This window comes from Lonchura striata, chromosome 1, assembly GCF_050655825.1.
Source record: "Lonchura striata isolate lonStrDom1 chromosome 1, ASM5065582v1, whole genome shotgun sequence".
Lineage (NCBI taxonomy): Eukaryota > Metazoa > Chordata > Aves > Passeriformes > Estrildidae > Lonchura > Lonchura striata.
In genome coordinates, this window is record NC_140703.1 from 922,124 (window position 1) to 992,549 (window position 70,426).

General features: G+C 48.2%; 1 protein-coding gene and 2 long non-coding RNA genes across 10 annotated transcripts; 1 reads left to right on the top strand and 2 right to left on the bottom strand.

The window, feature by feature from the left end:
* Positions 1 to 19,535: 19,535 nt before the first annotated feature.
* Positions 19,536 to 47,015, bottom strand: LOC146768553 (uncharacterized). The gene is made up of 7 exons (XM_085571500.1): positions 46,416 to 47,015; positions 46,202 to 46,321; positions 44,569 to 44,643; positions 44,356 to 44,447; positions 38,798 to 38,851; positions 28,270 to 32,254; positions 19,536 to 27,012 (listed from the first exon to the last, which is right to left on the bottom strand). Exons 2-6 carry the CDS (start codon positions 46,312 to 46,314, stop codon positions 32,223 to 32,225), a joined length of 366 nt encoding a protein of 121 aa, XP_085427626.1. The 5' UTR covers positions 46,315 to 46,321; positions 46,416 to 47,015; the 3' UTR covers positions 19,536 to 27,012; positions 28,270 to 32,222.
* LOC144245971 (uncharacterized) lies at positions 19,668 to 44,029 on the top strand. Of its 8 annotated transcripts, none has more exons than XR_014952783.1 (9): positions 19,668 to 19,812; positions 19,894 to 21,193; positions 21,274 to 22,438; positions 22,519 to 24,798; positions 24,882 to 24,954; positions 25,032 to 29,372; positions 30,670 to 37,984; positions 38,238 to 38,315; positions 38,806 to 39,196. It is a non-coding gene; the product is annotated as an uncharacterized LOC144245971 (long non-coding RNA). The 8 variants fall into 8 exon arrangements; XR_014952791.1 differs by lacking the exon at positions 19,668 to 19,812 and having other exon boundaries at positions 20,892 to 21,016; positions 21,122 to 21,193; XR_014952816.1 differs by lacking the exon at positions 19,668 to 19,812 and adding an exon at positions 39,442 to 44,029 and having other exon boundaries at positions 21,060 to 21,193; positions 38,806 to 38,883.
* An 11,835-nt stretch (positions 47,016 to 58,850) lies between the features above and the next one.
* On the bottom strand, positions 58,851 to 64,683 carry LOC146768554 (uncharacterized). Its single transcript, XR_014952974.1, has 2 exons — positions 64,524 to 64,683; positions 58,851 to 63,925 (listed from the first exon to the last, which is right to left on the bottom strand). It is a non-coding gene; the product is annotated as an uncharacterized LOC146768554 (long non-coding RNA).
* Between the last annotated feature and the right edge of the window lie 5,743 nt (positions 64,684 to 70,426).

The window sequence follows — 70,426 nt, forward strand, 5'->3', positions numbered from 1 at the left end:
AATAGATAGCTAAATATGTACAGACATCTGTACACCCACCTACACCGGTATCTATATGAAGTCCTTTTTAGACCCTTCCCCAAATTTCTAAGTGATTGGTGCTTATAGAGGCAAACAAAATGAACTTTTAAGTTAAGCCAACTTGGGTGGCTATTTGTGTCACAACAGTCTCTGAAAAAATGATGACAGCACTTAAAAGTCACCAATAGTAATAATAATAATAATAACAGTAATAAAGTATTTTGCTGCTATTTTGGCAGCTTATGCTGCTTCTTGTACTTACTGCTCAATGCCTTGCTATTTCAGTAATTCACTGTGAAGCAATAAAGCAAAAGCCTTAAGGCTGGCTTGCTTAGCTTACAAGAAGCTCTGTTACAATTTGGAGAAAAAATAAAACTTGGAGCATTATCAGTAAAACAGAGATTCTACCCATACCCATTAAAAATGCAGTATTTGCTCTGCAGACCTGCAAAAACTTACTTTAAAAGGTTAACTGCGACCTTTCACAAACCCAGGCTCATTTTAGCAGAAGAGTTTCCTGCTTCTCTGTGACTGTGAGATGTATCTATTAAGTTCCTTTCAAAGGCCTTGCCTGACCTATTCATTTTGCAATTGAGAGCCAAAATAGCTCAATATCAAATATCTGCAAGCACCTTAGTACTTTTGGAAGAGTGGAACTGCTCGATCAAATCCTCACGCTGACCACACTGTTTCAAAATGCAACAATGAATTATGTCATTATGTCTCCATTTGGAAAGGATTATAATGTAAAATTAAGACAAGAGCCTGCCCTACTCTGAAGGCATGGGGACAATGGGGATTTGAGTCCCCAGTATGTAACTACTGTTGCAAATGGAAGACATCTATCAAGAACAGAGACGTGCGTTACTGCACGAGATACAGTGCCCAAGTCCCAGACTTCATTAACCTTAATTAAATGGTCTTGAAACCAAAATTTTTCCGTAGCAGTTCGACTGCATTAAAAGGTCCCTCTCTGTAAATGGTTTTGATACGTAAACATGCAAGCACTCCCAGAAGGGCCACATCCTTAAGGACTGCTACTATATATTTACTTTATGAAGACACTGCCCCATCTGCTGGGTCAGCCACGCACACGGCCCCACTGCTACGCTTGAGTGTGGCACTGGAATAAAACTTTTCTTGTGTTTAGGAACAAAACCCCGTCAGTCAAATGCACAATCATTCCAGCAGCAAGTAGGGATGCACCAAACTGCTCGGGTTTCCATCCCTGTTTATTCTGGAAACTGACCACAAACTCCTACGGAGATTTTGAAGGGCACAAGGGCTTCTTGTGAAAGCACAAAGGAAAGAATAAATGACTAAACAGGTATGTTCAGAAGAATCGGTGGGAGGTTTGTACCTAAGCACATAAGGCCACAGCCTCCTTTTTCAACATGTACAATCGTAGAATCAGAGAATGGTTTGGGTTGGAAGGGACCCCAAAGCTTTTCTCATCCCATCCCCTGCAGGGACACCTTCCACTAGAGCAGGTTGTTCCAAACCCCATCCAACCTGGCCTTGGACAATTCCACGGGTGGGGCTGCCTCAGCTTCTCTGGGCAACCTCTGCTAGGGCCTCGCCACCGTAACAGGGACGAATTTCTTCTGTATATAGGATTTCTTTAAGCTTTAAAGTCCTAAAGCAGAGGCCACCTCAGGCAGGCATTCACGGATGTAAAGGGTCCTTCTCAAAGGTAACTGTAAAACATGTTCAATGTTCATTAACCTTTCATATGCTGCTCACCAATTACAGAGTGCTTTGAAGAATTTTTAATGAACATAAATTTTAACCAAAAATACTGCAAAGCCATTATTAATACTGTACGTAGGCACAGGGTACCAGACTTGTAAAGCTGCCAGAAACCTAAACTCTTCTGATAAGATTTGCCACATTTTTTTCTTTAAATAAATACATTTTAAAAAAATCATCAAATGTCCCTGCTTTATTTCACCACGGCAACGAAATAAGCACAGTCTCAAGTCTGTGCTTCTGTTCCCTATTACATTAATTTCTCCCACCCTGTTTCTCCCTCAAAGCAGTGAACGTGCAGGCAAAGTAATCCTGCCATTGCTCCAACTCCATGGAGGATACAAACCTGCCTGCAGCCTCTGTCCCTCTGCTACTAGGTAGTCCCTGCTGCGCCCAGGCTCTTTATTCAGCGTTGTAACAGAAACACTTTCATTTTTTTCTCTTAAAAAGACACCTAACTTTTCACCAGATGGTATCAGCACTTCCAAGTGCCTGTAAACCAGACTCCCCAAGCCCAGCCCATTAGCAGCTGCTCTGTGAGTGGCAAAGGAATCCAGAAATTAATCGCCTACCTTACACCGCTTCTCACCTGGTCTTGGCTACTTCCTTTCCTCAGGCTCTGGCAAGAAACCCAGACATGAAGCAATTCCCCAACCACAATGACAGCCATGAAAACTATTTAAGCTGCTGACAGTTCAGCCCGTATCATTGGGCAGTCTGACTGAATTAGGATAGAGAATTTTAGGCACACATTAAAAAGTATCTCTAGTGTCTAAAGGTACTCTAAAAGCTGGATGCAATGGAGGAACTACTTCCTGAAACTTGTGGATGTGCTAAATCAATGACTGGTCACTGATTAAAGGCTGGAGCACTCACCTTGAGCATTAACACCTCAGCCGATCAGCATGTGCACATGAGTACGTATCGGTGCAAAGGATTGTCTTCTGCTTCAACCGACAAACTGCTGGATAGCTTTTAAAGGAAAAAAAAAAAAAAAAAACCAAAATAAATAAAATCTGTATTCCTCCAGACCCGGGGGAACAAACAAACCAGATCTTCCGGACCCAAGCCCCAAGCCCTGCCAGTAACAGACACAGCACTAAGGGATGCACAGCACGGCTGGGTGCTTAGGTTACCAACTTCTGAACTCAGGAAAGAAAGGAGGAAAAGGCAAACTTCTGGATTATTTAACAAATTAACTTCAGCTACGATCACTCTTGGTAACTTAATGGAACAGAGGAGCAAAGTCCTCTGCCCAGAGACAAGAAGTGACTGTGTATGGCTCAGCTCATGGCCACATAACACACTCTGACCTCAGTCTGCTGGAGCATCCTCCATATGGGGACAGCAGGGGCAACCTGGATGGCTGGACTCACCCTTGACTACCAGCAAAATGCTGAAACAGTCCTGACCTGGTGCTGTGCGAAAGGAAACACTGCCAGGAAGCATTGACAGGATCAGTTCTGAAAGCAAAGCGAGGTCCTGGCCTCATGCATTGCCCTGTTTTAACCACACAGGCAAACAGCTAAGAAATGTAACTATTTTCTGCTTAAAAGCCACAAATTCCTTGGAGAAAAGGAAAACTCAATCTGACAAAAAGAAACACTCAGGCAATGGTGATAATCTGGCACATACTGGATAACAAACATTGCCCAAAAGCTGCCAGAGAAAACGGAAATTAAAAGTCACAAGGCAGATGCAGAATAATATCTGTTGTGAAAATACATTATTCAGCCAGCACTGGTGGCGGAGACTTTTGGTGCAGTGCAATCTGCACACCCTGGTGACCACATATGCAGCAAGATGTGCTGCTTGGCATAGCCAAAGAGAGAGCAGCAGCCTTGCTTGGGAGGCATTTGGGAACCAGTGCCCTTACAGGTCAGAACTACTTGTTATGCCACTCTCACTGCATCGCAGCCTTCTGGAACCTGAGTAACACAGACCAGCCCTGCCACGGGGCATGCAAGAAATCATATGGGGACAAGCTGCAGACAAATGGGCCACTAGTCCTTGCCACATGCATCACCAATGGCACAGCATATGCTCCCGGTTACACTGTGGGTCACATTCTGGATGGAGATCTGCAGTCCTCCATCTGCCTTTGAAGAGACAGATGCACACGCTGTACAGCCAATCATCAACTATTGCCCAATTCCATCTTTACTGCACAAGGGCTTTAGCAGACCTGCATTAACTTCATACTGCCTGGACGTCTGCTCTCATGTGTTCAGAGGAGAAACAAGAGAAATGTCTCACTGCTTGTTCCAAGGCTTTCTTCTCTTCACCTAAACAAGGCTCATGAGTGATACAGAAGGAATGAGGGAAGTATTTTTTTCTTGGAGCCCAACAATCAACCGACAAGACAACAAGGAAGCCTCTAGGGGACTTCTGACCACTCAGGTCATTGATATATTATTATTTTAACAGTCATAAAATCACTTTTGTGATATTTCTCTCCTTGTTTCTTGCCATTCCCCGTTTGTCCATCCAGATACATCTACTCTCATGTATCAGGCTGCACAATCTGTAGTGCAGAGACCATGCCTTCACTGTGTTTATGCAGTGCTCATGCAAGAAGACTCTTGTCTAGCAATGAAGGAGGCTTAGGGATATCTGGTGTCCAGTAGCACAAGCAGCTGACAGTTCTGAGTTCTTCCTCAAGCAAAATTTCATCTGTTTTATGCAATAGCCACTCCAAGTACAACCGCATTTTGCAAAGCACTTTTCTGACAGATTTCAGCCAGGCTAAATGATGGCTCTTCCTCTTGTCAGAAGAAGTACCCTTGCTTTTTGCTTTGACTGTGGATCAGAAAAGCATCAAAGCACAAGGCTCTGCCTAATGACTTCAAACCAGAGGCCTCTGGAGCCACTCTCAAGAGCACGTTCCCTCTCTGGGTACCTGCCACAGCTTCCACCCTCTTCTTGGTGGATGGCCATTCTCAGCCAAAGCACAGCCATGGCCAGCCACTTTGGGATCATGCCAAAGCCACAACTGGGGGCACTGGGCAGAGCTGCCCACACAGCTGGCACAATCTGGCACATCACCGTACCCGTGTGCTACACAAGTTTTGCTGCCACTGCCGTGTAGCTCACTGGTAACAGAAGATTCACAACAGATAATGGTTTAAATCAAATAATGTGATCCGAGCCCTGCTCTACTAACACCATTATCTCTTTACCTTTCCATTGCTTGCAATAATCAGGTAGCGGCAAGTTAATGAATTTCACAGCACGCGTCACATAGCACCTTGTTACATAGCTGTTTCTTCTGCATCTGCAACAAAATGAAGGGTAAGACTGTGAAATTACTGACAGAAGGCAAGTAACAGTGTCTACTGACCACGGGAGAAAAGATGCCTCCAAGAGACTCATTCCATCATTCCCCTCTCTTTGGCAAATTACAAGAAATTAGCCCTTTTTATTTCTGGAAGAAATACACCACAGAGCAGTTGTGCCACCAGTGCACTGTCACCACGCTGCACCCGTGGGCAGCTGATTCTGCACTGGAAACCAGAGAGCAGGAGAGCAGAAGCCTGGGGATGGGGGCTTGGTGGTACGCCAGAGAAGGCAGCTCCATACCTTTCACAATTCTTTCCCTTCTCAGTGCACCTGTGGCAGAGAAGGCCAAAGCTAAGACATTTTATATACATTTTTTTGATCACCCTGTTAGCTTAAGCGGAAACTTAAGTCTTCCCAGAACAATAAAATTATATAGCATGCAGAGAGAAACGGGCAAGCACCAGAAGCCCAGGGATCACTCCCAAGGGAAAACTAAATTCAGTTAGGGATGAAAAGAGCCAGAAGGTAACATGAGGGAAGGTAACAGGACCTCGCAGCCAGCAAGAGGATGGGAGAAGAAGCTGTGCTATCAGCAAGTACCAGTGCTGCAAATGCAGGGAGCGCCATGCAGCCCCGTCTCTGCCAGGAAAGGCTCATGGAACAGAAGAATGAGCACACGGGCTGCCTCTCAATCTCCTGGCAGGAAGCTTCTCTACTCCCCTTGTGCCTGGACACAAAGCTTTGGGCAGTAAAGAAGGGAGAGGCATGGTGGCACCCGTTCAGGGACGAGCCAAGCTATGGCACACCCTGCCCTGGTTCAGTGCTGGGAACCGACGGTGATCTGGCTACAAAAACCACAGGAAAGATCGTGTTTGACCCCGTGCAGCTTTTCTCTTAGAAATCACTTTAGACACTCTTCTTGTGACTAGCGCTCAGCGAATCCTACCAGGACACAATGGGACGTGCTGCAGCAGCAACCCTGACCATGGCATGGCTGTCCCTGCTACCTGCACGGACACAGCTCGGCCACAGAGAGAAAATCCTTTGTGCCAGGAATGTTTACCAGTGCCAGGTGCTGGTAAGCACTGCTCAGGGTGCTGCTGGCACCTGGGATGGCTCAAAGCTCCATGGTTTGTGGCAACAGCCAAAAAGCACGTGCCACCTCCTGAGGAGCTCCACCTGCAGTATCCTGGGCTATTCAAAACCCACTATTCCCTTGTGCCTTTGTCTACCTGGAGTCATTCAGGGAAATGAAAATACACTAACTGAATTAAGAAATCTGTTAAGAGACATTTGTCTTAGGCCTCTGATGGAGAATTGAAGCACCATCAATTGCCTTCCTTCCTGCTCCTTTAATTTGCAGAATGAGTGTCCATACAGACTTCTAATGAGGTTTAGTTGTTCTTCCTGAAAAGGTAGCTTAGTTTAACTTTCTTCTATTCCTCATCTAGACAACTTATGAATTACAGTATTAAAGCACCCTGACTCAAAGGATTCTTGCACTGTGGGAACACTTCCTGCTCAGAGTTTTTCAACAGTTAAAATCTCTGTGCTATCTTTTATGCCAGATTTAGTCAACTAGCCCAAATGGGTCCACAAAAGACATCTGTATGGATGAATGCAATTAAAATCTTCTCCTTCTCCTACTTTCACTCCATTGCTGGAAATGACACAAAACATAAGAAAAAACCCAGTACCTGTTCCATTTTCAGACTGAAGCAACAGCATATTCCTGGCTGCTAATGCAGCAGGGGCAACAGCACTGCAGGGAACTGTTTGGATAATCACATCTTCATTTAAAGAGAACCCAACTTCTTGATCTAAGCCATCACTGCCCTCCATCAGAACAGCCAGCATATCCACGAAATCTAATAAGTGAAGGGAAAAACGTAAGCAGAGGATCCAGACTAACTGGGAAAACAACAGAGGTAGAATGCAACATTCCAGGAACACAAGGTATCTTTCTAGATTCCCCCCCCAAAAAAACCCAAAACAAAACAAAACCGAAGATAAAACCAACCAACCAAACAACAACAAAAAAACACCAACAAAAAAAAAACCCTTAAATTAGTAACAACAAGATAAATGTTTCTACCTCAATAAACCCATAACGCCTCGAACCATTCCAGGGAGGGCGGCAGGAGGGGCGGGCAGAGCCAGGGCCCCGCTCCGCCGCCCCGGCGGCATTTTCCGGCACGCGGCCGCTCCCGGCGTCTGGAGAGGGGCGCGGGGCCGGGAAAGGCGGCGCAGCCCTGCTCCGATGCCGCTCGGCCGCGGCCCGGGAGCGCTGCGACCGCGCCTCCGCCGCCCGCCGGCACCGGCCCCGGCCGCCCTCGGCCCGCGGAGCCGCCTCCAGCCCTCCCCTCACTCACAGACACCGCCCCGCTCGCCGCTCGCTCCCGCCCCTCGCCCCTCCCGCCGCTTCGGCCGGGCTCCGGCTGGGGGGCTGCAGTACCGCCCTGTGCCCACAAGGCGGCAGCACTTGTCCAGGGGGTCCGCGACACGATGGCGGCCCGTGGGGACCTTGACGGAGAGAGGCGTTTTTCGCCCATGCCTGTCGGCTCCCGCCAAAAACCCGCACGCTCGCGGTGCTGCTGACCCCACAGCCCGTGTGCACGACACCAGAACCGCCGCAGAAAATCCCGTCGGGGGGCGCCGGCGTTGCGGGCAATTCAGGCAGTGTAAAAAACAGACACGGGTCCTCGAATTTCAACGTCCTCGTTTTCGCGCCCTCTCGAGAAGGTCAAGCGAGGCCGCGCCACGCCACTCCCAAGATGGCGGCCGCGGGCGGCGGGCTGCAGTACCGCTCTCTGCCCACACGGCGGCAGCACCGCGCCGTCCCCGCCGGCACGGCCTCGGCAGCGAACGCCCCAAAGCGTCCGCGCGGGAAAGAACGGAACAAAAAGCCTGCCTGCGACCCGACAGGAACCGAAAGAAAAAAGCTTTCCTCCTAAACTGCATTTCAACAAAGCTTGTTTTTATATTTTTCAGATTTATACTCACAGTCGGATTGGTAATGGATATTGATGGAAAATTGTATTTTTATCATTTCTTACATTTATTCCTATTCGATTTTATTACATTTTATTTTTTTATACATATCTTATTAGGTTGCTTATATATTTCAATAGTTAGATTTAGATTTCTAAAAGGTTTATATTGCTTAAAAAAAAACCCTGCCTCTATCCAAGTAAAAATCTTTTAAACAAAACCCTTTATTTAAACTCCATTTAAATGTATCTCTATTTTTCGCATTTATATTCAAATGTATATTTTAAATGTAGATTGAAGTATGATGCTATCTATAGTCTATCTCTTCCTAATACTCATTTTTATTTCTATTTTATATTTCTATATATACACCTGTAGACATTGATTATATATTTCCATATTTAGAATGATATCAAACTAAAATGTATATTCATATCTTTTCCATTAAAGCCCTGCCTCCAACCAAATAAAAACAAAAAAAGCCCTTTTTTTAAACTATTTTCGAATATTTTTATATTTTTTTCATCATTATAGTCACATTTGAACTTCTACTTTATATAGATGTATTTATAAATATATTTTATATATATATAAAATAAGATAGCGAGATAGATAAATTATTTTTTAAATTCTATTTCGTACACACTGCTAATACTTATATTTACTTACCTTTGAATTTTCATATAGATCTTAACGTATTTAGGATATATTTCTATACAAAGACTTCTAATTTTATTTTATTTCTAGTCATAATTTTAATAATAAAACCCCTACCTACTACCAAATCGAAAATAAAAATCCCCTTTATTCTAAATTATATTTAAATATTTCTATACTTCTATTTTTGATTTTTACAAGTACTCATCTATTCTATCACAACATATTGAGGTACTATATTTCGATATACAGTATTTATGACATGAAATGCGTTATAATAAGACACATACAGTAAAATACGCATTAGGTACTGTATTGATTCCTATTGTTTTGTAATATTCATATATCCACATGTATTAATTATACATTTCTGTATGGACATTTATGTTTATAATCGATATTTATATGCATATAAACATATAAAATACTCCATATCAAACAAGGTTATACCTAACTGTAATGGACAGCATTATTTATGTTACATGTTTAATATATATGTCTTCCATTTACATTTAAAATTGAAGTTTCATATTCCCATTATCATGTTTATGCATGTGTTCTATTTCATCAGAGTTATAGTTAAAACACTGCAGTTGTAATCGAATTCCTAAAAATAAAATGCCAAAACAAACAGCATCAAATTCTCACCAATACCGTCCAAAAAATTCAGAAAGGCTCCACCAGCCAAACAACTACCAGCAAAAAAAAACCCGCACTACACTCCTTTCACTAGCAGCTCTTATCACGTCACAAAAACGAAACAAACATTTTAAAAACCCTATAGACACCCACACAGCAAATCACAAAAACCACTCTAAAGGAAAAAAAAAAAAGCCAACTAACTTACCATACTCCAAACCATACAAGAGACTCCCAACGATTCTAAAAAAAATAACAACCAAAACTCTACCACTACGTTAACTCATAAAGAGAACCCAATGCTCTATAAAATTAACTAAAAAAACCCACCAAATAATTACAGATATAAAAATATGGGAACCACGAAGAAACAAAAAATTCACCCCCCAAATAAAATAAACACCTAAAGAGATCCACCATGGAAATACCCATGTTCCCAAAAATAAAACCAATAAAAACAACAACCAAACACATCAAACAACAACAAAAAAAATTAAATTAACAACAACAAAATAAGTATTCCTAACTCAAGAAACAAAAATTGCCTCAAACCATCAAAACACAAATACCACCTAGAAAGAAACACGTCGCCAAAAGAGAAATGTAACCACAAACAATATCTCCCAAGTTCTCTGCAACAATGAAACATAGACGGCAATCAAATAAGCCAAACGAATGAAACCCCTATAGTGTAATAAACAAGAATGCATTCATCAATATTAAAAAAAACCTCACCGATTAACTCCAGGGCACTCCCTCAAGCCCAGCAAAACAAATACTACGCCCTCGCGCTAATAAAAGCCTCCACAACCGAATTGAAAAACGACCATCTACCCCATGCTCCGACCCATAAAAACCAGTGTAAACCTTTAGAAACGCATCCTTAAAAAACCTAAGAACCGATCAAAAATAAATCCAACAACAACACTCAACCCAAAAACAAAAACCGTGCCACGAGCACCCGAAGCAAGAACCGTAACAACCAAGAAGCGCCCGGGGCCCTGCTCCTACAGCGACGCCGATCAAAAGCCACCGATCCCAGGAGCTCCTCAGGAGCGCCTCAAAAGCAGCGCAGCGAGGGAGGCTGGAAGATGCGGAGCCGCGCTCCCGGCCCCGGGCGCAGCGCGGCTCCGGCAGGAAAGCGGCTCCTCCGGCAGGCAGAGGCGGCGCCGCGCCGGCAGACCCCCGCCCGCTGCCCCCGGCCCGGCGGGGCCGGCACCGGGCCCGGGGGGCCCCGGCGGCGCCCGAGCCCCGCGCCCGGAGCGGACGGAGCGGCGGCACCGGCCGGCACCGGCCCCGCCCGCGCCGCCTCCCCCGCCCGCCGGCCCGGCCAAAGCTCCGCTCGGCTCCGCACGGCTCGCACCGGCGCGGCTCCGGCGGGCCCGCGGCAGCCCAGCCGCGCCCAGCTCCCCTTCCGCCCCGGCCAGCCCCGGCACTGCCGGCAGGGCTCCGCGCCGGACCCTTCGCTGCCGGGCCGGGGGCAGAAGAAGCGCCCCGAATGCAGCGGCACAGCCCGATCCCCGCCCTGCCAGCGCTGCCACGGCTGCAGCTCCCTTCCTCTGCAGCCCCGACTCTGACGCCACGCTCCGGCGCTCACCTCACCCCAACGAGGGCACAGAAACGTAGGCTTCCCTTCAATCGCGTCCTCTAGAAGAGAAGAAAAGAAGCGCCTTGCCTCAAACGATGGCAAAAGGGGGCTTTTTACCTCAGTCCAAACCCCTTAAAAGGGGGGACAACAGGACTGCCCCCTCCAATTCAACCTCAGGATGACGAAATTTCAAAGGGAAAGGGGAAAAGTCCCCGTTATAAAAGCGCACCGGCTCACCTGCCCGGCTGCTGCTTCTCGGCACAAAGGTTTGTCCCTCAGCTCCTCCTTTGAGCAATGCTTCACGTGCCCAAGTGTGTATCCAGGGGATTCCCCGGACCCTGTCCGAAGCGCCCACCGTCCTTCCAGGAGACAGCCCCGGGAGCCCCCCAAAAACTCCTCTCCTCCAGCAGCTCCGTGCAAAAGCCAGCAAAGACAAACCCTCGCCCTAAAATAACCTCCCCCCGGCAGGAGCCGCCCCTCCTCCTCATCCTCACAGCTCACACCTGGGGCTGCTCTGAGCCCTCATCATCCTCACATCAGCTCACACCTGCCGCTCTTGCCACCCTCCAACAGCGTCTCTCCATCTCCAGCACACAGCCCACTTCTCACAGACACTGATCCATTGGAAATCTGCTACGGGTGTTGTCTTTTCTTAATCCATCTGGGTACACGATTAAAGCACGTACATGCATTGATGGTCATTGAGAGAAAGCTTTCCCCTGGAGAAAACAGTCCTTTTGCTGGCACACTTTGATACACCTTCGCAAAAAGCAGAATCAGCACCAATTCCTAAGACCCCTGCCGAGGAACTCAGCCCTCCTTGGGACACCCAAAGCAGCAGACCTCGAAAAAGGAGGGGAAAAGTCAAGCTTGGAGGGGAAAAAGAGGATAGAAGTACAGCAGCCTTTAAAAATGCCTGCACGGAGCAATAGTGGGAACCAGTCACATTTCTTCCTTCCTTGCTTTCTGTGATGACATAAATAGGAAGTAAGAACACGTTAAACAAAAGGCAGAGCTAGGATTTGACAGGTCTTTATTTTGGCAGGCTGCATGGCAAACGCCTCTTCCAGGACTGCGACACGTTTTGGGGAATAGCTGAGAACGGAGGCAAAAGGTGCCGGGAGCCCTTTCTGTTCCCTTCAGCCCCTTGCTCCGCTGGTTTCAGGGCACTCGCTTGGTTCGTTCCTAGAGAAAAACGCTAGGGCATGATTTTCAAAACTACTGCCCGTCCCCAGTCAGAGTTTCCTACATTCGTGGGTACAAATGAGTGGATAGAGAGAGGGCTTCTTTCCAAATGAGTTTAGCCATAGATTCCTGTTTTTTACCAATAGCTATAAAAACGAAACACTTGCCAGGTTTTGGTATTCTACACACACCCCTCCCTGGGAATTTTGGGGCAGCTTTGGGTCCCTCTGCGGGACGGCACCCAGCGTGACTCCCTCCCCTCATTCGCCACCCACCCGCTCTTTTCTTTTTAGTGGTTTTTGTGATTTGCTGTGTGGGTTTCTATCTGTCTTTTTAAAAATATTTGTTTCGTTTTTGTGACGTGATAAGAGCTGCTAGTAAAAGGAGTGTAGTGCGGGTTTTTTTGCTGGTAGTTGGCTGGCTGGTGGAGCCTTTCTGAATTTGTTGGACGGTATCGGTGGGAATTTGATGCTGTTTGTTTTGGCATTTTATTTTTAGGAATTAGATTATAACTGCAGTGTTTTAACTAGAACTCTAATGAAACAAAACAAATGCATAAACATGAAAATGGGAATATAAAACTTCAATTTTAAATATAAACGGCAAACATATAAATTAAACATGTAACATAAATAATGCTATCCATTACTATTAGGTATTATATTGTTTGCTGTAGAGTATTTTATATGTTTATATAATATAAATATCCATCTAGAAATGTATAATTAATATGTGTGGATATATGAATACTACAAAACAATAGGAATCAATACAGTACGTAATGCGTATTTTACTGTATGTGTCTTATTATAACACATTACGTGTCATAAATATTATATATCGAAATATAGTACCTCAATATGTTGTGATAGATAAGTACTTGTAAAAATCAAAAATAGAAATATAGAAATAATTAAATATAGTTTAGAATAAAGGGGATTTTTATTTTCTATTTGGTAGTAGGTAGGGGTTTTATTATAAAAATTATACTATACAAAGCAGTTAAAAGTAAGTTGTACCATATCGAAATACTTGTGCTGCAAAAAGCTGATCTATGAATGTGAACGTCAATATTATTGTCCCCTCTATAGCATCCGACGACTGTGTGGGGAGAAAGAGGGTGAGCAGCGGGCTCGCAACAGGCGGAGGGCGGGTAGGGGGCCGCGGGCACTTCACTGTTTTTGCGCGCCCTCCCCACTCCCCGCCACCGAGCCGCCTCCCCGCCGCGTCGCCGCCGCTCCCCGATCCGAGCTGCTAGCGCGGAGTCCGCCTTTGCCGCCCGGAACCAATGCCGGGCTGCGCCTCTCCCCTGCCCCGAGTGCCGACGGGCGGCTGCAGTTCGGGCTCTGCGGGGCCCTTTTCGCCGGGAGCCGGGCACGAGCACGGGCCGAGAAGGGGACAGGGGGTCTCCGAGCGGGACCCGGGGCGCCCGCGGGCCCTTCGAGCAGCGCGGGCTCCGCCCCATGCTGCCACGGGCCCGGCCGCGCAGCTCCCGAGCCCCGCCAATCCCGGCCCGCCTTTCTCCGCCCTGTCCAATCCCGGCCGCCCTTCCAATCCGGGCGCGGTTCCTGCGATTTCGGCCCGCTCAGTCGCGGCCCGACTCCTCAGCCTGGCCCCGCTCCCCCGTGCGCTTGAGGCGCCGCTCCCGGCGCCGCTTTGGGAGCCGGCGGAGCGCTATCCCTGCTGCCGCAACCTCGGCAGGCGCTGGGGCCGGGAAGGGCGGGCGGGAGCTCCCCGTCAGGCGCCGGCCGGGATTTCTCCCAGGGAAACGGGCTGACGGCGGGGAGCGGGCGGACCCGGCCCCTGCAATGGCGGCGGCGGGAGCGGCGCGTGAGGGGAGCGCGGGGTGGTCGCGAGCCGAGCGCGGCGGGAATGGGCGGGCTCGGATTGGTGGGGCCGGCGCTGCCTCGGGTTGTGATTGGCTGGCTGGCCCGGCTCTGAGGCATAAGTAGCGTGCGTGGGGGAGGCGGGGGCGTCAGTTCGGCGGCGGGGCTGGAGGCGACGGGAGCTGCGGAAGCGCGTTCCGAGGAGGAGCGCCGCTGCGCCGGGACGGGTCCCCCGCGGCTGCCGATCCGAGGAGCGCTGGTGAGCACGCACGCGACTCCCGCGTCTGCCTGCGGCGGCGTCCGGGGGCCGGCGGTGTCCAGTTGTTTGCGCCGCGCCCTGCCCGGCTCGGGCGGCCAGAGGCTGGTGCGGGGCCTGGCGTGGCGCAGGGGGGACCGGCTGCTGTCACTGGGGAGTAGCCCTTTCGCGCTCTCTGGATTTAAAGTAACATTGAGAATACTGGGAATAAAGCCGGTTGTTTGCTTTCTTACTATTTGATTTTGATTTTACTTAATAATTTTATCTATATTGCATTACTTCATTGTTTTGTTCGTTTTATTAAGTTTAATTTGTTTCTGTTTGTTTTGTTTTTCCGATTTTGATTTAGTAAGGGTTGTGCGGCTGGGGCTGAATCACGGGTTGTGAGGTCACCGGAGACATAAAGGCTCAGGGTGTGGAATAAGGACTTTGGCACGAGTCAAGCCCAAAACAATGTGGAGCAGTGGAAATGCTGGGGCTGGAGTTGGATAAATGCCCTGGGAGAGGGGCATGGAGCCGCAGTGCAGGGCCTGCAGGAGATGCCTGGGGGTTCCCAGCTCCTGCCCCGTGGTACCAAGCAGAGGCTGAGGATGTGGGGGCTCGGAGGGTTCCAGGGCCCACGCAGCAGCACAAGGGCACCTATTGGGATGTGGGAGCAGGGGCCCGGTGGCTATTCCCAGCCCCTGCGGCTGCCTGGGGAAGGTGAGGGGGCCTTTGGGGAGGTGCTCGGCTGAAACCCAGGCTGTGGGGGAAGGTAGATGTTTGGCTTCAGGGCTCAGGGGTCCCTAAAGTTGGGATCCCATTAGGGTGGGTGGGATAGCTGCAAGAGGCATTGACATTATGACAGCAACTGATTTCTGCCCTTATCAACAGCTCCAAGCAGCAGTGAGAAGCAGGAGCAGCTTTTAGATGCAGGCAGTAGGAAGCTGAGGAGCTGGAGCTGAGGCAGCAGAGCCGGAGGACACAGAAATGTGGTAGGGTTCGGGGTAAAACCCCTGTGCAGCTGGGATAGGGAATATGGAGCTGGGAAGGGAATTGCATGGCTGGAGCTGAAATTGCTTCAAGGGCTCTGATAGAGAGTGTAGAGCAGTTACTGGGGGAGGGATGGTTAGGATGGGGCAGGAATATGGGCTCAAGAGCTGAACTGAAACCATACAGAGCTAAAGCAAAAGCAAAGATCCTGCCCTGAGAGCCAGAAGCAGTGTTACGTAGCACTGCTGGGAAGGTGTTGAGGAGGAAGTGAAACGGAAGAGATGGCAGTGAAATAAAGCTTGTGGGTGAAGAGCTGAAATCACTGGGGCTGGGAAAGGGGATTTGTAGGGCGGCTGCTGTAATCACTGCAGGGCTGCGAAAGGGGGCTGCACACTCCATAGGATCCGAAGGGCTGGCACAGGGACTGTGGGGTTCTTGCTGCCACATCCCTTTTATGCCTCTGACATGGATGCTGGGGCTGGGCTTGTGACTGAGACTGGATCAGGATGTTTGGTATATATATATTTTTTAATTGTGTAACCAGATGGATTAAGGAAATCGGACACCCGTAGCAGATTTCTGTTGGATCTGTGTCTGTGAGAACTGGGATGCGTGCTGGAGATGGAGAGACGCTGTTGGAGAGTGGCAACAGCAGCAGGTGTGAGCTGTGAGGATGTGGGGGACTCACAGCAGCCCCAGGTCTGAGCTGTGAGTATGATGAGGAGGGGGCGGCTCCTTCGGTGGCTGATTTAGGGGGTTTTCCTCACATCTCTTTTGCACGGAGCTGCTGGAGGAGAGGAGTTTTTGGGGGGCTCCCGTGGCTGTCTCCTGGAAGGACGGTGAGCGCTTCGGACAGGGTCCGGGGGATCACCTGGATCCCCACCTGGATACGTGGAGCATTGCTCAAAGGAGGGGCCGAGGGACAAACCTTTGTGCCGAGAAGCAGCAGCCGAGCAGGTGAGCCGGTGCGCCTTTGTAGCGGGGATTTTTCCCCTTTCCCTTTGAAATTTCGTCATCCTGAGGTTGAATTGGAGGGGGCAGTCCTGTTGTCCCCCCTTTTAAGGGGTTTGGACTGAGGTAAGAAGCCCCCTTTTGCCATCGTTTGAGGAAAGCCGCTTCTTTTCTTCTCTTCTAGAGGACGCGATTGAAGGGAAGCCTACATTTCTTTTCCCTTGTTGGGGTGAGGTGAGCGCCGGAGCGTGGCGCCAGAGTCGGGGCTTCAGAGGAAGGGAGCTGCAGCCGTGGCAGCGCTGGCAGGGCGGGGATCGGGCTGTGCCGCTGCATTCGGGGCGTTTCTTCTGCCCCCGGCCCGGCAGCGAAGGGTGCGGCGCGGAGCCCTGCCGGCAGTGCCGGGGCTGGCCGGGGCGGAAGGGGAGCTGGGCGCGGCTGGGCTGCCGCGGGCCCGCCGGAGCCGCGCCGGTGCGAGCCGTGCGGAGCCGAGCGGAGCTTTGGCCGGGCCGGCGGGCGGGGGAGGCGGCGCGGGCGGGGCCGGTGCCGGCCGGTGCCGCCGCTCCGTCCGCTCCGGGCGCGGGGCTCGGGCGCCGCCGGGGCCCCCCAGGCCCGGTGCCGGCCCCGCCGGGCCGGGGGCAGCGGGCGGGGGTCTGCCGGCGCGGCGCCGCCTCTGCCTGCCGGAGGAGCCGCTTTCCTGCCGGAGCCGCGCTGCGCCCGGGGCCGGGAGCGCGGCTCCGCATCTTCCAGCCTCCCTCGCTGCGCTGCTTTTGAGGCGCTCCTGAGGAATTTTTTGGGTCGTTTTCTTTTGTTCGTAGTTGGTGTATGAGAACGGTCACGGTGTACTTGTTGGTTGTTACGGTTCTTGGTTCAGGTGCTGTGACAAGGGTTTTATTGGATTGAGTTTGTTGTTGGATTTTTTTTTTTTTTTGTGCGATATGTTGGATGTTTGTTTTGTTTTGATTATTTTCATATTGTGAAAATGATTGTAGTTATCTTCTTAAAGGATATGTTTTTTTAAGGTTTTACACTGATTTTTATGGGTCGTAGCATGAAGTACAGGGTTGGTTTTTAATTAGGTTGTGGTGGCTTTTATTAGCATGAGTATGTAGTGTTAGTTTTGGTGGGCTTGAGGTAGTGTGCTGTAGTGAATTAGTGAGGTTTTTTTTTAATCTTGGTAATTGCATTTTTTTAAATTTTCCGATAGAGGTTTTATTCATTTGGTTTGTTTAATTGTTCTGGACGTTTTATTGTTACCGGTAATTTGGGACTTATTGTTTGTGGTTACATTTCTCTTTTGGTGACGTGTTTATTTCTTGTTGTGACGCGGCAGGCACTCCCCTCGCCGCGGCACCCCGAGCGGTGCCGTGCTGGGCTGCGAGAGGGAAGAGAATGGGCGGCCGCTCCCCCTGTGAAGCTCTGCTGTGGTATTTGTATTTTGATGGTTTGAGGCATTATGGGTTTATTGAGTTAGGAATAATTTTTTGTTGTTGTTACTGTATTTATTTGGGTTTTTGTTTCAGTTTGATGTATTTGTTGGTTGCTTTTTATTAGTGTTTTTTTTAGGAACTTGTGTATTTATACGGTGGATTTTTTTAGGTAGTTATTTATGTGGGTGCTTCTCTTTTTATTGTCTAGTGGTTTAGGTTTTTGTTAATCTCCTTTATTACTTTGATTTTTAAAGCTAACTTAGCAGAATACTGGTTACTCTTTGAGTTAGTGTAGAGGTACGGTTTTAATTTTTAGCAGCTTTCAGGGTCTGTTGTATGGTTTGAAGTTTAGTAAGTTGGTTGGACTTCTTTTTCTAGTGGGTTTTGTGATTTGTTTTGTGGGTTTCTCTAGGGCTGATTTTTATTTTTGTTTCATTTTTGTGATGTGTCTCACTGACAACTGTTAGTGAAAAGAGTGTAGTGTGGGGTTGTTTTTGCTGGTAGTTAGTTCTATGGTGGTGTATTTTTAGTCTCTGTTGTTTGTTTTTGGGTTTCTTTTGTTAAAGTTTTCATTTTGGGGTTAATTTTTAATTATTTTTAAGGTTTTAGGGCGATTGAGATTTTTTTATATGGATGTCCTGTATGATAACAGTTAATTTATTTGCTTTATGTGGCATTGATGGCAGGGTAGAGGACATTTTTGTATAGAATGTGTATTTTAATCATAGTACTAAAATAATACCATGGTAAGAGGGGCTGTGTTTTATTGTTTGTTTCTGAGGTGGTTTGGCATTTTCTTATAGGTTGGGGTTTTTTTTTTGTTGGCTTGTGGAGCCATTCTGGCTGTTTTTGATGAAATTGGTGGGACTTTGATGCTTTTTGATTTTGCTTTTTTTTTTTTTTTTTTTTTTTTTGTGGTGTAATAGTCTTTTAGAAGAATTTGGATGATTTTAAAAGTATTTTTGTTATACTTTTCATCTAATGTTGCTGGATTATTACAGATGTTTTGGAGCTTTATTTTTTTAAGTTTCATTTGGATGAATTTATGCTGGATGGTAGGACTGTGTTCTTATTTTTGGGGCAGTTGGTTGTAGGTGTATTGTATGTTTTTCAAGTGAAGGTAAATCGAGGTTTGTATTTGGTTGTTAGAGGAATAGAGAAAAATGTTTTGGTGATGTTAACAGTGGTGTGTTTTTTTGGGGTTTTTGATTTATAGTAAGTCTGGTACGGTAGTGTTTAATGGTGGAGTTCTTTAAGGTATGATAGTTTATAGTTAATTCTTATTGGTTTTAGATTTGTGTGTAAGTTAGAGGAGGTTATTGAAGGGTAAGCGGGTGTTTTAGATGAGTTTTAGTGTTTCAGTTGATAGAGCATTTTTTGGATGGGAGTTAGAGTATTTTGAGTTGTTTGGTGTCGCTGGTGATGTATTGTTGAGGTGGTAAGGAGTATTTGTTGGGTTTTTTTAAAGAAGGTTTATTGTAGATAGTTTTAGATAGTTGTGGTGGGTTGCTTGATTGTTTTATGTTTTTTAGCCTTTTTGTAGTTATTTGAAATATGTTAGAGTTTTTTGGGTTTATTGAAATACTTGATTTTGAGGAAGTTCCTATTTAGAATGTATGAATTTTTTTGGCTTAAAATAAAAAATTTATATTCTAGTTATAGTGAGGATTATTTTTTTTTTCTTTTCTTACTGCTATATTTTGTGATATTTGTGTTAGGTAGTAGTAGGGATAGCTTTACTTTTATACGTTGAAACGAGGGTAGTGCATACTGGTGTTCATAAAGGTTTAATATTTTTATGGTTCTGATGTGTTAGGTTAACGAATTTATAACGTTTACAAGACTTTTTTTTGTTTTTATTTCAATACAGGCAGGGTTTTCTTAGTTTTCAGGATTTGTTTGGCATAGATTTTAGAGGTGTAATTGAGGGGATAGGACAGGGTGTCTCTGTTAATCTATTTGGCAATTTGGATACTGGGTAAATAAAATTAATATTTTGGTAGAATTTTTGCATTTCATTAGTTTATTTATTTATGGATTTGTGTGCCTGCAGCTGTAGTGTCTCTGCTGCAACTCTCAGTATCCATTCATGTTTGTGTGTGTTAGGCAGTCCACTCGTGTACCAGCGAGACCCCCCCTGCAAGCGGCCGCAGAGCCGCTCCTTCGCTCTCCTGGGAATTCGGGGAGCGGCACGCGGCTCTACGACGAAGCCTTGATCTTTGTCACTTGAAGGTGGCACCAGGGAGCCTCAGGAGCGGCCGAGGAGTTGCTGTAAGTGGGGGAACTACTAGTGAGGGGGACCAGGGTCCACTCGAGTTTTGGGAACGCCACCTCACCTCGCCTGCTCTTCAGCCAGGCAGACCCTGCCAGGAGGGCGTGGGCGAAGCGTGCGGCCCGAGGAGCCCGGCGTTCTCAGGAGAATAATGGTGAGCAGCAGAATTGCTGGGTTGTGGCTGCTGTGCGGCTGAGATCGTGCAGTGATGTTTGGTGTTCTCGATTGTAGCTGAGCACGGGACCACAGCCCGGTGACCATAGGACATTCCCCGCAGGCGAGGCAGCCTCCATTGCCACGCGACGTGGATTCTCATCCCCAGATGCCAGAGAGATAAGTGGAGGGCTAAGGCCCACAGTGGGGGTGAAAGTGGGGTGCTGGGAGGGCCTTTCGAATGAGCTTTGGGAGTGGGGATGTGCAAGAAGCATCTCCTAAGGCCATCTAAAGGCAAAAAGTGTCTGTTTTGATCACAGTGCTGAGGTGCTCAGGGCAGAGCAGTTCTGGTGTGTGTCCTGTCACTTGTCTCTGGTGCACTCTGTGTTCTTTGGGTCTCTCGGTCCTTTATTCTCCTCAAAAGCTCTCTCTCCCTGTCCTGTGTCATGGGTGTCTGCACGTATCTGTCCCACAACTGCTCTGCCCTGCTGCATAGCCTGTAATAGCACAAGTCCTGGGGACTTGAAATTTGTAATGCAGGGTGTAGTTGGGCTCTGGATTATATGGGGAGATTGACATAACATGTTTGGTGCTGTTAAGTTGTCCTGCAGCCATTTGACACTAGTCCTAACTTCCTTTCAGGTGCTGACAACTCCAATCAGTGGCAGAGAGCCCCAGTCCTGGGTGAGGGTGTTGCCATGATCAGGTCAGTCATTGTTTGCATTTGCAGGAGCAGCCTAAATGGTGACCGTGTTACAGCAGTGTTCTTTGCCTTTATTTTTAGAAGGTCCAGGCAGATAGCAGCAGTCAAGGCCCATTGTGCTAGGTGAGCAGTGGACCAAAGCAGTTGTTTTTGCTCAGCTTTTAGTTTTTGGTGGAACTATAAGCATCCACTGTTGTTTGTGTGCTTTAGGGAATCCACTCAGAGTACTCATACCTCTGTCTCCACCTGGCTGATGGACCGGGTTTCATGCACGTGTGGTCTTGCCAGAAGCATTACAGGACCCTGTGACAGAGCCTTCCAATTTTGCATTTCAAGGTCCCCTCCTGGTAGCCCACAGGAATGGGCAAGGAGTTGCGGTGAGGCAGGGAAGAGGAGCGAGGGTACACTTAAGTTGCAGCAATGCCATGTCACCTTGTCTGCCCTTAACCTAGGTGTGCCTTGAGATGACTGTGTCAGAATCCAAGCGTGCCTGAGGTGTGTGGCCCAAGACTTCTTGGGAGATGGTGAGTAGAAGAATTGTCAGGTTCTGGCCCATGTGCTGTTAAGGTAGTGCACTGACATTTGGTTTTCTTTCTCTTGGCAGAGCAAGAGATAACAGCCTGGTGACAACTGGAACTTCCCAGACAGGCAGGAGGCCTCGTTCTGCACCTGATGGGGATTTGTATCCCCAGATATGTGCAAGATAAGTGGAGGGCTACCACCCACAGAGGGGATGGAAGAGAGGTGCTGGGTTGGGACTCCCCAGGAGGGGTTTTTGAGTCAGTTTTGGAGATGGGGATATCTAAGAAGTGTCTCCTAAGGCCACCTAAAGGGAAAGTGTCTGTTTTGATCAAAGTGCTGAGGTGCTCAGGGCAGAGCAGTTCTGGTGTGTGTCCCGCCACTTGTCTCTGGTGCACTCTGTGTTCTTTGGGTCTCTTGGTCCTTTCTTCTCCTCAAAAGCTCTCTCTCCCTGTCCTGTGTCACGGGTGTCTGCACGTATTTGTCCCACAACTGCTCTGTCTTCTACATAGCCTGTAATAGCACAAGTCCTGGGGACTTGAAATTTGTAATGCAGGGTGTAGTTGGGCTCTAGATTGTATCAGGAGATTGCCTTAATATGTTTTGTGATGCTAATTTGTCCTGCAGCCATTTGACACTAGTCCTAACTTCCTTTCAACTTGCTGACAACTCCAATCAGTGGCAGAGAGTCCCAGTCTTGTGTGAGGATTTTCCCATGATCAGGTCAGTCATTGTTTGCATTTGCAGGGGCAGCCTAAATGGTGACTGTGTTACAGCAGTGTTCTTTGCCTTTATTTTTAGGAGGTCCAGACAGGTAGCAGCAGTCAAGGCCAAGTGTGCCAGGTGAGCAGTGGACAGAAACAGTTGGTTTTGCTCAGGTCTCAATTTTTGGTGCAATTCTAAGCATTCATTCTTGATTGTGTGCTTTAGGGAATCAACTCGGAGTGTGCATACCTCCGTTACTAACTGGCTGATGGACCAGGTTTCATGCACTTTGGATCTCGCTGGAAGCATTACAGGACCCTGTGATGGAGCCTTCCAATCCTGCATTTCAAGGTCCCATCCTGGTAGCCCTGAGGAATGGCCAAGGTGTTGCGGTGAGTCGGGGAGGAATGAGATTCCACTGGTGTTTCAGCAATGCCATGTCACCTTGTCTGCCCTTAACCCAGGTGTCCCCTGCGATGACGGTGTCAGAATCCAAGCACGCCCAAAGCGTGAGGGCCAAGAACCCGGGCATTCTGAGGAGGATGGTGAGTAGCAGATTTACCAGGTTTTGGCCGATGTGCTGTTCAGATTGTGCACTGATGTTTAGTTTTCTTTCCCTTGGCAGACCAAGAGGTGACAGCTGGAACTTACCAGACAGGGAGATGGCGTTCTTCTGCACCCAACAGGGATTTGCATCCCCAGATATGTGCAAGATAAGTGGAGGGTTATGACCCACAGAGAGGCGTGATAAGCGAGGTGCCAGGTTGGGACTCCCCAGGAGGGGTTTTTCAGTCAGTTTGGAATTGGGGATGTCCAAGAAGTGTCTCCTTAGACCATCTAAAGGTGAAAAGTGTCTGTTTTGACCTTAGTGCTGAGGCATGCAGGGCAGAGCAGTTCTGATGTGTGTCCTGTCACATGTCTCTGGTGTCCTCTGTGTTGTTTGGGTCTCTCGGTCCTTGCAGATATTCTTCTCATCAAGAGCTCTCTCTCCCTGTCCTGTCCCCTGGTTTGTCACATCCTGTCCTGTGTCACGGGTGTCTGCACATATTTTTCCCACAGCTGCTCTGCCCTGCTGCACAGCCTGTAATAGCACAAGTCCTGGGGACTTGGAATTTGTAATTTGCAGGGTGTAGTTGGGCTCTAGATTGTATCAGGAGATTGACATAACATGTTTGGTGCTGTTAAGTTGTCCTGCAGCCATTTGACACTAGTCCTAACTTCCTTTCAGATGCAGACAGTTCAGATCAGTGGCAGAGAGCCCCAGTCCTGGGTGAGGGTGTTGCCATGATCAGGTCAGTCATTGTTTGCACTTGCAGGAGCAGCCTAAATGGTGACCGTGTTACAGCAGTGTTCTTTGCCTTTATTTTTAGAAGGTCCAGGCAGATAGCAGCAGTCAAGGCCCATTGTGCTAGGTGAGCAGTGGACCAAAGCAGTTGTTTTTGCTCAGCTTTTAGTTTTTGGTGGAACTATAAGCATCCACTGTTGTTTGTGTGCTTTAGGGAATCCACTCAGAGTACTCATACCTCTGTCTCCACCTGGCTGATGGACCGGGTTTCATGCACGTGTGGTCTTGCCAGAAGCATTACAGGACCCTGTGACAGAGCCTTCCAATTTTGCATTTCAAGGTCCCCTCCTGGTAACCCACAGGAATGGCCAAGGAGTTGCGGTGAGGCAGGGAAGAGGAGCGAGGGTACCCTCAAGTTGCAGCAGTGCCATGTCACCTTGTCTGCCCTTAACCTAGGTGTGCCTTGAGATGACTGTGTCAGAATCCAAGCGTGCCTGAGGTGTGTGGCCCGATACTTCTTGGGAGACGGTGAGTAGCAGAATTGTCAGGTTCTGGCCCATGTGCTGTTAAGGTAGTGCACTGACATTTGGTTTTCTTTCTCTTGGCAGAGCAAGAGATAACAGCCTGGTGACAACTGGAACTTCCCAGACAGGCAGGAGGCCTCGTTCTGCACCTGATGGGGATTTGCATCCCCAGATATGTGCAAGATAAGTGGAGGGCTACCACCCACAGAGGGGATGGAAGAGAGGTGCCGGGTTGGGACTCCCCAGGAGGGGTTTTTGAGTCAGTTTTGGAGATGGGGATGTCCAAGAAGTGTCTCCTAAGGCCACCTAAAGGGAAAGTGTCTGTTTTGATCACAGTGCTGAGGTGCTCAGGGCAGAGCAGTTCTGGTGTGTGTCCTGTCACTTGTCTCTGGTGCACTCTGTGTTCTTTGGGTCTCTCGGTCCTTTCTTCTCCTCAAAAGCTCTCTCTCCCTGTCCTGTGTCACGGGTGTCTGCACGTATTTGTCCCACAACTGCTCTGCCCTGCTGCATAGCCTGTAATAGCACAAGTCCTGGGGACTTGACATTTGTTATGCAGGGTGTAGTTGGGCTCTGGATTATATGGGGAGATTGACATAATATGTTTGGTGCTGTTAAGTTGTCCTGCAGCCTTTTGACACTAGTCCTAACTTCCTTTCAGGTGCTGACAACTCCAATCAGTGGCAGAGAGCCCCAGTCCTGGGTGAGGGTTTTCCCATGATCAGGTCAGTCATTGTTTGCATTTGCAGGGGCAGCTTAAAGGGTGACCGTGTTACAGCAGTGTTCTTTGCCTTTATTTTTAGGAGCTCCAGGCAGTTAGCAGCAGTCAAGGCCAAGTGTGCCAGGTGAGCAGTGGACAAAAGCAGTTGTTCTTGCTCAGGTTTCAGGTTTTGGTGCAATTGTAAGCATCCATTGTTGTTTGTGTGCTTTAGGGAATCCACTCAGCGTATGCCAAGCCCTTGTCACCAACAGCTGATGGCCTGGATTTTCTGTGCTTGTGAGCTCTTGGGAAGTATTGCAGGACTCTGTGATGAAGCCTTGAAATTTTGTATTTCAAGATTGCATCAGGGTTGCCTTTGGCAATGGCTGAGAAGTTGCGGTGAGTCGCTGAGGTAGGGAGGGGGAGCCAAGGTCCACTCGTGTTTCAGCAATGCCGAGTCACTTTGTCTCTTCTTAACCCAGGCAGACCCTGCGATGACGGTGGCAGCCTCCGAGCCTGGCCAAAGTGTGTGACCCGAGCATTCTCTGGAGAATGGTGAGTAGCAGGATTGCTGGGTTTTGTCCATTGTGCAGCTAAGATCATGCAGTGATGTTTGGTGTTCTCGATTGTAGCTGAGCACGGGACCACAGCCCGGTGACCATAGGACATTCCCCGCAGGCGAGGCAGCCTCCATTGGCACGCGACATGGATTCTCATCCCCAGATGCCAGAGAGATAAGTGGAGGGCTAAGGCCCACAGATGGGGTGAAAGCGGGGTGATGGGAGGGCCTTTAGGATCAGCTTTGGGGGTGGGGATGTGCAAGAAGTGTCTCCTTAGGCCAGCTAAAGGGAAAGTGTCTGTTTTGATCACAGTGCTGAGGTGCTCAGGGCAGAGCAGTTCTGGTGTGTGTCCTGTCACTTGTCTCTGGTGCACTGTGTGTTCTTTGGGTCTCTCGGTCCTTTCTTCTCCTCAAAAGCTCTCTCTCCCTGTCCTGTGTCACGGGTGTCTGCACGTATTTGTTCCACAACTGCTCTGCCCTGCTGCATAGCCTGTAATAGCACAAGTCCTGGGGACTTGAAATTTGTAATGCAGGGTGTAGTTGGGCTCTAGATTGTATCAGGAGATTGACGTAACATGTTTGGTGATGCTTAGTTGTCCTCCTTCTGCCAGGCCCTGAAGGACTCCCCCTTCCCCCCCAGATCTTCATTGGGAAATCCCCCTGACCCCTGCGACCCCCCAAAACGATCCCCCAGGGATCCACCTTGAACTCTCTGGGACCCCCTGAATAGTCCCCAGGGATCCCTGAGAATCCCCAGTGGCCCCCAGGACACCCTGGGCCGCCTCCCCAGACCCGCTGGGGCCCCTCCCGGTGTGACAATTGAGAGACCCCCTCAAGCACTCCATGCCCCCCTTCCGGAATCCATCTGGGACCTCCAACCCCCAGAGTGGCACCCCTGGGACCCCCACATCCCTTCCCGCCCTCCCCGAGAACCCTCAGAGCCTTCCCATAGTGGCAATAAAGGCTCAAAGCAGTTACAGAACCACTTCTACTGTGTCCAGTACCTGCACTGGGAACACTGGGAGGGACACTGGGAAAATCAGGAGGGAGCGGGAACATTGGGTAGCACACTGGGAGGGAACTGGGGCAGCTGGGAGGACTCGGGGACTCCTGGAAGCGATCTGCCATGGAAAAGGAGACAAAGGGAGCTGATGTCATCCCAGAGCCACAGGATATTCCATACTGAGACCCCGGGGCCACCCAGGACCACGGCAAGGGCAGCCAGGCCAAGAGCCAGGGGCAGCTTTGGTGTGGGAGGCATCTGGCATCCCATTCGGAATTTCAGGAGGCCCAGTGGTGGGCACAGGGCCATGAGCACAAACAGCGGTCCTTTTACCTGGGAAAGAAAACTCGCCAGTCCAGGTTCCTGATGTCAGTTTGTAGGGCTCCCTTGGGACTCTCAGGGCAGCACAAGTTTGAGGCGGGGACAGCTTTGGTCTGGGATACGTTCTTTGATATTTGGATTTTGTGAAGTCAGGGGCCAGCTGAGGGCCAGGGGCACCTGGGCACATACTCTGGCCCTTTTCCATGGGAAAGAAAACTCACCAGTCCTGGTTCCTGATGTCAATTTGCAAGTTGTACTTGGGATCTTCAAGGCAACTCCTCATCGACATGAGGGCAGCTTGGGTCCACAACACCTCCTTCTTCATTCAGATTTTCAGGGGGTGGCCCTTCTTTTGGGGCCCCTGGCTCTTGGACTCTGTTGCTGGCCCTATTCTCTGTGAAACATGGCTCACCCTCTACACTTCCTGATGTTGGTTTCGAGGAGGTGCTTGTCTCTTCCAGGGCAGGCAGAACTCTTGCTGGCAGCAGTTTTGCTCCAGGATTAATCCTGTGCCATTCAGAACGAAAAGATGTTGAAAGTCACTTGGGGCCACAGACCTCGTGACCTGACCTCTGCCCTTTTTCCCTGTAAAACCAACCTCACCCTCCCTGTGTGTTGATGTCTGTTCACTCAAGGCGTGCTGCTCTCCAAGGGCTGCGGGAGTTTCTGGTGTCGGCAGGTGTGGTCTGTGAGAAATCATTCGCTGTTTGCAATTTTGGAAGCGCAATTCCTGTTTGGCCAGGGGAAAGACTGTTAATTATCTTTGAAATGAAAATCTGGCACCCCATTGTTTAAGGGTCTGGCAAGGGGCTGTGTAGGGGAGGGAACACCCCACAGGACCTTTCTTCACCTCATCCCTCACTCCTAGGTGTAGCAGCTCCCTGCGTGAGCAGCTGCTTTCAGTGCAGCTACCTGGGCACACCTGCCAGGAGCTATGGTCGGAACATCCAGCAGGGACCAGGGAGCAGCCGGACCCACCCAGGCACGGAGCATCCCTTGGAGAAAATGCCAAGGGAAGAGCCCTCTTGCCAAGGGGCAGCACCTGAGCAGGCCGGGCAGCATGTGGGGTTCCACGGGAGAGCTTTCAACTTTCCCCTTTTATTATGTCAGTCCTCCCCTAGAACCCCCAGACCTTCCACAGCACTCCCAGAAAAAAGAGGGGTTATGGAGAGAAAAGGGGTTTCAAGTATGGGAAAAAGCTTCCTTTTCCGTCATTTCTTGCGTTCAAATAATGAGGAAACGCACTTCCCCTGCAATTTTAATGGTCTCATTTGAAAGAGTCCCTGCCTTTTCTATGCTGTTAGGGGTGCTAATTGACAGGGAATCCCCATATTCCATTTTTTTCCAGTTTAAATAGAGGGGGAAAACCTTGACAGTGTCGTTTATGGGTTTGAATTAAGAGTAACCATTTTTGTTGTCCTAAGGCTTAAATTGAGGGGGAAGCCCAGCTATCTCTCTTTCTTAAGGGTTTGGATTGAGGGGAAAATCCCTCTGTCTTCATCACTGGAGAGATTTAAAGTGAGGAAAGCCTCTCTTTTCCCAGTATTCAAGGGATTAAATGAAAGGGCAGAAGCCATTTATTTGCCACGGTATCCATTTCAGTGGAGGTAAATTCCCCATTTCCTCATTTTAAGGGATTCACTTGAAGGAGGCTCTTTTAAAATGATTTTTCAGCATTTAAAACTACCTTTCAGGGCACTTCTTTCTGTGCCCTAGGACTAAGTACCTCAGAGAAAGGCAAGCCTAGCACATACTTAACCTTTATGCTGCCCAGGAGCCTATTATTTTTCTTATTTATAATGTAGTTAGTCCTAATTAGTAACCCCAAGAAGAAGACTTAGACTGTTCATATAATTAGTATTTTTCTCCACCCTTAGTCTCATGTTGAGCACTACTTAGTAGTCACTGAGGAATAATTATGTAAGTTAACAGCAAATTACCCAACTTATCTAGATATGCTGCCTAAAAACAAAGTTTTATTTCTTACCAGTTTTTTTGCCCTTTCGCTCCAAGTAGTTGTAGAAAAAAGAGCTGTCATTTCCCTGAAGAGTTTCCTTCTATATCCAGCCCTTTATTCCCCTTGAATTCAAGCCAGAGGAGCCGAACAGCTGCAGCTGCTCTGAGGGCTTTTCTACTCGGTGGGGTTTGCCCCTTCCCTTTTCCTGGGTGCCCCGGGAATGAGCGGCGGGCCCAATCAGGGTATATTAACCCCAGCCTTTGCTAAGGGGCTTCATTCCCTCAGCCATTTCACACTAGTCCTAACTTCCTTTCAGATGCAGACAGTTCAGATCAGTGGCAGAGAGCCCCAGTCCTGGGTGAGGGTGCTGCCATGATCAGGTCAGTCATTGTTTGCATTTGCAGGGGAAGCCTAAAGGGTGACCGTGTTAGAGCAGTGTTCTTTGCCTTTATTTTTAGGAGGTCCAGGCAGATAGCAGCAGTCAAGGCCCTGTGTGCCAGGTGAGCAGTGGACAGAAGGAGTTGTTCTTGCTCAGGTTTCAGGTTTTGGTGCAATTGTAAGCATCCACTCTTGGTTACTTTGTTTTATTTTAGGCAGTCATCTTGCAAGATGTCTCTGGTCCGGATGTCTGGATGTCCAAGGCCAGGTGGGTGCAAGCGTAAGGTCTGGGTGGGTGTGCTTTTCAGGTCAGGGGGATGTTGTTTTCACAGTATCTCAGTGTGGGTTGTTTTGCTTTGTTTTTTTGCAGGTGCTGTCGCTGCCCTAGCTGTGTGAAGGAACAGAGGCGAGCGGGTGAGTTGGCATTTTGGCACAGTGACTCACAGGTGACCCTTATGCAGCAGCATGCTAAGTGTGTACCTTTTTGTTTTTCAGGTATCCTCCAGGCAGCTTGTGGAGTCAAATTAAGACTTCAGGTGAGCCGGGGCAGCGGTGTGTCGGAGTTTCGGGGATTCCTCTTTTCGTGGGCACTAGTTGCATTTTCTGTTTTGTCTTAGGTACCCTGAGGAGGAGCGTAGCTGAAGTTTGGAAACGGCAGCACCGAAGCTGATGCAGAGAACGTCTCGCCATCCACATCCAACTGACATTGGATTCCATCCGGTTGTCTTGCAAAAGCCAAGTGCTGGGGCCAGTAGGTGGGAGATGGGGGGAAAACCTTTACTATCACAGGGGGCTATTTGATGTTAGCTTGGAGAATAGGCCCATAGTGGGACGGGCCCCTCGGGAGCAAAGGGAGAGGGTTTCTCCTCAGCCCCCCCAGAGTCTTCGCCGGGCAGGGCAGTTCCGATCCCTCTCTGGTTCTCGTGACGTTCGCATCGGCGGCCTTCTTTGACTCTTGACATTGTCGTGGATCTTTTCACCATAGGAGCCCGCCTTCATGTCTGGAGCTATAGCTACAGTCACCCTGTAGTCATTTCTTCCTTCTCTAGGCCTACTGAGCTGCTTAGGCTTCCTCTTAAGTGCTTTGGCACTAACATCTTGAAAGGAGTTGCATGTCATCATCAAGTGCTACTGCCCTAGGGCTTTCTTTTCTTTGGCATCATCAGCCCATGGCTCATCTTGGGCTAGGAATCTTGGGTCCATAAGGTGAAATTGCCAGGCAGTTTCCACTTGTGTCCGTGTCACGTTGTCTGTGTCCGTGTCACGTTGTCTGTGTCATAGGCCTTTGTTACATCTCCATGCTTTAGCAACATCATTTTGTGCCGTATTGGCCATATTTTGCTCACGTACCTTCCCGGATATCAATTATTCTGGCATTTTTACATATTTACTTTTTGGGTCTGGACGATGTACACGAGATGTTCTCATCCGTCTTCATTCTCAGTTTTGGTAGCCCTTCTCATGGACTTCCGTACGGAGCTTATTAGCCCCTCATCACCTGACCACAGTAGTTCCGTAGCATCTGCCTTCTCAAAGGATATAGGGCTCAAAAATTAGTCTTCTGGAGAATTATATCAAGTCCTCACTTATCTTGTATCTCTGTCAGCTTATGTTGTATGCACTTATGATGCACCTACCTGTGTCGGCTTCTATTGTATGTGCGTATGTTGCGCCTACCTATGTTAGCTTATATTGTTTGTGCTTACACTGTATGTACCTACGTTGGCTTATGTTGTTTGTGCTTATACTGTACGTACCTACGTTGGCTTATGTTGTTTGTGCTTATACTGTATGTACCTACGTTGGCTTATGTTGTTTGTGCTTATACTGTATGTACCTACGTTGGCTTATGTTGTATGCACCTCTGTTGTGGCAATTATGATCGGAGCTGCCTTGCCCGGGCAAGTAGTCACGCTCAGGTAGAGCAGTTACAAAGCTTTGCCGTTCATCTGTTCTCTACGGGGTTTGGGGTACAACACTGATGAGCCCAGAGTTGGTATAGCTCCTAGCTCTCAGATAGTCAGTCACTGACCGCCTCCCCTTGTCTCGTAGGTCCCCGGGTCCCTACAGAATTTCCTGGAATCTACCATTTGACATGGAGGTCCTGCGGTCAGAAGAAGCGTTTAAGCATATTCTTCAGTGCAGCGTTTCACGTAAGGGTGGCAGCCAGCGTGTCAGCAGAAGAATGTGTGAGAGTGTGACTGTCTGTGTCTGTCTGTGAGAGTTTGTGTGTGCTTGTGTCTGCAGCTGTGTGTGTGTGTGGAGCAGATACAACCTTGTGTGTATGGCCTTTGCCTTTCAGGGGGGGTTTTCATCAGGCAGGAGGATTTTTTGGGAGTCTCCGGAGCGAGTTGCCGTGAATGTGAGTTTGTGCGTAACGCGAAGGGGGCGTGCACGTCGGCGGAGCGTTTTGCGCCGTTTTTGTTCCGGGTGCGTCATAACAATAAAAGCGTTGTGGACTTTTCTGAAATGGAGACACGGTTATATTGTGTCAATATGTATTTGGCTTGTAGTACATTATATTGTTCTGTCTTTGCAGTTGTTCCTGTCTTTTGATGTATTTTGCTGTATGTAAATTGGACTTGTACTTGTGTGCCTAGGTATGATGTATTCTTTGTTGTATTTGTCTCTGTACTTGCATTTGTATGCATTGTTTCCCTGTGTATTGCTGAAGTTTAAGGGAATAAAGATTAATCAGCCCTAATAATGATGCCTCTTACCCTCTGCCCTGCCCACCATTCATCTCCTGTCTTTCTTTGGTGCGGTTGAGTCCTATCATTTTCACCCTTTTTCTCCCTTTGCCTCTTACTTTCCTCTTTAATCTATTCCTCACTTTATCCTTCCATGTGTAACTCTTTGTCTCTGCCTGTGTTTTCCTTTGTTTCCATTTCTAACACATCTCTATGTTTCTCTAACCCTATTTCCTTCTCACCCTATTTTCTTCCATTCCTCTACATGTATTTCCCCATGTCTCTATGTCTGTCTCTTTCAATCTAGGTTTCACTATGTTTTCTTCTTTTTTTTTTCTTTGTCAGCCTTTGTCTTTCTAACACTTGCTATCATTGTCTTTGTCTCTGACCCTTTTTCCTTTTCTGTCCAACTTTAACTTTTTTGTCTAACTCTCTATTTCTTTCTCTCTTGAACCCTACCTTGTGTTCAGTCTCTCCATTTGTTTTCCTGTAGGTTTTCAGCTCTATTTCTTCTTTTTCTTGTCTCTCTATTTGCTTTTCTCTTTCATTTCAAGTGCTTCCTTTTCTGTTTGTCTTTCACTCTTTTTCTCTTTACCCCACCTTTCTTTCCTCTTTCTCTGCCTTTCTCTTTCTAATCTGACTTTTTTGGTTTTTCTTTTTATCTCTGACTCTTATTTTTCTTGCTCTGTTTTCTTCTTACTCTCTCCTCTTCATTTTTTTTTTCTCACTCTCTCCTCTTTCTTCTCACTCTCTCCTCTTTCTTCTCACTCTCTCCTCTTTCTTCTCACTCTCTCCTCTTTCTTCTCACTCTCTCCTCTTTCTTCTCACTCTCTCCTCTTTCTTCTTCTTCTTCCTCCCTTCTCTTTTTCTTCCTCTTACTCTCTCCTCCTCTCTCCTCTTCTTCTTCCTCTTAGGCTAAATACTTGTATCAGACATTTTAAACAGGTCTTTTATACAGAAGTGAATACATTAAAAGAGAAAGGAAAAGAAAATAACTGGTAATATATTTCAAAAGTCAAACCAGTATTTAATTTCTGCATCAAGTATTGCAATCAAAGACACCTAAAAGATTCACCTTTCCATAAAATCAAGGTTTTAGTTATTGAGATGGTGGTTTACTTATTTAGGTGGTTGTTTTTTGTCCTTCTAACAGCTTGTATTTTTAACTGTTCAGTCCATCAGCAGACAGACACCCTGTCCATCTTAACATAGGCTAAGATGGCCATAAAAATAGTGCAGGTGATGACATTGGTTAGCAACCTTTTCTTCTTCATCATCATCATCTCACATTAACAAAGAGAGACGAAAGGCACAAGGAATTCAAATTATTAGCTTTGAGAACTGAAATAAAAATCTTCTTTCCACAATTAGCCTACATATAGTGGCATTAGAAATACCACTTTAAGTTCTGAAAGTACTGGAAGGAATTTATACCCAAAGGATCCTAATTCTTTGGTAAGTCAAAGCTGCCATTTGTACCTGTGAACACTATCACTTGGAGAAAATGCAACACTTAGGAAGAGTTTTAATTGTTTTTTTCATTACTTGACTCTGTCATTTTTTTCTGAAGTTTTTACAGCTTCTTGCATTCAAATGAAGGAAGATTAAGGCTGGATGGTTAAGGTTGTAATGCAGCATTTCAAAGTAATATTAGTGAAGATGTACTAGAAACTGCATTGCTTAGAAACCTATTATTTCAATAATCCTTTCTCAGAACTTCACAAAGGTCCTTTTATTGTGTCTCTGATAAATAAAATGTGATTTCTATTTAGAAAGAATTAAGGTAGTGAAGACTAACTAGAGAAGAACATGCAACCTTATAGATACTGAGGCAAAAAATAAAGCAAAATGGTTAGTTGCTGGTTCCAACTGGTATTTTTAAGTCTGTACGGCTAAGCATCTCTATCTTATATTTGTGATCTTTCTGCAATTTTGTATTTATGGGGTTTATGCCTGTTCAGAGTAATTAGTGTTGTTTACATTAGAACAAATACTGAAATACAAAAAATGAAAAGTTATTGGCAAATGGGATACAGAGTAGCAAATCTGGAAATTAGACGCTGCTGATATTTATCTGTAATGAAATTTGGCATAGGACCAGCAATAGCCAGAAGTAGGTAGAATATCCTGTGATACAGCATCTGAAATTCATCAAAACCCCCCTCCAAATTACCTTCAGTATTGTAAAAGTTTCCATTCTTTTTATTATTTGTACTTTATTAGAGGCATCTTGTCAGTACTACTTTTTCTTAGCCTTATCCGGAGATGCTTTCTTATGTCTGACTCCTGAAAGCCTCTGTGCAGAACCAGAGTTCTGCAGAGCTTTTTCCCCTGTATTCCTTCCCTTTTCTGTCTTCCCAAAAGCTTTTGGGATTTTGGCTTTTACACCATAATTTACTTAATTGCCTTTTCGTGTCAGATAATTCTTATGCATATAACATCTCATTTTTAACTACCTGCTTGGTATTGCTACAACATCAAAGAATTTATAAAATTATTCTTTGTTCTCTTATTAGATTTTTTGCTTTGTCCTTACAGAATCTTCTCTGATAAATAGAAGTGGTAGTGCTTTTTATTTACCGCCTTAATTTCCTGCAGTAAAAAAACACTCTATGTTCATTAATCATTCAACGACAAAGGATATTCTGTATTGGAGCCAAAATTGTATACATTTCTAAGCAACTACAGCATTTTGCTTTATTTTCTTAAATCTGTTTCAGAGCTTTGATCAAATTGCACTCTCCAATTGTTTTCCAAAGGGTGTAATAAGAGAAAAAAAATAACCATTTTTATAACGAAATTTCAAGCAAATAAAATCCTTAAAGGAAATTTGATTCTGTAAATGAGGACTAGGAAGAGGAAGGTCATAAGAAGTTACATCATCGGAGTTTAACCATCCCCTTAGCACACTGATCTAAAACAGGAAAAGCGTATGAAAAACTGCAGAGGTGTCTTCTGAGAAGGTATATGCACATTTCACATACTTCTTGTTCTGTATCTTTCTTCTAAACAGTGATTAAAGCAGCTCCCAGTACAGATCTGTAACAAATTCATGAGCAAATCTGATAAAACGTGTCTTTGAGTAAACTGTGAACCTAACCTGACAACTAAGATAAATAGTTTGTCAGTTGATCTAACCACACCATTCTTTTCTCCTGTATCTGGTTTCTTTTCTTCAGAATTAACCCAGTACTTTCTCCCCCATCGTGCTTTACAAACAACCTCCCTATCTGCTTTTTGTGCCCTATGAAGCCAAGAGGAGCAGTGATGCACAGGAACACTGAAACTCCAATGTCTGGTCAACTAAATCTGGATGATGCTCTTTAGGAGCAGCAGAATGATTTTTCTAACTGCAAAAACTGTTATAATACCACTTATTTAAACTTGATTTCCTGTTCACTTGTGAATTGATTATTTGACCTTAAATTGTTATGTTTTTTTTGACCATAAAGCCAGTTCTGATTTGCTGAGTTGATGCAGTAGAAAATACTTATATTTACATTGTTCAGCTGTTCGCAGGTAAAGTTGCATGATTCAATAGCCACTGGACATGCTGAGTTCTGACTGGCGTGTTAAAATTTTTCTAATATGTGGGAACTCAAAATGTCTCTCAGACATTTTTAGAGGTTCCAGGCCTTGGTCAGAGGCATTCTAGACCCTGGCAGACAGCTGAAAAACAGCTGTGATTTTGAGTTTGAGCCATGGAATGAATTGCCAACTTTGGAGGTGGAACAAGCAATCACAAAAGGTTAGATAGTATAGTAAAAGTAGTTACAAAGTAGAGGGGAAATTTTTTTAGTATTGTACAGGGGGGTTTTCACTTTGTAGGTGGGGGTCAGAAGTTCTAAGATGGAGGAAAGTGGGCTGATCCTGTTCTTCCTCCTTCTTTTTCCTTACCTCCATGTTCTTGGTGATGTTGGCACTGACAGATCGGTTTAGAGTAGAAAAACACTTGGCAACTAGGTAGTAGGTATTGGGGAATAATTGTAAACATGTTATACGTAATATATCTTATAAAAGATAGCAGCAGCCCTGGGCGGAGAGGGAGACGAAGAAGGCAGCAGATCGAGAGGATGTCAGGGGGTGTGTGTGCCTCTACCCAGGCCGCTGATCAAACAGCCGCAGTCCAAGAACATAATCTGTTAGATAACTAGCGATAAACTGCCTTGAGACCGAACAGCTAAAGCCTGCGGAGTTTTTCTTTGGAAGCACGGGTGGGAGGAGGAATTTCACCACCACATGAGACCCCAGAGCAAGGCCGGGGTTCTCACAGTAATAAAGATGCACCCTTTGTTTATCCACCTTTGTCATTTATACATCCAGCTGTGAAGCTCTCCAGCTTTGCAGTGCTGTTTACTAGGACAATTGAATACCATAACTTCCCAAATTTTGTGTACGTGACCAATCAATATGCAGATTTTATAGCCATAATTTCACACACAGATAATTTGTTAATCGGGCTGCACGCTAAGCTGAGGAAAGCAACACAGCAAATAGTTTTTGCTTTTTTGATAGTTTCTGCCATGTTGAGCTCCCATTCTGTCCATTGGTAATGATTGTACCTCTCATGGGAGGAAATCTGACGGACAAACATACAAAACAATCCACTATTTGGCATAGAGGGAACTAACAACAATAACAGAAGTTTAATATTTTGCTTTCTTTGTCACCTAAGGGTGTGAAAGGTATTCTAGTTCATTGAGTTTATATTCTGCCGCTGATCTTTAGCTGAGGGACACAAAGATATATGTGTTATGCGTGTTTGCATATTTATGTGTTTATATATGCATGTAGATATAGACATATAAAAACACATAAATACACACAGGTGGGGGTGTATGTATATGTATGTATTTATATATATATATATGCCTGAGGTCATATGTGTGTGGGATTCAGTTTGTGTTCTGTTAAACCCAGCCCTCTGTGTGTGTGTGTTTGCACCTCGTCCACAGGAGCTGGTTACAGTGCTGGCTATTGAACTGTTGTTGTTTTCAAGCTGTAATTTATTTGGTAATGATATACAATGTTTCACAGTGATAAGGAGTCAATAATGAATATGTTATGCTTTAACATCATAAAGACATCCTTAGGAAAAAGTCCCTGTCTTTCTCCAACAGTGATCCATATGGTGTGCTACTAAAAGGAGAAGATCTCTGAGTGAACAAATGTGAAATAATACAGACTTAATCTTTATTGCTCTTTTCCTATCAAGATAGCCTTTGTTGTCTGGCCTATGAAGACACTGCAAGACTACTCACTCATACAGCATTGTTTTATTGTTCACTTTTATTTTCTCTAAAGCAGACCGGGGTTGTTTTTTTCTTTTTCCTTTGCATATGTCTTAAGAAGTTGACCTTCAGCTTTACTAATGCAATTAATAGTTTTTGCTTCCTATCTCCTATAAATGATGTTGGTGAAATAGGTCACCTGATTTCATGTTCTAGTAGGTACAGTCAGAGAAAATTCTGGATATGTAAATTATCATATTTAATTAGCATTATTTCTATCCTCTTTATTACACATTTTGCAATACTATTGATTGTTGGACCTAGAGTATCTTTTGTCCTCAAGCCACACACCTAGAAGTCACCTAAATCTTCATTTTTTCTGAGGATAATTCAGCTTGGAATAATTTTTTTAAATCTAGATTAAGAGTAAATAATTTAAATGGAAGTTTTGACAGGACCACACGTATAAGGTTTTGAAGTATTTCAAGACTACGAAAAATTGCTACCCTGTCATCTGACTTTTTAGTCTTTATCTAAGACATAAACCACATGTTTGTTTGATGTTTGATTTTTTGTCCTAAAAGGAGTAGGTGCTTTATCAATAGACTTTATTTTAATCAATACTGCCTCGATTATTCCCTACATGAATCCAATTTTTATTTCTACTGTCTAGAGTGGGAAAATATGAGAAAGAGTTCCCCACATCAAATCCATCTGCATCATCTCAGAGGCTGCCTTCAGTAGCTTAAACATGACTAAACCCCTCCCACTGTTACACTGGAAAGAGTCTTGATGACTCAAAACTTTAAAAAAACCTTGTCGTTTTCACTCCATTTAAATGTGTCACTTTTAATAGCAAAACAAGTAGAGAAATTCCAATGTGAACTCATTTTAGAGCAATGACCAAGTATTATGAATATTTGACTGTATTTAATCTTTCAGCTCCTTTTCTTATTGCATCCTTAACCCTACTCCTGAAGGGACTTGGATTTAAATACAGTAGAATTTCCAGTGTTGAGCAAATCTCTGGTTTCATACCTGAAGATCTCCTTAGTTCAAAAATCCACTTTGTAATTAATTTTATTTATGCTGTGCAACTCTGCTTTCCCAGATATTAAAAAGCATATTGGCAAAGAATATGACATTATTTCTTGAATAAAATGACAGGAAGTAATGCAGCAAGATTTTCTGCCTTGAGAGTCACCTGACTTCTCCATTCAGTGACTTTATATTCCTATTCAGGGATTATTATACCTAAGAGATCCAGAGTATAGCCAAGAGAATAGTAATAGAGAAGTTCTAACTGTAATGCTGATTTTCTACTGTTTGTTACTATTTCCTCACCCATAAAAGGCACTTGTAATTAATTTTCTGTTCCCTAGGACCACCTGTAGAAGTAAACTTCACTATTGGTGATGAGATTTAAACACGAAGAAAAAAAGCTGGGTAAGTATGAAGTTGTTAAACTCGCTGTCACGAGACTGTATTGTTGAAGACTGTTACAGGGATGATGGGAGTCTGGGATAAGTTTAGCTATGAAAACTTAGTTCCATTTCATCAAGGAGGCTTAAAAGAAGACCCAAATTGGGTTGTTTTTTTTTGCTGTTGTTGTTGGGTTTTTTTTGGTTGTTTTTTTTTTTTAAACTGAATATTTTTGGAAAAAATATGAAGTAGTTATCTCTGACATTTCTATTGACAGGTGGCCAAGACATGTCTGGGGAATCGTAATGATTCAACATCTCGTTTGGAAGCAGCAGAAACAGAGACAAGCTTTCAGGTATTCTCTTCCAGAGTAATTTTTGGGGTTTTACTAAAAGGTCTCATGAGATTCAGTTACTTAAAGTAGACTTACACATTCTTCACCAAGTTCTGTCTCAAAAGAGAAGACTACTTAATTCAGACTTTGACTGTGTCTGATTGTAATTGATCTGTTCAAAATTATTTCTGGCTGGTAACAATTTGCAAACTATTAAATATTTAGAAAGCTGGCAGTCAAATTACTTAATTTGACAGTGTCATGTGTATAGCCCTGGAAGCAGGAGTAAGGAGAGTTTTCCAAAATAATTAAATATTAAATACCTATGTGGTTGTTTATATATATATATATATAATATGCAGTGATATGAAGCTGTATGTAGCATCAGACTTGTATGGTTTTGCACTTAGAGATCAGGACCCTTTTCTAGGGACAATTCCAATTTTAACAGACTTTTTTATTTCTGTTTATGTATATATGTATTCTATACACCATATTTTTACCTTTACAGAAGTTTCGCAGCCCTCCATGGACTAAACCTGAAGATGAAAAATCACCTGAAGAAAAAGAGAAAAAATACAAAGAATCAGTTAGTACACCAGAATAAAAACTCTAAATGCTACTAACCTACATTGAAAAATGCCAATCACTTCCATTTTCATGTTCTGCTAGCACAAAGGCATGAAATGTCCCAGGTTTCTAAAGCATGCATTTTTCACTATTTTATGAATGTCTGTAAATTAGTCTATAACAGACCAGTTAGTACCTTCCAGCAATAATCCAAAATTGATGTTTGAAGAAGTGCTTTGTAATGCAGTCCAGTTTTTGAACTCTTGTTCTACCTTATCAGTAATTGTATACTATAAATTACCCATTTCGTAAACAACAGTCATTCTCAAGTATATTTCTCACTGTTTTATTTCATGTAATTTTGTGGCAGATTAGTTCTAATATTAAGAGGCAGTCAATGTGGAGGGGGGAAGATATCTGTGTAACCATATTTGAAGTACAATCCTTAAGTGCAACTGCAAAAAGACAACTGTGTGTGTGTGGGGGGGGTCCATGTATGCTTACCTTTTAGTAATTCCATCTCAAATCTAATTACTTACACAATAAAATATGCTTATTTTCTTCTTTCTTTCCTCAGTGCTATCTTAACTAGTTCATTTTTGAACACTGAAAAGCTGACAGAATTGGATTTTAAGGGATGGAGATGGAGAGAATCATTACTTTAAGGATTCAAGCAAAAAAAATGTGCAGGTGGTACTGAGTTACAGTGTCATAGCTTGGATGGCAGCCGTGGGAAGTCGGTTTCATCCCTTGTGTTTGTGCTGATCTCGACGGGATGGAATACACTTCCAAGGGGAAAGCCCTGTTTGGTCCACTACAGTTGGCCTTTGATCCCTCCATCGGGGAGGACTGATTGGAATCAGCTCTGTCACTCATGGATTCTTTCCGTTTCTCCTTAGTCACACTATGACAAGAAAGCAGAAAAGAAAGGGAGAAGAGAGAACGTTTTTCTTTTTTGGGTGCATGTCATTATTGGTCTAATTTAAGAATTCATATGCCATATCTTTTTGAGATGCACATCTTTCAGGAATGGTTGGAATAGTAAACTGCCTGATGCAATGCTATCTATCCCTAGCAAGAATTGTCTTAAGCATTTGTAACTTGTAAACTTCCACCTTGGTCTTAATGCACACCTCAGCACATTTTCAACTAGATTTGAAGTAGTTATAATAATTTACTTTGTCTTGCTTTGTATCAGTTTAAAAGCAAATAGACAAATCTTTAACTTAGTGATGCTCTGTCTTCAGTTTTAGCATTTAAGACTTTACCTCTCCTTCAACAGTCTCCTTCAATACCTCCTTGTCCTTGCTGGTGTGAAAAATGCATATTTTATGATTGGCTTTTCGCAAAGGCTATAATGAATATTCTATGTGTAATGTTAGAACGTTATGCTGTGTTAATTCACTTAAGTAGTGTGTTAAATACAGTTTTAGGTTCTAACCTAATGTTAAAATCGAGACTATGTATGTGGGGAAGTTTTTTTTTAGGAATGAGATACTTACTTCAAAGAACACCTAAATCTTCCAAAGCAGAGGAATTTATGGCTTTTATCAGAAGAAGTTAATTTCTTCAGGCCTTACTCAGACTCAAAGATGCCAGGGGATTAAAGGAAACAATTAACATACAACAAACAGAGTTTCTTGTTTAAAATAGAATGCATTCGTAACCATAAAAGATATATAAATATGCAACAAGTATATTAGTTTAAGGGTGATTCCTTTATTCACAAGTCATGCTTTTCGTAACTTAATGTCCGAGAACATCCGGACGTCCGTAATTCTTTACTTTTTTTATTGTCTTGTAATTGTCCTAACTCTAAACTTTAGTACTCTAGTGATATTATTATTTTTATAACCATTTTATTATTATTAAACTTTTAAACTTTTAAAAACCAAGTGATTAGCGTTTTTCACACTGGTATGAGTAATCTTTCACCCTGACATTTTGTATGTGCTCCTCTACTCAAAGATAGATAGTTGCAGTTTCTCTGCCTTTTTTAAAACTAAAAAACCTCATGAGCTGACCAAATGATGACAAAGTACAGCTTAAGACTATCCATGTTAAGAGCCAAAAGACACGAAATCGTGGCTATGAAATTAATCAGGTAAGAGATATGTGGCTCTTTGCATTTGATCCTAAATCTTGCTGAAGACAGTCTGCTTTCTTTCAAAATTTTCAGTGGGCAAGACACTTGTGGTTTTGTCATATCTACAGCTGGCATTAATTTCTAGTGATGCTAAAAGCAGCATTTCTTTGCATGTGACAGACCTTAACTGAGAAGGTCACTGGAACTCTGTTTCAGTCACCTGTCAAGAAAGGATCTGCACTGCGCAGTGGTTGAAGCCCTCCAGCAGGACGAAAGCCAACGAGCACAATGCTTCCTGTAGCTTTAGAAAGAAGCCTTTGTCAGCAGGATCCCCTTCATCAGGCAGCCTGGAGTAGATACTATCCACAGGGCTCCTTGGCTGCCTTGGTCACGGGTTCTTGCCTACAGGCTTTGGACTTGCTCGTGGCTGTTCTTCAAACACGGCTCCTCACGTGGAATCCACTTCTTGGTGCAGAGGGCAATCCCTCCATCTCCCCTTCCTCCCCTGTATCTTCTGACCAGGCTGGAGCTCTCAGTAGTGACACTGCAGTCATGGGATTCAGCCCACCACATCCCAGAGATGCAAAAGGCCGTAACTTTCCTGCAGCACAGCGGCTTCCAGCTCCTCCTGTTTCTTGCCCGTGCTGCAGGTGTTGATGGAAGGCGCCTCAGCCTGCCTGTCAGCCGTGTCACCTTCCCAGAGGAACACCCCTTTTCTTCCTTTCTCACAATTTTCTGGTGTTTTCCCGCCAGCTTTTATTCCCTTGGCTTTCCTGACAAAGCCAACCCTAGACTTGCCTTGGCCTCTTACCACTCCCTGGCACTTCACTGCCTTGCATGCCCATCTCCCGCCTTGGATAAATGAGGTTTTTGTTTTAAATTGGTAACTATTTTTATATTAAGAGTTAATAATGTAAGGGCTTTTTAATTATATGGATTATTTGTAATGTTTTTTATTGGTATATTAAGTAAGTAGGTAAAAAATGGATTTTTTTGAGAAGTGCTAGATAAATACAAAGTATTTAAACTTGAAACTTTAGTGAAAGTTACTTAAATGTTTGTTTTAGGTTGGTTAATTGGTAAAGTGATATAATTAAAAGTAAATAAAGTAAATAGAGTAGAAGTATAATATTTGATAGAATTTTATACTTTGAAAGTTATTAAATAAGATTTTTATAATATTGATTTTTATATTTATAAAGAAACCTAAAGTTTATGTATTTTGGTGGGTGCAGTACAAGACGTCAGGTGTAAGTTGCAATTCTTGCATAATCTACATTTGTATTTACATAGTGTAATTTATCTGTGTATTTACATTGGTGTTTTGTGGAGTGGTGAGTGTGTTTTTTGTGTGATCTGGTTTTATGTTCCTTATTGAAATTTACTTGGGTTTTTGTACTTGTTGAGATATAAGTAAACTTTATGTTTTGATATAAGAAATAAGTATTGTTAAGTTTTGTTTTATAAAATTGTATAGATTTGCAAGATAATGGTATAAGTTGTTATAATTTTTCAGTTATAAGCATGAAGAAATATAAGAATAAAATAATGTATGTAGTAAAGAAGAAATTGATAATAATTAGGAATTACTTAGATAATATCTATAATTAGTAACATAGGTGAAATTATATCATTAGTAAGTATTAAAAGATGGTACATTATTTTAGAGTTTTTAACAATTGATAAATGTTAAATTAGTAGTAAGTTAAATAATTATGTGTGGATAATGATTTTTTAAGTTTAAAATAATAAGTTTATTTGTTATATTGATAAAGTTAAATTGTTAAGTTAAAATTATTTGAATTTTATTTTTGACGCAGAAAATATTTGGGTTTCCTGTTAATTATTTTATTTAGGTAGATATAGGGTTAGGTTATAGTTTAAATTTTAATTGGTGTATGTTACTTAATATATTTTTATATAATGTTTTTAAAAATAGTAGTTAAGAGTAAAAATGTTAGGATTAAAGATGAATCACATTATTTAATAATTGGATTTTTTAGAAGTGTTTTTAGAATATATTTGAATATAGTAAACTTTTTTTTAAAGATTTGAAAGTGGTTATGGACAGGATTGTGAGTTTGGATTTGGATATTGAGAGTGTGAAGGTGGAGGAAATGTATGAGAGAGCGATTACTTAGTGTGAAACTTAGAAAAAGAAATTAATGTTGTAGTTGAGTTTTATATTGAAGTGATTTTGTAATAATAACTGAGGAAAGTGATCAGATTAACAGTTTGGAGGAGGTTTTTAATGAAATATATTTTTTTTAGTCTTGAAAAATATTTAAAACTATGAGATAAATTTAGGTTAAATTATAGAGTTAGTGTAGAGATTAGTTAGAGAGTTAACTTGTTTTAAGAGCTGTAAAAGTAGAGAAAAAAAAAGTAGGAATTAGAAATTTTATGTAAGAGTAGAGATTGTAATAAAGAACAGAATTTTTGATGAAATTGATGATACAATACACTGTATTTTTTTTACTTCTGAATAGGTGTTTGGTAGTGTTTTCTTTTAGTTGTTTTAATTTGAGTTGTTTTATTTTTTTTAAGAATATTAACCATATACTGTATAGTTTAGAGAAGTGATTTTTAATAAAACTTAGGATAGGTTATATTAAATAACATTTAAATTTAGATTGAATGAATTTTGATAGTAAGGAATAATAAACTTAATTTTAATAGATAAAAAGAAACTTAATGTATTTATTTAAATGTATTGACATTTAATTTTGTTTGATTTTATTAACACTTAACATATTGAATGTTGTTATTTATAAATATTGAAGGTATTTTAAGTCTTTTGGTTTTGGAGACATTTTAGCTTGTTGAGTTAAGATTATTACTTATATCTTTACAGGGTGGTTTTATTTATTGGGAAATATGTTTCTCAGTAATAGATTTTTATTTATGTTACATTTTAAATGGTACTAATTTGTGTAGTGGGTTTTGTTAAATGTAGGATATTGATTAGATTGTTTTATATTTTTTGTGGGCTTGGACAAATATTTATCTATACAGTTAGGCTTTTCTATATTTGAAGTAAGTTTTGATGGGGTTTTTTTTTAAGAGTTATTGATTTAGAATTTTAAGAATATTTGGTGTTTGGAATAAATAAAATCGGGGGTTTTTTGGATACGGTCGAGCTGTATTTTTAGTGTTAGCAAGGACTAGTTTTGGTACGTTATTTTGATTTTTTTTGTTTGCTTACGGGGAGGGTCTCCTGTTAGATGTGGAAGCCTGAGACTGGCACAAGGACTTTTTATCTAATGCTTGATGAGTCTGTTTTATGGGGAGGAGGTGTTATTTTAAGTTTTATAAAATACACTGAGAATTAGTTAAAATCATGGAAGAAACATTATGGTAATTAAAGGGTGCTACGTTTGAAGAGCTATAAATCTTTTTAAATACCTGCTTGATGTAAGGTGAGCTTAATCTCCTTTTTCTGCCCCAGAAAGCATCGGGCACGTCCACATCGATGGCACCACCTCTGCCCACTGCTCCTGCTCCACCCGACCAAAAGCAAGAGCAAAAGTTGGTTGGGCTTTAAGAACTTGCAATAACTTTGAAGCAAAATAAATCCCATTTTCCCCTGTGCTTTTTCCTTTCAGGTGCTGCACTCACCTCTGCGGACACGCACCGAGCTCTCGCTGCAGGAACCCGTCAGGCCTCCGTGGCTGTGAGTTCATGTTCTTCTCCCTGGGGAAGAGGAGAAGAATGTGATTAAATAAGTAAATAAATAAATAAATAAATAAATAAATAATTGCTGAGGAATTGCAGAAATGTTTTCTGGAGCCTTTCCCCTTCGGTGCCCCTGTGCTGTGTGGGACACGGGCAGAGGAGCCTCAGGCTGGAAAGGGGCAGGAGAAAGGCAAAGGGACCCCCCGGTGTCCCCAGGGCACCGTGGGGACAGAACGGACACTGCGCGGGCACGGGGAGGCGAGGAGTGACAGTCTGGGCCAAAATCCCAGCTCACCCCAGGGAAATTAGTGAGGGACATTTTGGAGGGGAAAGCTGAGGTCACGAGTTCACCCAGCCCGGCCACGTTGTGTTTGCACAAAGAGGCACCAGAGGTGAAGGTCAATCCTGAGCCAACCCTGCTCAACCTCTAAGTCCCAGAATAAATCCTACAAGCTGCCCACTGAGGGACTAAAAATACATAAAAGAGAACCAAGAGCATTCCGAGAGCAAACCAGAAGGTTCCTGGGAATCCCGTTGCAGTGTTGTCACAGCCTTTTTGACAGAGCTGTAAGATTTTTATTTCAATGCTGCGTTTCTCTGCTGGGATCATTCACTCCGTGGGCTGTGGGGATTTTTCGGGTTTGAACTCCCTCACGGTGGCCCTGACACTGCTCAGAAGCTGGAGGAAGAGCAGAGCCAGTGCTCCTGGCAGGGGCAGGGAGTTTTCCCCCAGAGCAGATCCAGCAGCTGCCCTCCAGCCCGGCCAGGAGGGATCTGCTTTGGCTCCTGCAGGGACAGAACGTGTTCAGGTGCTCCAGGTGACATTCCAGCAGCCTCATCTCCCATCCCTGTTCCTGCCCCTCCTGCTCTCAGCTCCTGCCCCACCAGCTGTGCCAAGGGAATTTGTCCCACCAGCAGCAGGGGAAGGACAAGAGCTCCCACCCTGGCACTTGGATTGTCCCGCTGGGGGATGCTGCCTGCTGGGATTTAGATCATTCCATACATTTGGCTGCTGAAATTTCCCAGCCCAGGGGCTTTAGCACAAAGATTGTTCTTTGTATGGTGCCTGGATTTGGGGTTCAGTATCAGCTTTGCTAGTTCAGATGAATTATACCCACAGCCCCAGGTTCCCTGCTGAGTTCCTGCTGGAATAACCTGACAGTGCCTCGTGGAGATTGGAAATTCCCATGCAGAGCTGCCACTTTAGCACCAGCTGTGTCAGGAACCAGCAGAGGTTCCAGGGAAGCTCAGTGGGATCAGGACAAGGACAGGTCTCTATTCCACAGAACTTGCTATTTAAAACCCTCATCCCCCAGCCCCAGGGATGTGTCTGGGGTCACTTGACAGAGTTCCCTGGAATTCAACTGATTTCACTCCCCGGAGCTCAGGCTCCAGTTGATGTTTTAAAGCAGGACAAGGCAGTGGCTGGATGAGCTCCCGGCCTGTGCTGAGGCAGAACATCTCTCCTGCAGAAGCTCAGCTCCTTTCAGAGCCTCGGCAGTGGCCTCTGCATGTCCTTTCCCCTCAGGAAAGGGATGCACATCCCTGCCTGCAGCACATCTCCAGTGGGACCCACCTGTGAGAGTTTTCCATCCCTTCTGCACCTCCAGCTGGCTCCCTGGAAATCTCCAAACATAATTGCACTCCAACCTCTGATTTCAAGGCATCTCCAAGGCTCTTGCTTGGCATTTAGTACCTGTGAAGGAAGATTGCCTTGGCTCAAATGCTGCTGGTGAATGATAGGCTCCGGCTGGAAAAGAGGGAGGAGATTTGGGGTGGCTGGAACATACCTGGCAGCTGTGTGGGAGGTCAGAAACAGGGATTGCTGTCAGAGCCCCTCTGCAAACGGCCGTGCCTCCATTCCCAGGTAATGCCAGCCGTTCCCTGGGGTCCCTGTGGGCTGTCGGTGGCGTCTGTCCGGGCTGAAGCATCCCTGCGTGCCTGTGGGGAGCAGCCCCTGGCCGAGGAGCCGCGGGCAGCCCTTCAGCCGTGTCCGTGCCAGCGCTGTCCCGTGCGCCGGTGCCCGTGCCGGGACGTGCGCTCGGCACGCTGCGAGCCACGGGCAGGGCACGGCAGCTCCCGCCCCGCAGAGCCAAGGACAGGAGGTGCTCTCTGCCCTTCGGAGCTCCGGCTCCTCCAGCCCCGCACCGGGCACAGCCGGAGCGGGAGCAGCGGCCCCGGCGGAGCGGCCGCTCCCGGCCGCGGCGCCGCAGCCCCGCTCGTCCGGCGGGGCTCCCCCGGGGATGCGGACACGGGGCGGGGGAGGCGGGCGCTGCTGCTCGCAGGGGAGCGCGGTGGCCACGGGGCTACCGGGGCGGGGGGGCTCGGCATCCCGCGGGGGCTGCGGGGCGGCTCCGTGTCCGCCCGCGGGGCCGGAGGCGGCGCTGCGGGAGCGGCGGTGCCGATGGGGTCCCGGCCCCGACGCAGCCCCGGCTCCCCGCGGCCACAGCGAGAACGGGACCCGAGCCCCGGCGGGACCCGAGCCCCGGGCCGGCCGCAGCTGGAGCGGCGGCGCCCGTCCCGGAGCGGCTCCTCCCGGCCGCGGCGCTGCCGGTCCCGATCCCAGCCCCGATCCCGCCTCGACCCCCCGGCCCCGGCACCCCCTCCCTGCCCGCCGAGGAAGGAGCGGCTCTGCCCGGCTCCCCCAGCAGACACCGGCGGGACCAGAACCCGAATCCCGATCCCGATCTCAGCTGAGCGCCTCGGACGCCGCGCAGGCCGGGAGCTGCCCCGATCCGATCCCCGCACGGAGCTCCGAGCGCCGGTCCCGCCGCAGTCCGTCCGAGCATCCACACAGAACGCGGGGCGGGCGCGGAGCCGCCGCCATTTACGGGCGGGGGGCGGGGCCGGGGGCGGGGCCAGCACAGGTGCGCGCACAGGTGCGCGGGGCCCCAGCGCGCCTGCGCGGGGCGGGGCCGCGGGTATTTAAACCGCGGGGCGAGCCCGGCGGAGCCATTTGGTGCTGGGCGCTCGGAGCGGGAGGTTGCGGCCGGTCGGGCTCTATATCTCTTTTTCTTTTGCTTTTGTTGCGCGTTTCTTTTCTTTTGTATTTTTTTTTCTCTATGCCTCTCTTATCGACCCTCCCTTCCTCCCCTCCCCCACCCCCTACACCCTCCCCCCCCCCAAACCCCCCCCCCTCCCTCTCCCCCCTAGCCCTCCCCTCCCTCCCTCCCGGGCGGGCCCCCCTACTCTCCTTTCCTTGTCCTCCCTCTCTATTCCCCTACTCACCCCTACGCTACCCTGTTCCTCCATCCTTTCCCTGTTCCTTCTCTCCCCAGCCGGGCTCCCCCGTGCCCCCTCTCCCTGCTCCCCCCCACGCGCTCCCGGTTCCTCCTGCCGCCTTTCCGTGATACCTTTCCCCCTCCACATATTCCGCCTCCTTCCCCAAAGCTGCCTTCAATCTTTCTCTTCCTTCACCCTGCCTTCCCCCAGCCCCCTGCACACCCCGACCTGCCCCCACCTGCCCCCTGTCCCTGTCACCCTCCCCTTGAGCGCCCCCTCTGCTCCCCTGTTCTCGTTCCCCATTCCCCTTTTCCTTCTTTCCTCGCAGCCGCGGGGCTCGGGGCGCCGCAGAATAAAGCCCAGAGGGCCGGAGCCGGCGCCCCCCGCCCTCGCTGGGGTCCCCACACGGGGCCGGAGCCGCTCTGCGGGTCCCCCCATTGCAGTCTAATACACGGCCCGACACTGCCGGGGTGCGGCTTTCCCGACATCACACTGGGGGTCGGGCTGGGGGTCGGGAGGGGGTCCTGGGGGGAGGAGGGTGGGGGGGTTAGGAAGGGCCCCCTCATTAGGAGGGGGTCCCGGGGGAGGAGGGTGGGGGGAGGGGGATAGGAAGGGCCCCCTCCGGAGGAGGGGGTCCGGGGGAGGGGGGCCAGGGTGGGCCCCCTCCGGAGGAGGGGGTCCGGGGGAGGGGGGCGGGGTGGAGGGGGGGGCCTTCCCCCCTCCAGCCCCGGCCCCTCCCCGGGACCCCCTCCTCCGGACCGGGGCCCGGGGGGGTTGGGGGGGGCGGGGGGGGGGCGGGGGGGCGGGGGGGGGGGCGGGGGAGGGGGCGGGGGGGGGGCGGGGGGGGCGGGGGGGGGGCGGGGGGGGCGGGGGGGGCGGGGGGGGGGGGCGGGGGGGGGGCGGGGGGGGCGGGGGGGGGGGCGGGGGGGGGGGGCGGGGGGGGGGCGGGGGGGGCGGGGGGGGGGGCGGGGGGGGGGGGCGGGGAGCACAGGGGGGCATGTCACTCTGTGCCGTGAACAGACATTAAAAAAAACAAAACAAATGGCCGGCCGTCCCCCCCCTCCCCTCCCCCCCTCCCCCCCTCCCCCCCCACCCCCTCCTCCCACCCCCCACCCCCCCCTCCCCTCCCCACCCTCCCACCCCCCCTCCCCTCCCACCCCCTCCCCCCGCCCCCTCCCCCCCCCTCCCCAACCCCCCCGGGCCCCGGTCCGGAGGAGGGGGTCCCGGGGAGGGGCCGGGGCTGGAGGGGGGAAGGCCCCCCCCTCCACCCCGCCCCCCTCCCCCGGACCCCCTCCTCCGGAGGGGGCCCTTCCTATCCCCCCCCCCCCACCCTCCTCCCCCGGGACCCCCTCCTAATGAGGGGGCCCTTCCTAACCCCCCCACCCTCCTCCCCCCAGGACCCCCTCCCGACCCCCAGCCCGACCCCCAGTGTGATGTCGGGAAAGCCGCACCCCGGCAGTGTCGGGCCGTGTATTAGACTGCAATGGGGGGACCCGCAGAGCGGCTCCGGCCCCGTGTGGGGACCCCAGCGAGGGCGGGGGGCGCCGGCTCCGGCCCTCTGGGCTTTATTCTGCGGCGCCCCGAGCCCCGCGGCTGCGAGGAAAGGAAAAAGGGACGGGAAGAGAGGAGGCAGAGCGGGGCATGCGGGAAGGTGGGGAGGGAGGTCGGGCTGCGGAGGAAAGCGGGCGGGGAAGGGAAAGGCCGGCAGGGGGAAAGAGGGACGGGACAGAGGAGGGAGAGAGGGGGAATGGAACGGAGCAGCGGGGCAGGGACAGGTGAGGGACGAGTGGGGGGCGTCGCGTTTGGGGGAGGAGGGAGAGTGGGTTAAGGGGATAAAAAACAGAAATATGGAGAAAACGAAGGAAGGGTAGATGGTGGGACGGGAGGCCGAAATGGGACGAGAAGGAAAAGGAGGAAGAGAAAGAAGGGGAATAGGAGCAGAAGGAAGGAAGAGTAGAAGGGGGCACAAAAGGGGAGCGAAAGCAGTCGGCTTTGGGGAGGACAGGAAAACGGGGGAAAGGCAGGGAAAGAAGGGGAATGGGAGCAGGAGGAAGGAAGAGTAAACGGGGGGAAGGAGAGACGGGCGAAGCTGCGGAGCCCGCACAGAACCCACCACCCGCACCGCGCTCCGAGTGAGCAAATGGCGGCTGCAGCGATTCCCGGCACTTAAATAAGCTCGGCCCCACCCCACGCAGGTGCCCCGCGGTCCCGCGCACCTGAGCCAGCGCCGGCCCCGCCCCTGAGGCTCCGGCCCGGCCCCGCCCCTGAGGCTCCGGCCCGCCCGGGATGGAGGCGGGGCCGTCGCTCCCGGCCCGCCGGGATGGGCCCGGGGCTGCCGCTTCGGCTCCCGGCGGTGCCGCCTCTGCCCCGGCGGGCGGGTCGGGGTCTCTCTCGGGCCGGAGCACCGGGGCGGCGCCGGGGCCGAGCCGGCGGCGGCGGCGATTTCCCGGGGCTGACCGAGACCGGCCGGGGCGCGGGGACCCCCGTGCCGCCCCAGCACCCCCAAACCCCGCCGCTCCCCGCTGTGCCAGGGAATTTTCTTTTTCCCGGTGCAGGCCGAGACATTTCTGTGAGAAAACTCAGAACTCAGGGGTACGGGGTCTGAGGGGAGAGAAGAGATTCTGGTATAAATCCAAAACGCGTTGTGAAAAACAACATGGAACGACTCATTTGCTCTCCCAGCCCGGTTTCTGTGTGACCGTCTGTGATTCCAGCTGCTCCGCTGGCACTGGCAGCCTGCGGGGCTCTAAGGACTTGCCAAGTGCCCAGCACGACAGAAAAGAACGGGAGAACTCCCCGGCTCTGGCAGCGGAGCCTCTCGGCAGTGTCCCGAAAGCCCCGCAGTGCCAGCATCTCTGCATGGAAGCTGAGGGGCTCCAGCGCAGCCCCTCTGCAGCGTTCCTCTGCAGCTGGCACTGCCCAGCGCCCCTGACCAGGGTTTGGGGTCCCTGCACAGCCCCCGGCGCAGCCCCCTGGCTTCTTCCAGCTCCCTTCAGCCAGGATGATTTTCTCGGGGGTAGGAGCACCCAAAGCCAGCGGAACTGGCCTCAGCCACTTTCCGTGGGATCTCTCCTCTTCCTTCCTCACCAAATTCCCACTGTCAAAACCCAGCTTGAGGCACAGATCCCCATCCCCTCAATCTCTCCAAGGAATTGGGCTCGGATTTCCCAATCCAGCAGGGCAGAAATGCTCTTGTCCTTACTGTACATCCTAATTGCAGTAATGGCTCAAGAAATAATTGAAAGAAATTAAAGGAATGAAGAGAAATTAAATAAGAGCTGCCAGCTCCAACTAAGGGATGTTCAAACCCCTTACCAACAATTTGCTTTAATTAACCGACTCAAACAAAGTAATTAACACCACATTGATACAGTATGATTCTTTTTAATCGAGTTATAGATAAATCTTGCAGAATGTAAAAACCTTTGTAAATCCAGAAACTCTTTCAAGAGAGAGACAGGGCACAGCTGCAGAGAGTCTTGGGGAGTTCAGGGGAAAAACCCCAAAGTTTTCAGTGTTTAGCATCTCCCACCCTGTCGTCACTGACAGCAAACACGGCTTCAGCCTCAGGAAAACACGGAGAGTCAGGGATTTTACAGATCCTGGTCTCACCTCAGCCTCTCAGCAGGTACAGTCTGCAGGGAGAGGGAAGAAAAAGGGTCAGAATGGACAGCCTACTTCCAGAAAATCATCACCATTCATAAAGCACTAAGCAGAGCTGTAAGAACTTCCCCAAAGGTTCACTTCCCTGCGGACTGAGGGCTCTCAGTTGAAGCACAGGCTGGACCTGCCAGGGACAGACTCCAGGAACCCCAGAAGTAAAAGCCACTGGGCCAATTCCATAAAACATTCCAAAATCAGGCTCCTAGGATGTGACCATCTCCTCTCTCACCTGGAGGTGGAAGCACAAGGAATGATCTTCCCTCCTGTGGGTTTTCTGGGATCTGCAGTGAACCGCAGGGGGAAGAAAACAAAGCCTGAATGTTTCGCACGACTGGAACAGAAAAGTGGGGAAAAGGGAGGCAGGGGCACTGCTGGGGTGATAACTGGGATCCAGCCTCTCCACACCAATGGAAGCAGAGACTGAGTGACAGAGCCTTTGGGACCACTTTGCTGGGATTCATAGGAAAACGGGTGAGTTTTATTTTGGCAGTAAAGCCAAGCTGCTTCTCACCTCATCAGCCGGGTACAGCAGCAGCACCCGCAGGAACCTGGCCAGGTGGCTCTGCCTGGCAGAGGGCTCCCCACTTCCTGGGAATTGTGTGCTACGGGGCTGTGCCACTGGCCATTAAAACAGTTCCCACCTGGCCCTTCACAAAGGCAAGGTGCTTTTTCCATACAGCAAATGGTTTTTGAATTAAGAAGGTAACACTGGTAATACTCAACTGGAGAAGAAAAAAGTGAGAGCTGTAAAATTTTCCTACGCCAGGCAAAAAAGAAAGCCAAATTAAAACCAAAACAAAAACTAACATAACAATGAAAAAAACAAACCATATCAAGCATGCTTCAAGAGAGTTTAAATCTGAATGAAGTAACTTACTTAGAAGCTTGAAAAGCTGCAATGCTGCAAAAATCTAATGCTGCAAAAAAAAAGGTGCCTTCCCATCCAAACCCTTCTGGGATTCCACAATTCTGTGAACAGCTCCGGGCAGAAGGACTAGATTTCCATTGTGGTTCGAAAATGCTGCTGCAAGAACACAAAGAGAGATTTCATATACTGTTAAAGTGGCACAACCACATCAAAAATTACGTTTGGAGGTAAAGTGGCAACTCTGCAATTCCAGCTTCTGATACCAAGGACACACGGAGGGCTGAAACCTGGAGGTCCTTACATGACAGGATTTCTAGATTTCTAGAGTTACCCATCCCCAGTTTGCTGCTTAGGGTTAGAAAAGGTGGAATTCTGTTCTTAAGGGGTTACCACATACCATCAACGTGAGAGACGGGGATGCTGATGTTTGATCAGAGTCCTGGAGCAGCCTGGAGCACGCTGGCTTCCCGAACCAGGTCTGCTGCCTTGTCCGTGTAGGGGTAGGGCTTTGTCCTCAGCCTCAGCAGGATCTGTCAGCAAAGGAGGAGAGAAAAGTAGAGTGCACCGGCTCCCAAGTGTGGGGTACCATGTGCTGCTAAGGAAGACCACGTGCTGAAAGTGGTTGGAAGCCGGGTGGGTTTTGGAAGGACAAATTCCATATTACTTCTGCAGGATTCTGTCTACAGTTCCTGCTCTACAAACCAAATACATCAAACGACAACAACAAACAAACAAAAAAACACCACATTAAATCAACAACAACAAAATAATTACTCCTACCTCAATAACCCCATACTGCCCCAAACCATTCCAAGGAGGGCGGCAGGAGGGGCTGGCAAAGGCAGGGCCCCGCCGGGCCCCCCTCGCCGCTGCCATCCTTCTCCAGCGCCGCCGCTGAGCCGCCTTCAGCCCAAAACCCACCCAAAAATACCCCAAAATCGTCCTAAATGCCCCCAAAAAACCCACCCAAAAATACCCAAACCTTCCTAAAAAGATCCAAAAAACTCACCATAAAATGCCCCAAAACCAGCCCAAAACCCTCCCAAAAATATCCCAAAAAATCCACCCAAAAATACCCTAAAACCCACCAAAGAATACCCCAAAGCCCTCCCGAGAATACCCGAAAACCCTGCCCATAAACACCCTGAAACCCCAAATTAACCACTCTGAACCCCAAAATATCCCTGAGCTCCCCATACCCCAAATTTTCCTCCCCAACCCAAAAATTCCCCCCCGACCCCCAAAATTCACTTCTGGGTCTCGTCCTCGGGGGCCGGCGGCTGCCGGGGCCCCCCCAGGCCCGCGGGCGGCGCCCCCAAACCCGGGGGGAGTTCGGGGTCCGAGTCGGGGTCGTCCTCATGAGCCACCAACCTGGGGACCCAAAAACCGGGGGGAACCCCGAATCGGGGGGGGACCCAAAATTGGAGGGGGTCCTGGGGGGTTCTGGAAGGTTTTTGGGGCATCCCAGGAGGACTTTTGGGGTCTCAGGGGGTTTTGGGGGTCCCAGGAGGAATTTCAGGGGTCCTAAAGGGAAATTTGGAGGTCACAGGGGGAGTTTTGGGGTCCCAAAGAGAATTTTGGGCGTCCCAGGGAGGGTTTTGGAGTCCTGGGGAGAATTTTGGAGGTTTCAGGGGGTTTTTGGGAGGAATTTTGGGGGTCCTGGGGGGGGGGAGGGGGTTGGGGTCCTGAAGGGAATTTTGGGGGTCTCAGGGGGTTTTTGAGGGTCCCAGGGGGATTTTTGGGGCTTCTGAAGGGAATTTTTGGGTTCCCGAGGCTGTTTTTGGTGATCCCGGGGCTGTTTTGGGGGGATCCCGCCGGGTATTTTTGGGGGTCCCGGGAGTGTTCTTGGGGTCCCCCCTCACCAGTCCATGGCCGGCTCCACTCCCCGGTTCCCGGTCAGCGCCAGCGCCTTCGCCCTGCGGGACCGGGGGGCTCCCGGTTATTTTTGGGGGGTCCCAGAGGGTTCTGAGGGGTCCCGGGGGGTTTTTTGGGGGTCCCGGTGGAGTTTTGGGGGTCCCGAGGGCTCCGGGGCCTGTCCGTGTGTCCCGCCCCCCCCCAATCCCATTCCCGGTGCCGGGTCCCCTCCGGCTGCTCCCGCCCGCCCTCCCCCGCTGTCCCCCCGGTGCCGCCGCCCTCAGCGCGCCGGGCCCCGAATCCCACCTCCAGCAGCGCCTCCAGAGCCGCCCGAGCCCGGTCCCACCGCCCGCCGCCATCACGGCGGCGCCGGGCTCGCGACACGTGCGGGACGGCGGCCGGCGAGGGACAGAAAGGCACAAAGCGTTCCGGTACGGACGGCGGCCGGAACGGGACAGAAAGCCTCCCTCGCCGCTGCCATCCTAATCCGGCGCCGCCGCGGAGCCGCCTCCAGCCCTCCCCTCACTCACAGACACCGCCCCGCTCGCCGCTCGCTGCCGCCCCTCGCCCCTCCCGCCGGTTTTGCCGGGCGCTGGCTGGGGGGCTGCAGTACCGCCCTGTGCCCACAAGGCGGCAGCACTTTTCAAGCGAGTCCGCGCCAAGCCACTCGCAAGAGGGAGGCCGCGGGCGGCCGGGCTGCAGTACCGCCCTTTGTCCACAAGGCGGCAGCACGTTTCAAGCGAGTCCGCGCCAAGCCACTCCCAAGAGGGCGGCCGTGGGTGGTGGGGCCACAGTACCGCCCTGTGTCCACAAAGCGGCAGCACTTTTCAAGCGAGTCCGCGCCAAGCCACTCGCAAGAGGGCGGCCGTGGGTGGCGGGGCTGCAGTACCGCCCTTTGTCCACAAAGCGGCAGCACTTTTCAAGCGAGTCCGCGCCAAGCCGCTCCCAAGAGGGCGGCCGGGCTGCAGTACCGCCCTTTGTCCACAAGGCGGCAGCACTTTTCAAGCGAGTCCGTGCCTAGCCGCTCCCAAGAAGGCAGCCGGGCTGCAGTACCGCCCTGTGCCCACAAGGCGGCAGCACTTTTCAAGCGAGTCCGCGCCAAGCCACTCGGTGGTTTTGCCGGGCACTGGCTGGGGGGCTGCAGTACCGCTCTCTGCCCACACGGCGGCAGCACCGCGCCGTCCCCGCCGGCACGGCCTCGGCAGCGAACGCCCCAAAGCGTCCGCGCGGGAAAGAACGGAACAAAAAGCCTGCCTGCGACCCGATAGGAACCTAAAGAAAAAAGCTTTCCTCTTAAGCTGCATTTCAATATGCTTTATTTTTCTATTTTTCATATTTATATTCACATTCGGATTTGTAATGGATATTGATGGAAAATTATATTTTCATAATTTCTTACATTTATTCCTATTATATTTTATTTCAGATTTTTATACGTATCTTAATAGGTATCAGTAGAAGTCAGGGGAGGGTGTGTGGCTGGGGGCGGGGCCAGGGGAGGGGGTAAGGACGGGGTGGGGGTTAGGGGGAGGGGGTCAGCATTGGGGGCGTGGTTAGGGGCGGGGTCAGGGTGTGGGGGAGGGGGTGGAGGGTGGGTCAGGGAAGGGGTTAGGGTAGAGGGAGGATTCAGGGTGGGGGTGTGGCTACCAGACAGACCCCTCCCCTACCCAAAAAGATTGTCAGGCGCAGCAGTAGAAAATTTGATGCTACCAGGGAGTAAAAATTTTTATTTTTACTTTGATGCTCCCAGGGAGTAGAAATTTTTATTTTTAAAGTTGTTTTCTTTTTTTACTTCCTCGGAGCACAGTATTTTCTACTCCTGCTTTTTTATTCTAAGTACAGAAAGGAAAAAAAAGAGAGAAAGAGAAGGAGACAGTGAGAAGAAGAGGAGAGAGTGATAAGGAGAGAGAGAGGGAGAAGAAGAAAAGGAGAGAGCAGGAAGAGGAGAGAGTAAGGAAAAAGAGAGATGAGGAAGACAAGAGAGTGAGAAGAAAAAGAGGAGAGAGGAGGAAGAGGAGTGAGAAGAAAGGGAGAGAGATGAAGAAGAGTGTGAGAAGGACAGGAGAGAGCAAGAAGAAGAGGAAAGCGTGAGAGGAAGAAGAGAGTGTGAGAAGGAAAGGAGAGTGACAAGAGGAAGAGAGAGGAGGAAGAGGAGTAAGTGAGAGGAAGAAGAGGAGAGAGGAGGAAGATGAGAGAGAGGAGAGAGTGAGAAGGAGAGAGTGAGATGAAGAGGAGAGAGTGAGAAGTGGAGAGAGTGGGAGGAAGAAGTGAGAAGAAGAAGAAAGGAGGAAGAAGAGAGAGGAGGAAGAGGAGAAAGTGAGAGGAAGAAGAGGAGACGGAGAGGAGGAAGAGGAGAGAGAAGAAGAATAGGAGAGAGGAGGAAGAGCAGCGAGTGCGAAGGAGGAGAGAAGAGGAAGAGGAAAGAGAGAGAAGGAAAGGAGAGAGTGAGATGAAGAGAGTGTGAGAAGAAGAGGACAGAGTGAGAAGAGAGAGTGAGAAGAAGAGGAGAGAGGAGAAAGAGGAGAGAGTGAGAAGAAAAGGAGAGATGAAGAGAGTGTGAGAAGAAGAAGAGAGGAGAGAGTGACAAGAGGAAGAGAGGAGGAAGAGGAGTGAGAGGAAGAAAAGGAGAGAGAGAGGAGGAAGATAAGAGAGAGAAGGAGAGTGAGAAGAAGAGGAGAGAGGAGGAAGAGGAGAGAGAAGGAAGAGGAGAGAGGAGGAAGAGGAGAGAGGAGGAAGAGGAGAGAGGAGAGAGGAGGAAGAGGAGAGAGGAGGAGAAAAGGAGAGAGATGAAGAAGAGAGTGTGAGAAGAGGAGAGAGTGAGAAGAAGAGGAGAGAGTGAGAAGAGAGAGGAGGAAGAAGTGAGAGGAGGAAGAGGAGAAAGTGAGGAGAGGAGGAAGAGACTGAGAAGAAAAGGAGAAAGATGAAGAAGAGAGTGAGAAGAAGAGGAGAGCGTGAGAAGAAGAAAAGAGAGTGAGAACAAGAAGAGGAGAGGAAGAGGAGAAAGTGAGAAAAGGAGAGAGGAGGAAGAGGAGCAAGTGAGAAGGAGAGAGTGAGATGAAAAGGAGAGTGTGAGAAGAAGAGAGAGTGAGATGAAGAAGAGGAGAGTGAGAGAGTAAGATGAAGAGGAGAGAGTCAGAGGAAGAAGAAAGAGGAGGAAGAAGAGAAAGTGAGAAGAAGAGGAGAGGAAAAGGAGAGAGAGAGGAGGAAAAGGAGAGAGAGAAGAAAAGGAGAGGTGAGAAGTGGAGAGTGAGGAAGAAGAAGAGAGAGGAAGAAGAGGAGAAAGTGAGGAGAAAGGAGGAAGAGGACAGAGTGAGAAGAAAAGGAGAGAGTGAGATGAAGAAGAGGAGAGGGTGAGAAGAATAAGAGGAGAGAGTGAGAGGAAGAAGAGGAGAGAGGAGGAAGAGGAGAGAGTGAGGAGAAAAGGAGAGAGAGATGAAGAGAGTGTGAGAAGAGGAGAGAGTGTGAGGAGAGAGTGTGAGAAGAGGACAGAGTGAGAAGAAGAGAGAACTAGAAGAGGAGAGAGGAAGAAGAGGAGAGGAGGAAGAGGAGAAAGTGAGGAGAGAGGAGGAAGAGGAGCGAGTGAGAAGGAGAGAGTGAGATGAAGAAAAGGAGAGTGTGAGAAGAAGAGGAGAGTGAAAGGAGAGAGTAAGAAGAAGAGGAGAGTGTCAGAGGAAGAAGAAAGAGGAGGAAGAGGAGAAAGTGAGGAGAGGAGAGGAGGAAGAGGAGTGAGAAGAAAAGGAGAGAGCGAGAAGAAGAGGAGAGAGAGTGAGAAGAAGAGGAGAGAGGAGGAAGAGGAGTGAGGAGAGAGGAGGAAGAGGAGTGAGGAGAGAGGAGGAAGAGGAGTGAGAAGAAGAGGAGAGAGCGAGGAGAAGACGAGGATAGTGAGAGGAAGAAGAAGAGAGAAGAAGAGAGCAAGAAGAAAGAGTGAGAAGAAGAAAAGGAAGAGAGTAAGAAGAAAACAGAGCAAGAAAAATAAAAGAGAGATAAAAAGAAAAACTAAAAAAGTCAGATTGGAAAGAGAAAGGCAAAAGAAAGGAGGGGTAAGGAGAAAAAGAGTGAAAGACAAACAGAAAAGGAAGCACTTGAAATGAAAGAGAAAAGCAAATAGAGAGACAAGAAAAAGAAGAAATAGAGCTGAAAACCTACAGGAAAACAAATGGAGAGACTGAACACAAGGTAGGGTTCAAGAGAGAAAGAAATAGAGAGTTAGACAAAAAAGTTAAAGTTGGACAGAAAAGGAAAAAGGGTCAGAGACAAAGACAATGATAGCAAGTGTTAGAAAGACAAAGGCTGACAAAGAAAAAAAAAAGAAGAAAACATAGTGAAACCTAGATTGAAAGAGACAGACAAAGAGACATGGGGAAATACATGTAGAGGAATGGAAGAAAATAGGGTGAGAAGGAAATAGGGTTAGAGAAACATAGAGATGTGTTAGAAATGGAAACAAAGGAAAACACAGGCAGAGACAAAGAGTGACACATGGAAGGATAAAGTGAGGAATAGACTAAAGAGGAAAGTAAGAGGCAAAGGGAGAAAAAGGGTGAAAATGATAGGACTCAACCACACCAAAGAAAGACAGGAGATGAATGGTGGGCAGGGCAGAGGGTAAGAGGCATCATTATTAGGGCTGATTAATCTTTATTCCCTTAAACTTCAGCAATACACAGGGAAACAATGCATACAAATGCAAGTACAGAGACAAATACAACAAAGAATACATCATACCTAGGCACAAAAGTACAAGTCCAATTTACATACAGCAAAATACATCAAAAGATAGGAACAACTGCAAAGACAGAACAATATAATGTACTACAAGCCAAATACATATTGACACAATATAACCGTGTCTCCATTTCAGAAAAGTCCACAACGCTTTTATTGTTATGACGCACCCGGAACAAAAACGGCGCAAAACGCTCCGCCGACGTGCACGCCCCCTTCGCGTTACGCACAAACTCACATTCACGGCAACTCGCTCCGGAGACTCCCAAAAAATCCTCCTGCCTGATGAAAACCCCCCCTGAAAGGCAAAGGCCATACACACAAGGTTGTATCTGCTCCACACACACACACAGCTGCAGACACAAGCACACACAAACTCTCACAGACAGACACAGACAGTCACACTCTCACACATTCTTCTGCTGACACGCTGGCTGCCACCCTTACGTGAAACGCTGCACTGAAGAATATGCTTAAACGCTTCTTCTGACCGCAGGACCTCCATGTCAAATGGTAGATTCCAGGAAATTCTGTAGGGACCCGGGGACCTACGAGACAAGGGGAGGCGGTCAGTGACTGACTATCTGAGAGCTAGGAGCTATACCAACTCTGGGCCCATCAGCGTTGTACCCCAAACCCCGTAGAGAACAGATGAACGGCAAAGCTTTATAACTGCTCTACCTGAGCGTGACTACTTGCCCGGGCAAGGCAGCTCCGATCATAATTGCCACAACAGAGGTGCATACAACATAAGCCAACGTAGGTACATACAGTATAAGCACAAACAACATAAGCCAACGTAGGTACGTACAGTATAAGCACAAACAACATAAGCCAACGTAGGTACATACAGTGTAAGCACAAACAATATAAGCTAACATAGGTAGGCGCAACATACGCACATACAATAGAAGCAGACACAGGTAGGTGCATCATAAGTGCATACAACGTAAGCTGACAGAGATACAAGATAAGTGAGGACTTGATATAATTCTCCAGAAGACTAATTTTTGAGCCCTATATCCTTTGAGAAGGCAGATGCTACGGAACTACTGTGGTCAGGTGATGAGGGGCTAATAAGCTCCGTACGGAAGTCCATGAGAAGGGCTACCAAAACTGAGAATGAAGACGGATGAGAACATCTCGTGTACATCGTCCGGACCCAAAAAGTAAATATGTAAAAATGCCAGAATAATTGATATCCGGGAAGGTACGTGAGCAAAATATGGCCAATACGGCACAAAATGATGTTGCTAAAGCATGGAGATGTAACAAAGGCCTATGACACAGACAACGTGACACGGACACAGACAACGTGACACGGACACAAGTGGAAACTGCCTGGCAATTTCACCTTATGGACCCAAGATTCCTAGCCCAAGATGAGCCATGGGCTGATGATGCCAAAGAAAAGAAAGCCCTAGGGCAGTAGCACTTGATGATGACATGCAACTCCTTTCAAGATGTTAGTGCCAAAGCACTTAAGAGGAAGCCTAAGAAGCTCAGTAGGCCTAGAGAAGGAAGAAATGACTACAGGGTGACTGTAGCTATAGCTCCAGACATGAAGGCGGGCTCCTATGGTGAAAAGATCCACGACAATGTCAAGAGTCAAAGAAGGCCGCCGATGCGAACGTCACGAGAACCAGAGAGGGATCGGAACTGCCCTGCCCAGCGAAGACTCTGGGGGGGCTGAGGAGAAACCCTCTCCCTTTGCTCCCGAGGGGCCCGTCCCACTATGGGCCTATTCTCCAAGCTAACATCAAATAGCCTCCTGTGATAGTAAAGGTTTTCCCCCCATCTCCCACCTACTGGCCCCAGCACTTGGCTTTTGCAAGACAACCGGATGGAATCCAATGTCAGTTGGATGTGGACGGCGAGACGTTCTCTGCATCAGCTTCGGTGCTGCTGTTTCCAAACTTCAGCTACGCTCCTCCTCAGGGTACCTAAGACAAAACAGAAAATGCAACTAGTGCCCACGAAAAGAGGAATCCCCGAAACTCCGACACACCGCTGCCCCGGCTCACCTGAAGTCTCAATTTGACTCCACAAGCTGCCTGGAGGATACCTGAAAAACAAAAGGGTACACACTTAGCATGCTGCTGCATAAGGGTCACCTGTGAGTCACTGTGCCAAAATGCCAACTCACCCGCTCGCCTCTGTTCCTTCACACAGCTAGGGCAGCAACAGCACCTGCAAAAAAACAAAGCAAAACAACCCACACTGAGATACTGTGAAAACAACATCCCCCTGACCTGAAAAGCACACCCACCCAGACCTTACGCTTGCACCCACCTGGCCTTGGACATCCAGACATCCGGACCAGAGACATCTTGCAAGATGACTGCCTAAAATAAAACAAAGTAACCAAGAGTGGATGCTTAGAATTGCACCAAAACCTGAAACCTGAGCAAGAACAACTCCTTCTGTCCACTGCTCACCTGGCACACAGGGCCTTGACTGCTGCTATCTGCCTGGACCTCCTAAAAATAAAGGCAAAGAACACTGCTGTAACATGGTCACTATTTAGGCTTCCCCTGAAAATGCAAACAATGACTGACCCGATCATGGGAAAACCCTCACCCAGGACTGGGGCTCTCTGCCACTGATCTGAACTGTCTGCATCTGAAAGGAAGTTAGGACTAGTGTCAAATGGCTGCAGGACAACTTAACAGCACCAAACATGTTATGTCAATCTCCTGATACAATCTAGAGCCCAACTACACCCTGCATTACAAATTTCAAGTCCCCAGGACTTGTGCTATTACAGGCTATGCAGCAGGGCAGAGCAGCTGTGGGACAAATACGTGCAGACACCCGTGACACAGGACAGGGAGAGAGAGCTTTTGAGGAGAAGAAAGGACCGAGAGACCCAAAGAACACAGAGTGCACCAGAGACAAGTGACAGGACACACACCAGAACTGCTCTGCCCTGAGCACCTCAGCACTGTGATCAAAACAGACACTTTCCCTTTAGCTGGTCTAAGGGGACACTTCTTGCACATCCCTGCCCCCAAAGCTGATTCAAAAGGCCCTCCCAGCACCCCACTTTCACCCCCTCTGTGGGCCTTAGCCCTCCACTTATCTCTCTGGCATCTGGGGATGAGAATCCACGTCGCGTGCCAATGGAGGCTGCCTCGCCTGCGGGGAATGTCCTATGGTCACCGGGCTGTGGTCCCGTGCTCAGCTACAATCGAGAACACCAAACATCACTGCATGATCTTAGCTGCACAGCAGCCACAACCCAGCAATTCTGCTGCTCACCATTATTCTCCTGAGAACGCCGGGCAAATAATCCACTTTGCTGTGTTGTGCCAAAAACACGCCCGGCCCTTAACAGGGAGAGACCCTGCCAGGCACCGCCTCAGAGAAGAACCGAGCTGTACTGGGGGGACACACCCAGCCAACGTGTACAAGTTAAACAGAATTTTCACTCAGAACTGGGACTTTCAGCACCCCCCAGGTGCTACTCGACTGCCACAGACACACAGAGGGCTTCGTGAGGCGCTCTGGGGTTGGCCAGTCCTGCTCCAAGCTCTGCTGATGCCTCTGTGGTTTTAACGCTGTCCTCAAGGAGGTGGTAGAACCTCACAGTATTTGCCCCTGGAGCTTAATTTCTGAAGTTTTCTTTGGGAAACACATCCACTTCCTACTTAACAATGCAGTCCCCTCTCCTGCTCTCGGGAAGAGCTGCCCACAGGCATGGGAACCACCTCTCCTCTCCTCTGCCCTTAAAACACTGTGTTACTGAGGCCAACTACTTCCAGACCAAGACTGTCCATGCAGGGACAGTGTCTCTTCTCTTTAGGGTCAGGGAAAAAGGGCAGAAGCACCCACAGAGATTCACTGCCCCTCTTGAGCACAAAGCACCGTGAATCTGCACCTCCTTCTGCTTGCAGGGAAGATAATAAAATATATTTTATTTAATATTATATTATATTTAATATTAATTATAGTTAATATTATAATAAAGATAATATAAAATATAATAGGGAGCCCTACAAACTGACATCAGGAACCTGGACTGGTGAGTTTTCTTTCCCAGGGAAAATGGCCTGTGATTGTGCCCAGAGCTCCTTGGGTCTTAGGGTGAGGCTGACTGGAAATAATCCGAATATTAAAGGATATATTCAGACCCCAGCTGCCCCCCCCCCCCAAACTTGTGCTTTTCTGACAGTGCCAAGGGAGCCCTTCAAACTGACGCCAGGAACCTGGGCTGCTGAATTTGCTTTCACCAAGTAGATATCCCTCATTTATTCACAGGGCCCTGCAATGCCCCTGGGTTGTCAGGTCCTAAATTTCCTTTTGCCTCCTCAATGTCAAAACAGCGCAGGATTTCTCCCAGTCCAAATCTCCCATCCCCAAGTACTCAGGGTTTTTTATTTCTTACCAAATACCTGTTGCAAACTGACAGTACAAAGCTTGGGGCTTGATATTTTCTGTGCTGGATTTCACCTCAAGAAATCTGCCACCATAAAACCCTAACCACAACCACCTTGCTTTGCTCACAAATCACAACCTTCAGACCAGCATTATGGCACCTTACCCACTGGCCCTCCACTGGCACCTTCCCAAAGCATTCCAGTACATTCCAGTAGTACTCTGCATTTTCAGTGGGCATTCTGTCAGACCCACATCCTGACACTAAAAATGCACCAAGGAATTCTACAATAGCCATTAGGAAGGCATAACAATTCTCTAAAAGTCACCAGAGAAAGCCTTCAAAATTCCCCTAAATATTCCTAATAGCCCTGCAAAAAAAAAACACTCAAGGAAGCCTGCTCAGCCTCCAAACCCCTTCCTGTTGCTCTCTAGCCCACAGATGTCATCCCTACCTTTTAGCAGCGGGTCCTGTTGTCCTCTGAGGGTTCTGGCGTTGTCCTGGTGCCAGGGTCGCTGCCCTGTCCCACTGGGAGGCTTCCGGTGTGGTCTCGCTGTCAGGCTTGCTGTGCTGTGCTGCTGTTGTTGGGGCTGAAAAGGGAAAAGGCTGCTTAGGGTGAGGTACGGGTGGCGTGAGGGGTGCCGTACCTGTACCCTAACTTGCCTCCTAAGCTGTACCCTGTAGCCCTGATCTCCACTGGACTGTCCAGCCCTCAAGGCCTCACCCTTTACCCCTGACCCCTCCCTCTGCCCCCCAGCCCTCAGGCTCTGGCTGTCACCCTCGAGCCCCCTCTCAGCTGCCCCTCAGCTCCTGTGTGCCACCCTTAATCCCTCTCCTCTGCCCCTCAGCCCCCAGCTTCTCTGTGTCACCCTCCAGCTGCCCCTGCCCCCCTCAGCATCTCTCTGTGTCACCCACTGTCCCCTCCCCTGTTCCCCCCTCAGCTCCCAGCCTCCGTCACCCTCAAGGCCCCACAGTGCCCCTCAAGCTGCCCCTCAGCCTCTATGCCATGAAAAGACCCTAAAACCCCATAAAAATGCGCTAAAAAAACCCCACATCTTCAAAATGCCTTAAAACCCCCACAAAAACATAAAAATAGCCTCAGAACGCCCTTAAAATACAATAAAAATACCCTACTTTAAGACACCCCTAAAAGCCCCCAAAGAAGCTTTTAAAAAAAAAAATCCCTACATATTCCTAAGAGCTCTTAGAACAGCTCCATAATCCTTAAAACACATCGATAAGACCCTAAAAACCAGCGCAGCGAGGGAGGCTGGAAGATGCGAAGCCGCGCTCCCGGCCCCGGGCGCAGCGCGGCTCCGGCAGGAAAGCGGCTCCTCCGGCAGGCAGAGGCGGCGCCGCGCCGGCAGACCCCCGCCCGCTGCCCCCGGCCCGGCGGGGCCGGCACCGGGCCCGGGGGGCCCCGGCGGCGCCCGAGCCCCGCGCCCGGAGCGGCGGCACCGGCCGGCACCGGCCCCGGCCGCCCTCGGCCCGCGGAGCCGCCTCCAGCCCTCCCCTCACTCACAGACACCGCCCCGCTCGCCGCTCGCTCCCGCCCCTCGCCCCTCCCGCCGCTTCGGCCGGGCTCCGGCTGGGGGGCTGCAGTACCGCCCCGTGCCCACAAGGCGGCAGCACTTGTCCAGAGGGTCCGCGACACGATGGCGGCCCGTGGGGACCTTGACGGAGAGAGGCGTTTTTCGCCCATGCCTGTCGGCTCCCACCAAAAACCCGCACGCTCGCGGTGCTGCTGACCCCACAGCCCGTGTGCACGACACCCGAAACTCCGCGGAAAATCCCGTCGGGGGGCGCCGGCGTTGCGCGCAATTCAGGCAGTGTAAAAAACAGACACGGGTCCTCGAGTTTCAACGTCCTCGTTTTCGCGCCCTCTCGAGAAGGTCAAGCGAGGCCGCGCCACGCCACTCCCAAGATGGCGGCCGCGGGCGGCGGGCTGCAGTACCGCTCTCTGCCCACACGGCGGCAGCACCGCGCCGTCCCCGCCGGCACGGCCTCGGCAGCGAACGCCCCAAAGCGTCCGCGCGGGAAAGAACGGAACAAAAAGCCTGCCTGCGACCCGATAGGAACCGAAAGAAAAAAGCTTTCCTCCTAAACTGCATTGCAACAAGGCTTGGTTTTATATTTTTCAGATTTATACTCACAGTCGGATTGGTAATGGATACTGATGGAAAATTGTATTTTTATAATTTCTTAGATTTATTCCTATTCTATTTTATTACATTTTATTTTTTATACATATCTTATTAGATTGCTTACATATTTCTATAGTTAGATTTAGATTTCTAAAAGGTTTATATTGCTTAAAATAAAACCCTGCCTCTATCCAAGTAAAAATCTTTTAAAAAAACCCCTTTATTTAAACTCAATTTAAATGTATCTCTACTTTTCGCATTTATATTCAAATTTATATTTTAAATGTAGATTGATGTATGATGCTATTTATAGTCTATCTCTTCCTAATACTAATTTTTATTTCTATTTCATATTTTTATATATACACCTGTATACATTGATTATATATTTCCACATTTAGAATGATATCAAACTAAAATGTATATTCATATCTTTTCCATTAAAACCCTGCCTCCAACCAAATAAAAACAAAAAAGCCCTTTCTTTAAACGATTTTCGAATATTTTTATATTTTTTTCATCATTATAGCCACCTTTTAACTTCTACTTTATATTGATGTATTTATAAATATATTTTATACATATATAATAAGGTAGCGAGATAGATAAACTATTTTTTAAATTCTATTTCTTACACACTGCTAATACTTATGTTTACTTACCTTTGAATTTTTATATAGATCTTAACGTATTTAGGATATATTTCTATACAAAGATTTCTAATTTTATTTTATTTCTATTTATAATTTTTATAATAAAACCCCTACCTAATACCAAATAGAAAATAAAAATCCCCTTTATTCTAAATTATATTTAAATATTTCTATATTCCTATTTTTGATTTTTACAAGTACTTATCTATTCTATCACAACATATTGAGGTACTATATTTCGATATACAGTATTTATGACATGAAATGCGTTATAATAAGACACATACAGTAAAATACGCATTAGGTACTGTATTGATTCCTATTGTTTTGTAATATTCATATATCCACATGTATTAATTATACATTTCTATACGGATATTTATGTTTATAATCGATATTTATATGCATATAAGCATATAAAATACTCCATATCAAACAAGGTTATACCTAATAGTAATGGACGGCATTATTTATATTACACGTTTAAGTTATATGTTTTCCATTTACATTTAAAATTGAAGTTTTATATTCCCATTATCATGTTTATGCATGTGTTCTATTTCATTAGAGTTCTAGTTAAAACACTGCAGTTATAATCGAATTCCTAAAAATAAAATGCCAAAACAAACAGCATCAAATTCCCACCAGTACCGTCCAAAAAATTCAGAAAGGCTCCACCAGCCAGCCAACTACCAGCAAAAAAAAACCCGCACTACACTCCTTTCACTAGCAGCTCTTATCACGTCACAAAAACGAAACAAACATTTTAAAAACCCTATAGACACCCACACAGCAAATCACAAAAACCACTCTAAAGGAAGAAAAAAAAAGCCAACTAACTTACCATACTCCAAACCATACAAGAGACTCCCAACGATTCTAAAAAAAATAATAACCAAAACTCTACCACTACTTTAACTCATAAAGAGAACCCAATGCTCTATAAAATTAACTAAAAAAACCCACCAAATAATTACAGATATAAAAATATGGGAACCACGAAGAAACAAAAAATTCACCCCCCAAATAAAATAAACACCTAAAGAGATCCACCATGGAAATGCCCATGCTCCCAAAAATAAAACCAATAAAAACAACAACCAAACACATCAAACAACAACAAAAAAAAATTAAATTAACAACAACAAAATAAGTATTCCTAACTCAAGAAACAAAAATTGCCTCAAACCATCAAAACACAAATACCACCTAGAAAGAAACACGTCGCCAAAAGAGATATGTAACCACAAACAATATCTCCCAAGTTCTCTGCAACAATGAAACATACACGGCAATCAAATAAGCCAAACGAATGAAATCCCTATAGTGTAATAAACAAGAATGCATTCATCAATATTAAAAAAAACCTCACCGATTAACTCCAGGGCACTCCCTCAAGCCCAGCAAAACAAATACTACGCCCTCGCGCTAATAAAAGCCTCCACAACCGAATTGAAAAACGACCCTCTACTCCATGCTCCGACCCATAAAAACCAGTGTAAACCTTTAGAAACGCATCCTTAAAAAACCTAAGAACCGATCAAAAATAAATCCAACAACAACACTCAACCCAAAAACAAAAACCTTGCCATGAGCAGCCGAAGCAAGAACGGTAACAACCAAGAAGCGCCCGGGGCCCTTCTCCTACAGCGACGCCGATCAAAAGCCACCGATCCCAGGAGCTCCTCAGGAGCGCCTCAAAAGCAGCGCAGCGAGGGAGGCTGGAAGATGCGGAGCCGCGCTCCCGGCCCCGGGCGCAGCGCGGCTCCGGCAGGAAAGCGGCTCCTCCGGCAGGCAGAGGCGGCGCCGCGCCGGCAGACCCCCGCCCGCTGCCCCCGGCCCGGCGGGGCCGGCACCGGGCCCGGGGGGCCCCGGCGGCGCCCGAGCCCCGCGCCCGGAGCGGACGGAGCGGCGGCACCGGCCGGCACCGGCCCCGCCCGCGCCGCCTCCCCCGCCCGCCGGCCCGGCCAAAGCTCCGCTCGGCTCCGCACGGCTCGCACCGGCGCGGCTCCGGCGGGCCCGCGGCAGCCCAGCCGCGCCCAGCTCCCCTTCCGCCCCGGCCAGCCCCGGCACTGCCGGCAGGGCTCCGCGCCGCACCCTTCGCTGCCGGGCCGGGGGCAGAAGAAGCGCCCCGAATGCAGCGGCACAGCCCGACCCCCGCCCTGCCAGCGCTGCCACGGCTGCAGCTCCCTTCCTCTGCAGCCCCGACTCTGACGCCACGCTCCGGCGCTCACCTCACCCCGAGGGCACAGAAACGTAGGCTTCCCTTCAATCGCGTCCTCTAGAAGAGAAGAAAAGAAGCGCCTTGCCTCAAACGATGGCAAAAGGGGGCTTTTTACCTCAATCCAAACACCTTAAAAGGGGGGACAACAGGACTGCCCCCTCCAATTCAACCTCAGGATGACGAAATTTCAAAGGGAAAGGGGAAAAGTCCCCGTTATAAAAGCGCACCGGCTCACCTGCTCGGCTGCTGCTTCTCGGCACAAAGGTTTGTCCCTCAGCTCCTCCTTTGAGCAATGCTTCACGTGCCCAAGTGTGTATCCAGGGGATTCCCCGGACCCTGTCCGAAGCGCCCACCGTCCTTCCAGGAGACAGCCCCGGGAGCCCCCCAAAAACTCCTCTCCTCCAGCAGCTCCGTGCAAAAGCCAGCAAATACAAACCCTCGCCCTAAAATAACCTCCCCCCGGCAGGAGCCGCCCCTCCTCCTCATCCTCACAGCTCACACCTGGGGCTGCTCTGAGCCCTCATCATCCTCACATCAGCTCACACCTGCCGCTGTTGCCACCCTCCAACAGCGTCTCTCCATCTCCAGCACACAGCCCACTTCTCACAGACACTGATCCATTGGAAATCTGCTACGGGTGTTGTCTTTTCTTAATCCATCTGGGTACACGATTAAAGCACGTACATGCATTGATGGTCATTGAGAGAAAGCTTTCCCCTGGAGAAAACAGTCCTTTTGCTGGCACACTTTGATACACCTTCGCAAAAAGCAGAATCAGCACCAATTCCTAAGACCCCTGCCGAGGAACTCAGCCCTCCTTGGGACACCCAAAGCAGCAGACCTCGAAAAAGGAGGGGAAAAGTCAAGCTTGGAGGGGAAAAAGAGGATAGAAGTACAGCAGCCTTTAAAAATGCCTGCACGGAGCAATAGTGGGAACCAGTCACATTTCTTCCTTCCTTGCTTTCTGTGATGACATAAATAGGAAGTAAGAACACGTTAAACAAAAGGCAGAGCTAGGATTTGACAGGTCTTTATTTTGGCAGGCTGCATGGCAAACGCCTCTTCCAGGACTGCGACACGTTTTGGGGAATAGCTGAGAACGGAGGCAAAAGGTGCCGGGAGCCCTTTCTGTTCCCTTCAGCCCCTTGCTCCGCTGGTTTCAGGGCACTCGCTTGGTTCGTTCCTAGAGAAAAACGCTAGGGCATGATTTTCAAAACTACTGCCCGTCCCCAGTCAGAGTTTCCTACATTCGTGGGTACAAATGAGTGGATAGAGAGAGGGCTTCTTTCCAAATGAGTTTAGCCATAGATTCCTGTTCTTTACCAGTAGCTATAAAAACGAAACACTTGCCAGGTTTTGGTATTGTACACACACCCCTCCCTGGGAATTTTGGGGCAGCTTTGGGTCCCTCTGCGGGACGGCACCCAGCGTGACCCCCTCCCCTCATTCGCCACCCACCCGCTCCTCCACCGCAGTGTGCGTCCCTCTCCTGGGGACCTTGGGGTGCCCCAAATGCCATCAGAGCCCCGAGTCTTCAGCCCCTAACCCTGACCCCCGAAGAAGGCACAGGGCGAATCAAACTGCCCCGGACAGCAGCCCAGCACTCCCTTCCAGCCCTTCCCACACCTCCATCCCCCAGAAAGGGACTCCGCCGCAACAAGAAAGGGGGGCAGCCCCCAGAAGGCTCGAAGCTCCCGCCCCGCCTCGCTGTCGCGGGCCAGGGGCAGAAACAGGGAGCGGCAGAGGCGGCGGGGACGCGGCACGGCCGGCACGGCACGGAGCGGGGGCCGCTCGCAGCGCGATGCCGGCGGAGCCGCAGGTCCGGCAGCGCCGGGGCGGGGTCCGAGCGGCGCGGGGGATCCGCCGAGAGCTCCGGGCCCGTGCGGGGACTCCCGCAAGGCCCGGGGGGCGCCGGGCTCCGGCCCTCGGGGCTTTATTCTCCGGCGCCCCGAGCCCCGCGGCTGCGGGGGAAAGAAGCGAAGGGGCGACGGGAAGAGAGGAGGGAGAGCGGGACATGCGAAAGGGCGGGGAGGGAGGTCGGGCTGCGGAGGAAAGCGGGCGGGGAAGGGA

Bases quoted from the DNA above. Each gene is read 5' to 3' on its own strand.
- LOC146768553 (XM_085571500.1), bottom strand. From the start codon at position 46,314: ATGCCAAGCAAGAGCCTTGGAGATGCCTTGAAATCAGAGGTTGGAGTG. The intron at 44,448-44,568 runs GTGAGTGCAGCA...CGGGTGGAGCAG, and splicing joins CTCGGTGCGTGTCCGCAGAG to GAGCAGTGGGCAGAGGTGGT. The intron at 32,255-38,797 runs GTAAAAATATGG...TCTGTATAAAAG, and splicing joins GCTGCGAAACTTCTGTAAAG to ACCTGTTTAAAATGTCTGAT.